The sequence below is a fragment of the Asterias rubens genome, chromosome 14, assembly GCF_902459465.1.
Source record: "Asterias rubens chromosome 14, eAstRub1.3, whole genome shotgun sequence".
Taxonomy (NCBI): domain Eukaryota; kingdom Metazoa; phylum Echinodermata; class Asteroidea; order Forcipulatida; family Asteriidae; genus Asterias; species Asterias rubens.
The window spans coordinates 10,280,552-10,352,640 of NC_047075.1; the positions used below are offsets into that span (position 1 = coordinate 10,280,552).

Consider the following 72,089-nt stretch of genomic DNA (forward strand, 5'->3'; position numbering starts at 1 on the left):
ATTATATATGGGACACTGAGCAGACTATATTCATATGGTCAACAATTATTCCTTAAAGACCCTGGACACTGTTGGTAATTGTCGAAGAAAAGTTGAGCTCAATTGGTCGTCGAAGTTGCGAGATATTATTGAAAGGAAAAAGCACCCTTGTCATAAGAAGTTGTGTGCTTTCAGATGCTTGATTTCGAGACCTCAAATTTTAAATTTGAGGTCTCGAAATCAAATTCGTGGAAAATTACTTCTTTCTCGAAAATCACGTCACTTCAAAGGGAGCCGTTACTCCAATGTTTTATACTATCAACCTCTCCCCATTACTCGTTACCAAATAATATTTTAAGTGTGAACGCGGCACAAAAATGCTTGATCCTCCTTGGATCCATATAGGAGGAGGATCAAGTGTAAACGCGGTGCTAGGCTCGGTTTTCAGCCAAAGTTGAATGTTTCGATGAACCGTTTGTTTTCACCCTGGCAGGTTTGTACCATCAAAATGTGAAACAAGATTGTTGTCATAACTTCCATGATGAATGTTGGTGAAATGTTGTTATCAAAATTATGACAAAGTCAAAAATATTTTGTTTGCGTTTCTCCCTTAACTGTCGGTTAAACATGTCCTGACAAAAAGCGGTTCACATGAGCCAAGTATTTGGTTGCAACCAATTTTAACGCAGTAACCTCCACCCATTGACGTCACCGTTTTGACAATAATGAGGAAAGGGTGGGGAAAACACAAACCGAAAACTTTGTGACGAACGACAGTATCATCTGTGGCGGGTTTTGATTGGCTGTACCGATCTCGGTCAAGATTATTCAGTTGCGAACGCAATAACTTAAAATCTAGACTAATAATGCTGTTCCCTCTCTTAAATTGGCAATAACGGTTATAACAGTTTGAATGTTTATGTTGATCGCACAATCAATAGGTAAATTATACAATATAATACTACCACAGTTGAGCGCTGCGCGCGTATTTTTTTTTCCTAGGACGAACGTTGGCAATTTACATAAATGGGCGTAGTTCACTATACATTTTCCATGCACATGCGTACTTCGATGTAATAATAGTTGTGGAAATACACTCACGCATAACATGTACATACACGCATACACGTACACATGTTACATGTACAATGTACATGTATATTTAGTACCATATACCATGTAAAACTGCGTATTTGTTAGTACAACTTGTACTCTACCTTTTGTCTATAAAATGCGTCGCACTTGCTGCCATTGCCAAGTCTTGATTGCCCGACAAAATATGTTTGGATAGGGTTGGGAGGGGGAGGGAGGGCAATTAAAGGAACGCGTTGCCTTGGATCGGTCGAGTTGGTCTTTAAAAAGCGTGTGTAACCGTTTGTTATAAAATGCACATGGTTAAAAAGATGTTGTACAAGTAGAATACAATGATCCACACAAACATGCCTCGAAATTGCACGGTTTTCCTTTTACCTCGTCGACTACGGTCGGCCATTTATGGGAGTCAAAATTTTGACTCCATAAAATGGCCGACCGTGTTGGTTCGCACAGTAAAAGGCAAACCTCGCAATTTCGAGGCAAACTTGTGTGGATCATTGTATTCTACTTTTAAAACATCTTTCTAACCATATGCATTTTGTAAAAAATGGTTACAAACGCTTTTTATAGACCAACTCGTCCGATCCAAGGCAACGTGTTCCTTTAAGAAAATAGACTGACGGTCATAATGAACGGTTGTGGTCCTAAGTGTATTTTGATGAAATTAGTACACTGCATTACAAACAGCACTTATACATCTGGAAGCACACACAATTATGCAACAAAAATAATGTTTTTTTTTTTTTTCACAGGTTTGATATTTTATGCATGTTGGGATTAATACTGATCTTCGACAATACTTACCAAATGTGTCCAGTTTAAATTTTTTTTTTTTTTTTTTGTAGAACATGGATGATATATCTCCATGGTTAGACCATGGAGGAAGAAATATGAGGTAGATTGGTTCATCACAACCTGTACACCATTGTGTGAAGCGATACTAGAAGAAAAGCAGGTTGTGTGGTCCCCATTTATTTCTCCTCCACGCCACAACTATTTTCAATCAACATACCACCAGTGGCCCAAGGTCCCTTGCGGTCATCACTAAAGTTCGTGCATGCGCAACATTTTATGTTAATTGCCCACGTTCGTCCTAGGAAAAAAAAATACGCGCGCTGCGCAACTGACAGACGCAAGTATCGTATGTTGCGGGTTTTGATAGGCTCTCCTTTTCTTGGTCAAGATCATTCAGCTGCGAATGCAATAACTTCGAATCTAGGCTAATAACGCTGTTCTCTCTTGGCAGTAACGATTCTACAATTATTGTTGTAATCATTTTGTTTTCTCCATCTCCATGCCTAGGCAGAGTATTCACCAACATAATTGCCAGACCTTCAAGTTGGGATTGCTGTGTGGATCGCACAATCAACACTTAAATTATACAATGTATTTCTACCACAATTGAGCGCTGCCCAACCGACAATCGCAAGAATCGTATGTTGGGGGTTTTGATTTGCTCAGCTGTTCTGGGTCAAGATAATTCAGTTGCGAATGCAACAACTTCGAATCTAGACTAATAACGCAATCTCCATGCCTCGGCAGAGAATTCGCTAACATAATTGCCAGACTTTCAAGATGGGGTTGTTGTTTGGATCGCACAATCAATACTTACATTACACAGTATAAACCAACCACAGTTGAGCGCTGCGCAAGTTCAGTGTACATGTGTCAAAGCAACATTAAGGGACTCCCACAATTATGCAATAGACCTAAAATTTACTGGCAGAGCAGATCGAGAAGAAAAAATACCAGCTAAGGCATTTTATTCGCAATTTCTTTGGCCATACTTTCATGTTGAGATTAGGTATTTTTATAGAACACGTTTGCCCACTCCTTACATAAAATAAGCAACGGGAGTATCAACCTGGCCGAAACGTTGCGGGTAGCAGGCCGTCCCCTACGCCGCTTGGTTGCGGTTGTATGAGATCGATAGGGTCCATAAAACAAACAAAAAAACAATTTAAACGACCCTAAAACTTCAGCAGAAAACTAAAACAACAAGTTTGAGAATTAATGTATGACCGAACATTACAAGTGTTTTAAATGCAAAATAGCGAGAAAAAAAGTTCGACAAATTGATGACTGGTAAAATGCCTACTGTACTCAAAGGCTGCTCAGACAAAATTGATCGACCCAACAAAGAATGCGAAGCACCGTCCAATGGGTCATTTGGACGTAACGGCGCACCGTTTCGAGGCAATAAAACAAGTGCGACAAGCCGGCCTGACTGTCTAGTGGCAATTTGTATTTGAAGCACAATTTTGTTTTACCTCAAACTGATCCCCTCAAATAAATGTGTTGTTACATCGACATGTTGTGTGTTTCCTCGACCTTGTTTTCCATACATTGACACATAATTCCCGGTGTTGAAACCATTTGTTTCTCAAATTCCTTAAGTTTCCCTTGCATTACTTTTTCGTTTCATTGGGATGAAGTTTTGTTCCTTTATACGGTTATTTTGAGGAATGAAATACTTGTTTGGGATGTTAAAGCCATACCTTTGGGATATCGATTTCCGATTTGGTTTTAGAGCTACACCAGATTGCATTTTAACGACAATTCTAGTTGAGAGAAGCACATAATACAGATCCCACCAGAAGTATCGACATTCATTTTGTTACCCACAATGCATCTTTAGTTTTATTCAAGTGAAAATGGTATACAGTTACCAACGCGAACCTTTTCCAGCTTAATTTACCAAAGGGTCCAATTCTTGGACCTGGCCCCGAAAATTAGCCTCTAGAAATCGACCTTAATCGTAGCACAGACCCCTTTCTATCAATTCATGAAAACAACTAGTGTCCTGGAACGTTATTATTGTGATTCCCCTAATTCCAGTCACGATAAAATCAGATTCGTTATAACAATATACTAAGTGTCCTCTTTTAAATGATTTGTCCATCAAACAAGTTACAACATTAGCTAACTATATTATTTTGTTTTGCTAAAAACTTCGACAGAACAACACCTTTACCAAGTTCCAAATTAATCAAATCAAACACATTTGTTAATTTTTATCGATTTATTGGTTTATTGTCTCACAACAGCTGCAAATATCTATTACAATATGCTCAAGTAGATAAACAAAAAACGTGAAAGTTTAGCGCACATTAAAACATTTTGAAACTGTTTGTTGTCAGATATGATATGACAGTGTAGTAATAATGTTGAAAACATAACGCAATAAATTGTGTCGAACAATCGTTAGCAGCGACATATGCACGGTCAATTACAGTTTAAGTTCATCTGCAATCAAATGGTGTTATTGTTTTCAAACAATGGAACAGAATATTTGTTGTTGGTCTACGCTTCACTTGTTTTCTAATTGCAAATCCGTTCTTCTGAATAGACGTGTTCGAGGAACTAGACATTCATTTTAGCCATAATTTAGTTTTGACGATCAAAGTAAGATGTATTTGTAAGCGTCTTTATGATTATATAACATCGCCTTCACCCTTCTCCACAATTTAGCGCAATATTTGCTAACCATCCGCAACAACAACAAACATACTCTCATATTCATCATTTTATTAATTGATAGAGAGTAACAAGTTTTCTTTAAGAGTCGCTAAAACACATAGTTCAACTCAGGTTCGAAGTGGTAAACCGCTTTGGGGCGACGTTTTGTTGTGTCTGAATTTCAATCTTTTTGAAAAAGACCATGGATGAGTAAACGTTTGTAGTCGTTCAAAAAGTGTTTTTTTTTTGTTTCGTTTAATCTAAGGCTAACACATAATTAAGAGTAACACGTTTAAACTAAAATAACAACCAAAGGAGAAACCTTCGTCACAATGGCCATTCTTAAACACTCCGACAAAAAAAAAAAGCGTACGAAGCCTTTCAATAATTTTTTCTAATCCATATTTTTCATACTTAAATGAGTAAAACGCGAACAACTGTTTGAATTAGCATATCACAATGAATGTGATATCTGTTTCATCAGAATTTAACCACACATTAACAATTTCAAACAGGAATGTCACTGTTTTAGTATTCTGTTTTCTATCACATATTCGGATAACTGTGTGTATTATCTATGGTCCACACAGAAGACCTCAAGATTAAGACAGGTGTTCGCGCAAAAACAGTTCACACAAATTTGATATCCGGTTCATCAAATTCAAATCACACTTTCAGCACACGTCTTTCGTCAATCAAAAAGTTTGTTTGTGTAATATAGGCTAACACAAATACAACGAAGAGTTACATATTTAAGTAATTGAAGATAAACCTACGTTATAATGTCATACCTTAAACATTCCAACAACAGCGAATGTAAGTAGGATTTGAAACTTTGCATGGTGGAAGTAAGATATAAAAAAGTTTGCGGTAACACCATGTAATAACAATCTCTAAATGAGTTGGGGTGGTCCAGCATACTCCAGAAGACGATCAGAGCATACTGATCGAAACGTCGAGTTAATCCAACGGTTCTTTTCAGAACCACCCCAACTCATTTAGAGATTGTTATAACATGGTGTTACCGCAAACTTTTCTATAACAGCGAATGTGTTAAGTAGCAGTACGCAAATGTGGTATCATGCTGTTGTACTAATTTCGCAATCATTCCGTCTGATCCATTTTTTTTTGTCTTTCTCAGTTTGTTAAACTAAAATTGACACACAAAATATTAGATTAAAATAATTAGGCATATCAAACAAAGAACTACCTTTTTCAAATTATACTTTCTTGAACACTCTGACAACAAATACTGTTTGAATCAGCGGTTGTGATATCCACTTAATATTCAAATTTAAACCGCACATCGCGTACTAGAATAAAGGAAAATTGCTAACGTGCTGGCTATCACTTCTTATGCTAAATCGTTCGTGCATTATTATTATTTATATACTTATTATTATTATTCTTAAGTGTTTTTCTTTCTAAGGCTTTCACAAATGAAATGAAAAGTTGGACAAATAAGTCAAGTGCAAGAGAAACCTTCGTCACCGCAGTCCGCAAATTTAGTATGATCTTGATAAATTTAAGCTACATTCGTATTAATCCTGAATAGGAAAGCTGCTGTTACACTGATAATTGTACTGTTTTTTATTTTTATTTTATTTATTTATGTATTTATTTTTTTAATTAAGGTTTACACAACAAGTATTCGACTTAGATATATGTAATCATATTAAAAGTGAACAACATTTTCAAAATGTAATTTCTTAATTACTCTGACAACAACAACTGTCACAGTGACTTAAACATTTCACAATTAATATCACATCCACTTCATTCAAATCACCTTAAATATTCCAACAAAGGGTAGGTTGCTGTTGTACTGATTTTTTTTTTTTTTTTTTTTTTTTTTTTTTTTTTTTTTTTTAACTTACACTCCGGGGTCAAAGTTTGAACTACTTAAATTTTTTTTTTTTCTACAATCTAAGGACCACACAAATTTACAAGCAATTAAAAAAGTCTCTTTTGTTAACATAATAATCGTTCTTAAAAATGTACCGTCTTCAACACTCTGACGACTACAAGTGTTAGCAGTTGATAATTTACAAGATAACCCCTTCATCGAATTTAATTCACACTTTCAGGAAACTTATTTAGTCAGTCGAACAGTGCTCTGATTTATTTATAAGGCTAACACAAATAAATTTAAGAGTTATATAACTAAGTAAAAAGCAAGAGAAACCTTCGTCACAATTTCCTTTCTTAAACATTCCTTCAACGACAATTTTTTTAAGTAGCAGTCCGCAAATTTAGTATCAACTTTACAAATTTGAACAACATACTCATTAGTCCTGAACAGGGAATTTGTACTGATCTTTTCAATCATTTCTTCTGATCCATTTTGTTCTTGATTAGTTTTATACATAAAGTTGTACACAACCAAGTATTTGATTTAGATAATAAGGCATAACGAAAGAGAACAACCTTCTTCCTAATGTATTTTCTAAAACACTCTAACAACAACAACTGTTTGGATAAGCAGTTGAATATGCTATGTCAGATTTTTGGCCCCAAACATTAAAAACAAATATATTTTTTGAGTGAATGGTATTTCAAAGAGTATCACCCGCTCAAACGAAAACAAGTTTAACTTCTATTTTTAATGGTCAGGAACCATGACAAACATTTAAAACGTTTCTTATAATTGGTCACGTGATATATTGTTGGGATCCCGACAAAAACTAATTTGGAGCACTTTATTTTACTGCTACTAATAATTGGCAGATATTATCTAGCAATGGCTCAAATGAAAGCTTGTAACTTTCTCAACCCCCATCAAAATACCTATTTAATTTTAAATCACAATTTTTGGGTAAAATCGGCAAAAAATCTGACATGGGATCTTTGAAAAAAAAGTGAAATCGGGCTTCATCAAAACAAGAAACACGTTGTTATTTTTATTTAATTTTGTATTGTTTGATTTTGTTCCACAACGAATGGCAAAGTTACAGTTTAGCAATTTCATATCACTTTTCCATTGATCTTTGCAATTATTTATTTCAAACCATTTAGTTTCAAAAAATTAAGTCGGCATTGTGTATCATCCTGTTTTCCAAAATGTTTGACCGAAAAACAAAAATTTCATAACTTCTGCCATAACTACTCGCGAGTCCTTGCAACAACAAATGCTTTGAGTCCGCAAATTAAGTATCATCTCAACAATTTTAAACTGCATACGTATTCTTCCTGGATAGGACATTGTTGTTGTACTTATCAATACTATCTGCTGGTCCTTTTTTCTTTGGATGGGTACATGTTTGTAGTCAAATGAGAAGTGTTTTAATACAATTAAGGTTAACACAAAAACAATTAAAGGCAGTGTACACTATTGGTAATTACTCAACATAGTTTTTGGCATTAAACCTTTCTCGGTGACGAGTAATGGGGAGAGGTTAATGGTAAAAAACATTGTGAGAAACGGCTCCCTCTGAAGTGCCATAGTTTTCGAGAAAGAAGTATTTTCCCACGATTTTGATTTCGAGACCTCAAGTTTAGAACTTGAGGTCTCAAAATCAACCATCTAAACGCACAGAACTTCGTGTGGCAAGGGTGTTTTTTCTTTCATTATTATCTCGCAAGTTCGATGACCGTTTGATTGATTGAACTGTGAAGGCTAGTCTTTGACAATTACCAATAGTGTCCACTGCCTTTAAGGCTTAGCTAATTAAGTCAATTTTAAATGAACAAACTTCTTCAATTAGGTTTCTCAAACACCCCGTCGACCAAAGACTGAAGTAAAGTTTAACCCTTATAATTTACAAATGTTTGTATTTACTGTTATTTTCCCATATCAACTGTATTTAACTTGAATTTGTTTAATGATGTGTGTTATCATTGTTGTTAGTGATTTTTTGTTTTTGAATCCGAAAAATAATAACCCGGTTCCCCGACCTTCATCAAACTAGGCAAGGTTAATACATGTAATCCATACTTGAAGGCAACTTGTTATGTGTGATACTTATCTTTATTACCATACCAAATTCTTAATTAAGTACGTGGAAAGTAAGTTTGACGTCTGAAACATTTAGGAGCAACTAAACGCGAACCATAAGTAAATGCTCTGTTAAGTTTGTCTGTATATGGGTCGCTTATTAATTGGTTCGGTGCCACTCTGTGAGCGTCTGTCTGAACCAGGTGCTAATTGTTTGTATAATGAGTTGATAGTTACACAACTTGCCGTATGTTCATGCTGCAACTCTTCAGGGAGTAGTAAAACCCTGTCCAATGGTGCCACTGAATACCTTGTCCATGCGACACAACTCCCCGATGGTAGTATCTGCCGTTCAGATGAGCCACAAAGCAAGCACCGTACCACCAAGCACCCTTAAACTGCATAGCACAGTTGTTAATTTTAATATCATTGTCCTGATCCTTCGTTGTGAATGACAAACCATTATGACCAGCCATTGAATCACCTGCTGTACTCTGAACATCATATGAACCAACATGGAGAGTGTACTTGTCACCTGTAACAGCAAACTCACCATATGAAGCCCATGATGTGTTGGACTGCCAATCTCCCATATCTACCCTGAGCTCCCATTGGCCTGACCCAGTAAGGTCACGCAGGATATCATTCCCTAACCAGAACTCATTACTTAGATCGCCAAACCCAGATTGGTATTCAGTCCAGTTGCGGTAAAAGTCAACAGAACCATCTTGTCTCCTCTGGAACACGATCCAGCCTCCACCATCAGTCTCCATATCACAGTAAACCCTTACCCCATCAGCCAGGCTTGTAGGGTAGATTGTGTATATGCCATTGCCACGGTAACCTGCTTGGTAGAAGTTCAGACAACTGCTGTTTATCTTCACATTCGGAATGGCGAATGAAGGAGTGTCCACTTGTTCATCAAAGTAGACATTGCCCCGAGATTCGATAAATTCATCAGGGCAGTTTGCTCTTGTGAAATTATTGAACTCACAAATACGGTTATTTATTTGGTAGTTGAAAGATGCACATTGTGGGTCCATAACGCAATCTCGCCCACAGATCACATGCGAAGATACAGTCTTTATGCGAAACACATGATTCTCCAAGACTCGGTTGGTAGCTTGATACATGGTTGAGATAAATCTCTGTGGATTCTCACTCTGACAATAAAGTACCATGAGTAACAGAGTCAAAGCTAAGACAATAGCTCCCATGATGAAGGTAGTAGTAGTAAAATGTTTCAGACGTATTCACCAAAATAGTGACGTTGCTGAAGGAGCTTGTTGTTTTTGTCCGTTAAAATTGTTGGTTTCAAATGTAAAATGTGAACACACATCATCAAATTCATGCAGTGTAAAACGTTTGGAAAGCCAGACGTTATTAAAAAAGGAGCTCAGTTTGCGTTGAACCACCCCTTGTTTCTCGAAAACAGACTGTTTTTGTTATTGTCTCCACTCAGTCAAGTGGCGCTCAAGCTGACAACACAACGGCTACCATAGAAACTTGGATTGATTTTTAAATCCTTGCTAGTTGATAACTAAATCATCAAAAAGGAAGGCCATATTCGTGAAGGCTACTTAAATCGGTCAACAAAATTAAGGCCATTTTATATAATTATGTCCCTCCAACAAAATAAATGGTGCATGGACGCCATAGAGCACGTAGTAATCATTTGCTCACAAGTTTTATAATACTGCATTCGTTCAAGGCAATACTTAATTAAGTTTAGCCAGTTGGGCACTGTATCAATTATTCACGGAATACTGGGCAGACTATATTTATGGGGAAAATACAATTTGTTTAAAGTGTTTTCGAGCAGTTCCTTTGGGCGTAAACTTTAGTTGTCCCTGTTTTTGGGAGCAGGTTATTGTTGCAACTTATTTATTGATACAAGTATTTTACATCTTCTACTTTTATGGCAAGTAACGGCTTAAACATAAAGTTACAGCTAAATACTGTTGTCATTTTGAAGACAGCATTCGACTCCAAACCATAGTATACAAATGTTGACTGATTCGAGTGCTATGGTTAAAACTATGACTCCCGAGGTGATCCCCGGAGCGTTCTATTTTCCCGAGGCGAAGCAACGGGATCACCGAGGGAGTAATAGTTTTGACCATTGCACGAGTAAAAGCAGTCAATATTTGTTTTAAAACACCCCTAACATTTCTAAATACTGTACTATTATTATTAAGTTACAGACCTGAATGCTATAATCCACGGACGACGCGAATACAGATTGCAAGAACTTTTACTGCGCTGCATGTAGTGAGTGTCGTTCAACTTCTACTTTTAATGGTCAGGAACCATGACAAACATTTGACAAACAAAATGGTCACGTGATATATTGTCGGGATCCCGACAAAAACTAATTTGGAGCACTTTATTTCACTGCTACTAATAATTGGCAGACATTATCTAGCAATGGCTCAAATGAAAGCGTGTAACTTTCTCAACCCCCATCAAAATACCTATTTAATTTTAAATCAAAATTTTTGGGTAAAATCGGCAAAAAATCTGACATGGGATCTTTGAAAAAAAAGTGAAATCGGGCTTCATCAAAACAAGAAACACGTTGTTATTTTTATTTAATTTTGTATTGTTTGATTTTGTTCCACAACGAATGGCAAAGTTACAGTTTAGCAATTTCATATCACTTTTCCATTGATCTTTGCAATTATTTATTTCAAACCATTTAGTTTCAAAAAAATTAAGTCGGCATTGTGTATCATCCTGTTTTCCAAAATGTTTGACCGAAAAACAAAAATTTCATAACTTCTGCCATAACTACACGCGAGTCCTTGCAACTGGTTATGTCATTAACAGCCAGCAGTAACTGACCAAACACCACCACGATTTATATACAAAATAAAAACATAAAACATTCTGACAATAATTATCTGGTTTATATTTTGTTTCTAAATAAAGCGATATTTTTACAAATAAATACCCAGAATATTAGGTGTCCACATATTATTTGTATCCTTCAATGTTATGTTATGAATGGGGGAGGGCAGTATGCGAAATACTGTTGTGTGCTCAGTTTCAGTAAAACTGTTCAGTTAAGCCCGGCTCATACCGCATGCTAATGCGAATACGAAGCGAATTTGACGTGAATTTGACGTCACAACCCTCCTCTCGCAAGTGAGTTGAACACGGTTCAACTCAGTGCGAATTTCGTTGCGAATTTTGTAACGTCAACATTCGTATCGCATTCGCATTCGCAGGAAGTATGAACCGGGTTTTACACAACGACAATGTTTTCTTGTTATCTAATAGTTTACATAATTGTACTCACACGGTATACCGTCAAGCGATCAAACAGTATTGAAGTTGTCGAAATATTCATATAAAATAATTCCTCTCTTGAATTCAAGAGTTGTTAATGTCCATCGTCTGAACGAATTCGTCCACTTGAAGTGTTTGAACGAAAATGGTTTAAAATTCCAACCAGGCGACTGCTCTTAACACGCATGCATACTAAGTGTGTTTTAAACTCGACACTCAGAATCAATTGTTATTCATTGTGATCCTCTGTTTCTAATTTTTTTTTTAAGGGTATAAAAATACAATGCATATTTTTTAGCATTCAAACAATCTATTTGTCAATGTATTTTGTATACAGTTATAACATAGGGAAGTTATTGGAGGATGTAGTGTAAACGCGGTGTTAGTCAACTTGGAGCGGATTAGTAGGGATAACACTGACACCAGTTAATTATGTGTCTGTCTGGCAGGATAAATATGCTTGTTACTTTGTGTTCTCTGACCCGATGATAATAAGCTGCTTAATTTTGAAGAGAATAAACCTTAAGGACCCTATAATGCCATATGGGCCCCACCATAGGTTAGGATTCGAGCTCCTCCCTAACTGCTGATATTTTTTCTTTGGTGAGAATGGACCTCCATTAAACATGGAATCATTCGCTAACCCATTAGCAAAACAAGAACTTCCCAAAAAATGTTTCATCTTCAATTGCATAATAAAATAAATAAAAGTGTTCACATTTCAAAACAAAACTCCCTGTAAACAATTCATTTTTAGTCCCAACTGCATTTGTTTGACTTTCCCTGGTCAATGAGATGAAAGTTACAAAACTTGCCGTATTTTCATGTTGCATTTCTTCAGGGAGTTGTCAATTCCTGTGAACCGGAACCATTGTATTCCTTGACCAAGTGGCGCTTTTTGTGGTGGATAGTATTTACCGTTCAGGTGAGCTGAAGCGCAGTAATTAAACCACCAGGCACCTTCATGGTCCTCGGCACAATTATAGCCACTTATATCATTGTCCCGATCCTTCGTTGTAAATGAATAGCCACTGTGGGGTGTCATTGAATCACCTGCTGTACTCTGAGCATCATATGAACCAACGGCGAGAGTGTACTGTTCACCCGTAACAGCAAACTCACCATAAGAAGCCCAAGATGTGTTGGACTGCCAATCTTCCATATTTACTCTGAGCTCCCATTGTCCTGATCCAGTAAGGTCACGCAGGATGTTATTCCCCAACCAGAACTCATTCTGCAGATCACCAAACCCAGATTGGTATTCAGCCCAGGTACGGTAAAAGTCAACAGTTCCGTCTTGTCTTCTCTGGAACACGATCCAACCTCCTCCATCTGTCTCCATATCACAGTAGACGTTTAACCCATTAGTCAGACTCGTAGGGTAGATGATGTGTAGACCATTGCTGCGGTAACCAGCTTGATACAACTCTAGGCAACTGATATAGCGTGTAATGCTGGGTAGTGAACATGACAGAGTATCCACGTTGTCGTCATAGTAGGCACTTCCTTGAATCTCAAGAAAGTCATCTGGGCTGTGGGCTCTGCTTGCATTATTCAATATACAAATGTTGTTTGTCTGATAGTTGAATGATGCGCACTGTGGATCTTGAGAGCAGTCTCGCCCACAGATCACAACTGAAGATACCGTCTCCCACTGAAACATATGATTCAGTAAGGCTCGGTTTTCAGCCAAGTAGAATATTTCGATGAACCGTTGGTTTTCACCCTTGCAGGTTTTTTGTACCATCAAAATCAGAAACAAGATTGCGATCATAACTTCCATGATGAATGTTTGTGGAATATTGTGTTTCAATACGTCTTCACACTGACAGGTAGTCTTAGACACAGAGGCATCAAATGAACCAGGTGCTTTGTTGCAACAAATTTTAACACAGCAAGCTTTAACCATGTTGGGGGAAACAACACACACAAGCTTGGAGACAGACGCCAATATCATATGTGGCGGGTTTTGATTGGCTGTACTGTTCTCGGTCAAGATCATTCAGTTGCGAATGCAATAACTTCGAATCTAGAATAATAACGATGTTCTCTCTAATGGCAATAACGATTATACAATTAGGTTCATTGTTTGTACCCTATCTGTATGCCTAGGCAGACCTTCACGTTGAGAATGTTTTGTGGATCGTACAATCAAAACTTACATTGCACAATGTAAAACCACCACAGTTCAGTGCAATTTCAGTGTACATGTCTCAAAATAGGCAGAATACTCCGATTTACTGGCAGCGCACATGGATAAGAATAATACCGACTTTAATGCCTTGTATTTGGCAACACAATAGCCAGACTTTCATGTTGAGAGGGAATGTTTTTATAAAACACGTTTGTACATTATTGACATAAAGGTTTTCTGAAACTCTGTTACAGCTGTCGAAGATGTAAACAGTAAACATGAGATAAAACAAAATGCTAATAACTTGGCAAATTATAAGTAATGAGATATTTTCGTCCGTGGTCAAAAATGTCCCCTGGTATCCCAACTCGTGTATTAAAACCAGGTGAGCAACAGAGTGTACTGGGCCATATTCAAGCTGTTCCCTTTTGGGCCATTGTTGTCCAGTCCACAGCTGTTGTTCCCTTTCTGTTGTCCAACATTAGACACAACCTTAGCATGGATTAATCACTCGGATTCATTCATCCGTTTACAATGGTTCACTGTGAGTATGGTAAGGGATATGGCTCAGTGAGCTCTTAATATAAGAGTATGGTACCCTTGTTTTGGGCATTGGGTATTTCTTTATCCATTTAAACCCATTTTAAGTATGCAGCACCGTCATCCAAATGGGCGAACGTGTCGCTATTCATTCACAATATTATCAAAGGTCCCCACTTACAGGTTAAAAGTTCTTCAAAATGGTTTTGTTTTTCTCACTTCTTTCATGTTAATTTAGATTCGGATGAATTGACATTATTGGGTACAATCAAAAATTAATAATTTCAAAATGTCATTCGTTTAAACACTCATGCAGTTGTTTGATTTGTATGATCAGCAAACAATATTTTGAATGTCCACTCCACAAAATGACTTCCGCAAAATGTGTTTACACACATTTTCATAGTTTTAGTAAATTACTCTCCTATTCTACATCAACTTGTCTTTACAATACTTTATGTTGAAGGGCTTCTTATTAAACGCATATGTCGCTAAACGTTCAGAACAACATATATTGGCCACACTAACATGTACCAACTTACTCCTGAAGAGGAACAGTTATTGTTAAGTGTCTACATGTATAGCCAAACAGTCGTTTACAATATTATTATTATTTTTTTTTCGTATGTATACAATTCGAACCAACGACCTTGTCAAACTATCTGACTACGTACCGAGCTAGACGAGTTGTTACTCAGCAGTGTGGATCTTATAGTATAGATAACAGTGAGCATACCTTTATCCGGAAGTTGATTTTTTTCCTCGTGTGTTAAACTGTTAATTTCAAGTGGAGGGTCTTAATTGAACACAAAACAAGTTTCTGATTTGTAATTTCCCCGGTGGTTCATAAAGGATCAACACGTTCATTATTAATATTTTTTTTTATTCCTAACTCTTAACAGACTTTGAGTTTATACTACTTGCCGTACTTTCATGCTGCTTTTCATGAGGGAGTAACTTCGACCTTTCCATGCAATCCATTCTATTCCCTGTCCAAACGGTGCATCTGCCTGTTGGTAGTATGCACCATTTAGATTAGCACTATGGCATTTGTTGTACCACCATCCACCTAAATACTGATTAGCACAATGTCTATCAACCCATCCATCGTTGTCCTGGTCCTTGGTAGTGAATGAGCGCCCATTGTGCCACGCTATCAGTGAATCACCTGCTGTACTCTGAGCATCATATGAACCAACATGGAGAGTGTAGCCATTGATCCGAACCAGTAAGGTCACGCAGGAAATCATTCCCTAACCAGAACTCATTCTGCAGATCACCAAACCCAGATTGGTATTCCGTCCAGTTACGATAAAAGTCAACAGTTCCATCTTGTCGCCTCTGGAACACGATCCAGCCTCCTCCATCTGTCTCCATATCACAGTAAACATCTAACCCATCAATCAGACTATTGGGGAAGATGGTGCATATGCCGTTGGCACGGTAACCAGCTTGATACAACATCAGACAACTGCTGTTGCTTTTAATGATGGACTTTGAAAATGAAGTGTTGTTTACATTGTTACCATAGTACACACTTCCTTGCAGCTTAACAAAGTCATCTGGGCTGTGAGCTCTGCTGGCATTATTCAATACACAAACATGTTTTATGACGTGATAGTTGAATGAGCTACAAAGCGGATCTAAAGAGCAGTCACGCCCACAAGTTACAGGAGAGGATACAGTCTTCCAGTGAATTACATGATTCAGTAAGGCTCGGTTTTCAGCCGAGTAAAAAGTTGCAATGGACTGTTGTGGTTTTGCAATTTGGCAGGTTTGCACCATGGAAATCAGAAAAACGGCTGCCAAGATAACTTCCATAATGAACGCTCTCAAATCAACTTACTTACGTTGTAGCAGATAAACAAAACAAATCAGAACTGTCTTAACCTTATGTGGGTTATTTGTTTTACGCCAACAGTAAGTATCTGACGCTAATGAACTGATGTTTTGGTCGCTCTGATTTGTATGGCTGTTTGCTCCACCTTTTGGCGTTTCCTATTCCACGGCAATACGATATGGACGGACGGCAAACCATAACAGCTTAACGACAAACTACCAAATCATCAGTGAAGGATTTTGATTACCTGTTTCGTTCTTGGTAGACAAAAAAAAAACTTCTTCTTTTACATTACGACTGCAGTCAAATGAAGACACACATAAAGGTTTCCACTAGCACGGTCAAGGTCATTTAGTTTCGACTGCAATAAATTGAAGGCAACCGTTGCCTAGTTGAAACCGTTGTAGTCTCGTTTGTTTTTAATGCATGCTAGTGTGTATGTTCGTCCTTAGTATCCAGTCTAAGGCAGAGTGTACGCATCACAACCAGTCGTTCAAGTTCACATGGTTGTGTGGACCGCATATCCAATGCATACATGTTGAAATATAGCCTATTAATTGCAAATATCTTTGTCCACGTAGGCACCAGCAGTTATACAATGGATCATGCTCTGGTACTTATGAAACCAGCAAAGCCGAATCATAGGTGTATTTCGTCACTGTCTTTGTTACAGAGCAATCGAGGTGTTTCCCAGTCACGTCATTAAGTATCTTCTCAGTTAGCGCACTACAATCCATCTACCCAGGTTTTAATGATGATTTAATAACTGGCGGCGATGTACTAGTCACTCTCAATACAACAATCGCTCATAAAAGAAACGGATGTCCAAGTTGAGACATCAATAAACCATAGACCAGATTTTATCGTGTGTAAATTTTGTGCAGCAACGTGCATCAAATATGTAGACTAAAAGCATTTTGATGAATAGTTTAGTATCCTAATAAAAATTACGAAAGGCTACGCTGTATTAAATTATTGATAAAGTTCGACAACAGGATCCTAAATGTAGCCACTGTACATACCTTGTAATTTGTCATACGGGTAAGGCTGTAACTGTAACTGACATTTAGTTAAAGTCAACACCGAACGAAGATAACTTTGTTGCATCTGACAGGTTTGAGATTTACCTAATCATGGAAACATTAAAGGTTGTAGTCGTGATTAGTTTCGTGATGGAAAGTTGCACGAGTGCAAAAACGGTTCAGATTGTCAAAACTGTATCATATCTTCACGCTTTCACTTATTGGAACTGTTGTCTCTACTTAGTAAGCGGGTTCTGTTATTTGTTTAACCACGGCCAGATCGTGAGAGGACAATCTAATTTTCATATGTTCTTCTCAAAATTTCACAGTAGTTTACAATGCTTTTACATGTCAATATATACATTCAAAAGCCAACAATTTTTTTTTTCACATATTGACCAATCACAACGCAACGAAGGTCCGACAAATAAGGTCCGACATGCGTGCGCGAATGCTTGGCGCCCGCGGCAGAGTTGTACAGAAAGGCGATGGAGAGGCTCACGTGTTCTTGCTCACACGTGCGTCGTGGGCGGAGCCTAATGGATCGGTCTATTGGGCACCCATAAACTCGAATAAACAGTAAAATAAGTGGATATAATATCAATTCAAAACGTATTTTGTTAAACACTCTGTTGATTATTAATTTGTAAAAATTGTCTGGCTTTCTTTCATCCAGATGGAAACAACATTGTGTTTTGAAGTACCAGATCACATTTGTTTGTCTTTCGATTCAGAAAGTAAAAACACACCTTGATTATTTCAGGAAAAAAAAATGCTGATCCTTGCAATGGTTTTTCGTAGAGCAGTTTATTTGCCACAAAACTAAGCTGGTTATTAGTATCAATCGTGTGATTACAATTTCTTTACCACATAACTTAGCAGGTTATTTGTATCAAACATGTGATTAAGCACTGCTTGACAAAATCAGAATGTTGAAACCCAAAAACTGTACCATACATTCACGTCAGGTCTTCGTATTACTCGACTAAACTTTGTCTCTTATTAAAGGTTATTGAACCATGACATAATTCGACTAAGTGAATAAAAGGGTAGCGACAAGTTCTTAAACGGTAGGGTCGTTGCCGTGTGATACAGGCCCGAACCAAGCCGAGGGCATTTATCGCACGGCCACGATCCTGCAAGGTTTTAAACGGCAGTTTAAGAACGAGTCACTACTATTTTATTCCAATTCATAAATGCCTGTTTGGAAGGCGTAATAAAGTAAGAAACTCGATCAAACTTATCCGTTTTCCGACGTCCTTCATCTCTGTACGTTTTCGGATATGCATTCGAGGGAGTCTTCGGATTTGCATTCGTGCGCGTATAGTCTTGGTGCATTGCTGTATGGTGCAAATGAAGGTGACTTAACTCGTCTGCAAAGGCTACAAAATAGGGCTGTAAGACTAATCTATCTTGTTGCACAATTGTTACGTTGCCTTCATTGGCTACCAATTCGAGCCCGGATTAATTTCAAACTTCTCGTCATTGTTTTCAAATGTATCCACTCTATAGCACCTTCATATCTTCAAGAAACATCCGGGAAGCCAGTACATTGGAACGGTTCAAAAATATGCTCAAAACCCATTTATTTGTTTAATCTGGCCATTTTTGTTTGTGCTTGTACTGTTTGTTGTATCTTTGTCTTTGCATTGTTTGTTTCTTTGTAAATGTAAAGCGCTCCGTTCTGTGTGGGGCGCTATATAAATGCCTTTATTATTATTATTATTATTATTAATTTACGTTCTCCTTTCGCACACAGCACGGACAATTAACCAACAGCGCCCGCATCGCCCGTAACGAGAAACGTCGTGCATCATTACAATAGCGTCTAGCATCCGAAAATCACCGGTTATAAACAGCTCCAGCTGGTTATTATCAACCGTTTAAACACCCCACGTGACGCGCTCTCCACTAATAGGAATAGCGAAACAGTCTGGTGTTTTTATGAATTTGTTTTTAATATGAAGTTGAGTGAAAATGTTTTTCGCATTATCTTACCACCATTCCACATAAGCATAATATTTGAAACACCATTCTTAAGTTATTCGTCCAACAAAAACAATTTACTTTAAAGTATCACTGTTCACCTGACACGTTGTTCTACTACCATTATTACTATTGTGCACCTAAACAAGCGCATTATATGCACATAATAAACTCCTCAATAGCATTGAAAAAACTGCATTTTAGTCAAATAACGTTCTGCATCTCCAGTTTAAGTAATATGGCACTCGTGGAGCTACGTATTCAATAAGTCTCTATAACATACTGTTCGACTTTGCTGCTCAAACATTTGAGCTCAACATTTTAAACTTGAAGATTTTAGCTTTTAAGAAGTATTTTGTTTAACATTGCAATCATTTTTGACTGTGCCTTGTCAAAAGAGGAATCTGCAATAGAGAAATCTTCATTCCCAAATCAGGATTTTATTTACTCAAACTATATTTTTTTTCATTGTTAACTCCTTCCAATACAACTTTAGTGAAAACTTCAGCCCAGGTACGGTAAAAGTCAACAGAGCCATTATGTCTTCTCTGAAACACGATCCAGCCTCCACCATCTGTCTCCATATCACAGTAAACCCGTGTTACATCATTCAGACCTGTCACTATGGGGAAAATGATGTATATGTCATTGTCACGGTAACCAGCTTGATACATCTTAAGACAACTTTCGACACGTTCATTGTTGGATGCTGAAAACGAGGGACTGTTCACGTTGTCATCATAGTACACACTTCCTTGCAGCTCAACGAAGTCATCTGGGCTGAGTGCTCTGTTGGCATTATTCAACACACAAACACGTTTCTTGGTGTGATAGTTGAATGAGCCACATTGTTCGTACATAGAGCAGTCTCGCCCACACATCAAAGGAGGAGATACAGTCTTCCACTGAACCACATGGTTCAATAAGGCTCGGTTTTCAGCCAAGTAGAAAGCTTCGATGGACCGTTCCTGCTTTGCGCCCTGGCAGGTTTGTACCATCAGTTCCATGATGAACGTCCGTTGATAAACAATTCGGAAGTAGAAAATTTGACGCAACATTTAGAGAGTGAGACTTAGACGCAATTTACAGATCGAATGAGCTAAATCTTTGCTAGCAGGGACATTTAAGGCCGTTGGCTCCAACCATTGACGTAAACGTCTCCCAACGATAAACAAAGACAAACGACCTAATTATCTTTAGCAGGTTATGTTTTCTAAACTTTTCCCAGACATGATAATTAGGTCCGGGCTGCAATAACCCTTATGAGGACTGATGCATATAAACGTTTTTTTTTACCAGTAACGTTTCTGTTAATTGGGCTCTTTGTCTGTAATCCGTTACCATGATTGGGCAAAAAAATCGCCATCATAATGGTCAGACTTGTGTTGGAGATAATTGCTTGGACTTTACAATCAATACTTACATTGTAATACTTTACGGGTTAGCTTGCAATAGTTTAGTGTACGTTTTCTGGCAATCATTGGCTTTTCTACTAGAGCCACAGTTAAATCGAGCATAATGGAGACCATAACGGTAGAAATGTTTCAAAGCCTCGAGAGTGGTCGAACCAATACTTTTATAATAACTAAATCTTTGTCCACAAACAAATTTGATTGCAGTTAGCAAAACTCATTGACGTTGTCAATGTGGTTGGCCTATACAGAACATAGTGACAAACGAGAGTAATAAGTACATCGTTATAAACAGTTGTTTTGTGATGCTCTATATTCCCCAACCTGTGCCGCACCATTCTCGGGCCCATCATTTTCGGCGGCGAGCGCGCACTGCTATACGGTTTGTTTGCTAGTTGGCGCAACCAGCTTAGGGACCTCTTACACGAGAACGGGAGTTTCCCAGTGATTTTTGTCCAGATGTTTTAATCAAGCATGCAGGAGCATATCGTTCCTCGTTCCAGGGTGCCATTGAAGTTCGTCTTCTCATCGTGTCAACATCGCAACGTCGTTGTACTCTGCAAGGTCCTCAGTTTTGCATCCTTGCTCCAGTTGGGGCATGTCAGGAGATGCCCCTACTGGAGCTAGAATGCAAAAGACAAACGACACAATTATTCCTGGCGGAATCAATTTCTCGGCCACGATAATTTAGTGGGGACTGCAATAACCATTAGCAGGATACTGTTGCCTATACAAATATTGGCAGTAACGTTTCTGTTAATTGGGCTTTGTGTCTGTAATCCATTACCATGATTGGGCGAAGAAATCGCCATCATAATGGCCAGATCTGTGTTTGAGATAAATGCTTTGACTTTGTAATCAATACTTACATCGTAACACTTAACGGGGAAGCTATACGCGACTAATGGTACGTTTTATGGTTATCATGGGCTTTCCTCCTAGATCCATAATGGAAATCCAAGCGGTGGAAAATGTGTGTTTTTTACCGCTTCATTTCTATTATCAGTGTGGCGAGGCTCTTGGGATCTTGAACGATGATTCTTGATTTATTCTATTCAAAACGAATGTGTGTGCTCTTTTTAATGCTTTTCTCTAACACATTTTTTGCCTGTGTGTTTATACATTTGATAAATCATTCTTTGCTTGTAATATATTAATATCGTTAATGACTGTTTTTGTAAACTGTAAATTTTGGCTTTTAGCAGACAAGTTCATTGCAGTAAGCAACACTCATTGACGTTACCGTTTCCAGATCAAAGGGGTAGGTCATTACAAAACTTAGTGACAAACAATGGTAATAAGCTTGAAGAAAATCAATCAATCAATCCATCAAGACGAGTGCCATGTAGAAGATCGAGCCTGCCCAGTTATTGTTGTCCAGATGTTTCGATCCAGCATATAGGAGTAAAGTTCCTCAGTGCTTGCCAAGCCGTTTTTTCCGTGTCATGGTGTTTACGATGGAAATACATCTTTTCCATAACTGATAATTTATCCTTTGTGGGTTCGAATTTTAAAAGTTTTCTCGGCCAAGATATTTAGGTAGGGACTGCATTAACCATTACCAGGATACGAATGCCCAAAAAACCTTGACTTACTTAGACTGAGGGGCTCCTGCGTCGTCCGACGCATGAGGCAGTCAACGCTCTCCAGTCAGATCGGTCAGCAGTCAGTGACCTGACGTCGCTACAGCCTTTATTGACCAAGGTCCCGCTGGATGGTCTGGTGCCAGTTCATTTTAGGTCGGCCTCTCCTCATCCTTCCCGACGAGTTCCACCACAGGAATTGGTTGGCGAGTCTCGATGGGGGGGGGGGGGGGGGGGTGGGGGGAGTCGAAGGCATCAAGTTTCTACAATTGACTTGATTTTAAGTGCCAAAATTCGCAGCCATATAGAGTAAAGTACAAAGCGCGTTGGAATTGTAGAAGCGAAGCTTGGTTTGAAGAGAAAACTTCTTGCTTGTCCAGATCTTATTAAGCTGGTTGAAGGCTGCGGAGGCTTTACCTATTCTGCAGCTGATTTCATGATCCATTGATCCCTGGCTGTTGATGGAGCTTCCCAGGTAGGTAAAGTCATCCACTACATCAACTTTATCTTGCCCAAGAGAATGTCAGGTGTTGTCTGGTGATCACCTGATCTGAAAGCATGATTTTTTTTTTTTTTTTCTGCTGATCATGAGACCCATTTTAGCTGAGGCATCACTGATGGGGTCCATTTCAGTCTGGAGACCCTGGGTACTGTCGGACAATGCTGCGATATCATCAGCAAAAAACCTTGGTAGTAACGTTTCTAATAAATGGGCTCTTTGTTTGCAGTTCATTGCTATGGTTATGCAAGTAATTCGCCATCGAAGTGGCAATACCTTAAAGGTACCCGTTGCTTTGGATCGGTCATGTTGGTCTTTGGAAAATCGTTTTTGAAACCGTTTCGTATGCGATACATGAAAAGATAACTTAAAAGTTCAAAATGATCCACACATCCATGCATCGAACGGTTTCAAACGTTTCAAACGCTTTCGAAAAGACCAACTCGCACGACCTAAGGCAACGTGTCCCTTTAACGTGCCCCTCAGCAATCAATCCTTACATCGTTATACTTTACCGGTACGCTGAACACTACTTAAGTGTGCGTTTTTGGTAATGGTTTTTTATAATATATTTGTATCGAAATGGTAGCCATAATGCCAATGGATATACATTAGCCAAGGCTGTTATGGCCAACCAGCAGACAAAGCATTCTGTTGAAAATTGATGTATGCCCAAGACTCATCACACATGTACAATGCTTCCTACGGTTGCTCGCGTACAGGGAAATGATTGTTTGCGCACATGTTTTGTGAGTGAGATGGTTCAAGTTCATCACACTTGTAAATTGTGATTAACTTTATATTTCACAGGCATTTTTATTGTTACTGTTTTACATGTGTTCACATTGAAACACAAACAAAACAGTGATATAACCATGTTCATATTTTACAGGAATTACTAACTGTTACCAATTAATAAGACAGGTTGAACAATAAAATAACAAATGACAAGTATAAAACCGCAAATTATTTTAATACTGATTTTATAAAATTTCAGTAAATTTACTGACACAACTATTTGTAAAACAGCTAAAAATATGTTTATTTGTAGTCCGGTGTAAGTTTAAAGACACTGGGCACTATTGGTTAGTGTTAAAGACCAGTCTTCCCACTAGGTGTATCTGAACATATGCATAACATAACAAGCATGTGGAAATTTGACCTATATCGGTCGTCGAAGTTGCGAGATAATAATTAAAGAAAAAACACCTTTGTCACACGAAGTTTTGTGCTTTCAGATGCTTGATTTCGAGACCTCAAAATCTAATTCTGATGTCTCGAAATCAAATTCGTAGAAAATTACTTTTTTTTCTCGAAAACTACGTCACTTCAGAGGGAACCGTTTCTCACTATGTTTTAAACTATCAACCTCGCCCCATTACTCGCTAAATGTAACCAATTGTGTCCACTGCCTTTAAAACAAAAACAAGGTTTGTCTTTAGGAAATTGGGTCATAGCTTTATTTTGATGCAACTTAACCTTGGGATCAGGGAGAACATGTTAATTCATTGAAATTGTAGCTACAATACAAAACGCCGTTTGCTTGTCATACATGAGTAAGCTGTCTGTATAATAAATATAAATGTAAGCATAAATAATTTGCAACTTATGAATACAAAAAGTCATTGGAACGATGTTTTCGTAAGAACAATTTATTTCTTCGTAAATATAGTCTGCCAAGTGTTCCGTAAATAATTAGCGGATACCATTGTACAGTACGTCACGGCCAAACCTATTAAGATTTTGCTTTTTGAACGAGTGCAGTACTATAGAAGTCGCGCGGAAATTAATAACGTGGACACAATGGTGTGCATGCATCACTGAATCTATTGAAAAGACACACAGATATATTTGACCTAATAGTTTGACGGAAACAGGTAGCTGTATTTAAAAATACACCAGCAACGATCTAAAATTGAATTACATATTCAAGGGTAACAGTTGCGCTACCATGATAAGAAACACCACTGGACTTGTGTGGTTTAAGACGTTTATTAAGCACGCACTCTAAATTTGTCTCAGTGTCAAAGAATAGATCAAGGGTAAGGAGCTTCTTTTTGAAATGCATCTATCTGGCTCTGCGGACATTTTGCATTGCATTTGATAATTTTGTGTTGAGATCAGCAAGTCTGACTGACAATTTATTCGCATATTCAGCATAGTCTTCTGTTTATTTATCATATCACACAAGACTACTACATCCTTTAGCATGGGAGCTATTGTCTTAGCTTTGACTCTGTTGCTCATGGTACTTTATTGTCAGAGTGAAAATCCACAGAGATTTATCTCGACCATGTATCAAGCTACACATCGAGCCTTAGAGAATCATGTGTTTCAACGGAAGACTGTATCTTCTCCAGTGATTTGTGGGCGAGACTGCTCTATGGATCCACGATGTGTGTCGTTCAACTACCAAATAGATGACCATGTTTGCGAATTAAACAATAACACCAGTGCAAATAACCCTACAGACTTTACCGAATCGCAAGGAAGTGTCTACTTCGATGCAGAGTTGGACACGCCATTATTTGCCGTTCCAGATATGAAAATGTATAGCAGTTGTCTAAAGATACATCAAGCTGGTTATCGTGACAATGGCATATACACAATCTACCCAACAAGTCTACCTGATGGGGTAATGGTCTACTGTGATATGGAGACAGATGGAGGAGGCTGGATCGTGTTCCAGAGGAGACAAGACGGGATTGTTGACTTTTACTGTACCTGGGCTGAGTACCAATCTGGGTTTGGTGATCTACATAATGAGTTCTGGTTGGGGAATGATATCCTGCGTGACCTTACTGGATCGGGTCAATGGCAACTTAGAGTAGATATGGAAGATTGGCAGTCCAACAAGTTCTGGGCTTCTTATGGTGAGTTTGCTGTTACAGGTGACAAGTACACTCTCAATGTTGGTTCATATGACGCTCAAAGTACAGCCGGTGAACAGTTGATACATCATAATGGTCATCCATTCACCACGAAGGATCAGGACAATGATGCAAAGCCTGGTAAGAATTGTGCCGAGCTATTTGAAGGTGCCTGGTGGTTTAATGAATGCTTTTGGGTTCATCTGAATGGTAAATACTATCCACAGCAAGAGGTACCAGACCTACAGGGACTACAATGGGGTCGATCAGGAGGATATTATTACTCCCTGAAGAAATGCAGCATGAAAATACGGCAAGTTATGTAACTCTGACATCAGACCCTCATTGGGAAAAAACGAAACTAAAGACAATGCTCCTAGAGATGGGGAGAAACAAAAACTGAAACTAAAAACGTAGATTGTAAAGTCAATATTTGTTATATTATTTTGAATTTGAATTTGTAGATACTGCATATTATGGCCTTGATTGTATAGAGGAGGGACATATGTTTTATATCAGTTATCAGAGTAAATACATATTAAATGCTAACTTTATGACTAGAAATGTTTTGAAATGGTGCATTTATGCGCAACGATTGCACTCGCCTCTTCTCAGGAAGAGAGGAGGAGAAAAAAGCACAATTAATGTAATTGTTGGATCGATATTTAAATTTAAAGGGAAGGTACACGTTTGGTAGATACTCCAAACAAATATTAACTTAAAAACCTACTTGGTAACGAGCATTGGAGAGCTGTTGATAGTATAAAACATTGTGGGAAACGACTCCCTCTAAAGTAACGTAGTTTTTGAGAACGAGGTAATTTATCACTCAAATAATAAACTACTTCTAGGTAGAAGTCTTTTATTACTATCCGAGAGCACACAAATTCCTCCAACAAGGGTGGTTTTCTTTCATAATTTTCTCGCAACTTCGATGACCAATTGAGCCCAAATTTCCACAGGTTTGTTATTTTATGCTTATGATGGGCTACACCAAGTGAAAACACTGGTCTGTGACAATTACCAAACATGTATAGTGCATTTAAGGAGGAATTAGTTAATTTTCTTTGTGCAAAAAAGAAAATGCACTTAGAATAGATTACTTATAAATCTTACACACATTTGGCTGGTGTTTGATTGTCGTTAGACCGTGATTTAAACAGTCCCTCTGCTGGTAGAGCGTTTGTCAAGAGTTTCATGGGTATTGGTTTGAAGTTGGCTCTTATTCCATGTGGTTCTTTGAGAAAACCTGAAGAATGTCTGGTTTGTTGTCTCCTGACGATGACTAGAGCAAACTAGTCGAAACGTTGAGACCAATTCATAACTGACTCCGCGGCAGTACAGTTAATTACGATCCTATAAGCTAAAGTCTATTTTCTTTACCATCCGCCCTGGTAATAGTTAAAAGGCAGGACAGTTCTGTTCAGAAATGAGAAGTCTCCTGAACCTCCGATTATCTACTCCGCGGCAGTAGAATAAAGCAAGACAATTCTCTAAGAACAACTCTACCTGGCAAGTAGATACACACATGGTGTTACCGCAAACCAAACATACATTGATACCTCATCATGCAATGCCTCAAATCCTATAAACCTGAAGGAGTATACTATTATTTGCCCCTTATAAAATCGGCTGGTAGAGCATTTAACAATGGGGTCAGGGGTCGTGGGTTTGAATCCACAACTTCTCATCCCAGTGTTTCGATATTATTATTATTGTTATTAATTATTATTATTATTATTTTGTTTTGTATTTTTTTTAAGGGTTGGTGATTGTCAAGTTATATATTTCTTTCAAATTGTTATTCTTAAACAATAATACAAAAAATACATCATGATTTGAACAACAACAATTATCCACAAATGTTTTGTTTCTCATTGTAATTTACAGTGTTCGTATGCATTTCGCAAACGTATATTAAAGGGTCTGTGTACAGTTGGTTTGGTAATGTGTTGGTCAATAAATAAACAATACAAACTCACGTGGTAAGGAGTTAAGCACCTTCTGAAGAGTACAATGCTTGTTAAAAATATGTTCACTTCTAAGGAGTCAACTGCTGTTTACGAAAAGTATTATGTCAATTCGGTTTTTGAATGGTATGGATGTGTTTATCTTATTGTTTCATTAAAGTATGTAGATTTACATCAACAATGTTGGCATATAGTATTGTAATGTTATGTGCAGTGAGTGTTTATTAATACAAATAATTGTCTTTGATGAACGTAATAACAGTATTTATTTGGTTTGTCGTTTCCCTTTGTTGTGTTCAATAATTTTGGTTTCAAGGATTGAACTAAAATATGTTGAGATATTTATGGGTTTAATTAAGGGAATCAATGAGTGGTGAAGAGGTTTTCAACTAGTGGTTTAATCCCAACGAGGCCTGGTTCTTGATAATTTACCGAGACGAAGTCGAGATAAATTATCAAGTACCAGGCCTCGGCGGGTTTAAATTAGTAGTTGAAAACCGATTCAACACATTTTGATTCCCATTCATAAATAACCTTCCGGTCAAAAACATCATCACTTTTTGGTCAAAAAGTAAAATGAATGCAAACATTTTAATTATTAAATGATTTATTTCAACACAACACCCCTCCAGCTATGAAATGGTAGAGCCCTCCGCTGCCCTCGCGTAAACAACTCCTTATAATGGAATGATGTGGGCGTCGCGCGTATCGTGTGATGTGGCACAACTGTTTCAGCCGTTGCTCTCGACCATTAGGGATGAAGAAACTGTCTTATAATAACAGGTGCAAGGTCGCGTTTCACGCTCATGAATAACACATTAATTACCGGTCGTTAACAAAATGTTTATGCACACCCACGTGACGCGCTCTCCACCAATAGGAGTAGAGAAACTGTCTGGGGTATTTATGAATGATATTTTTATATGGAAAGAAGGTGTGTAATACTGTGTATTTGTTGTTATCTTATCTTTTTTCATACAGTATTACTTTGTATCGAAAACATCGTTACTTCACTGGGAACAACAAACAGTTTTCCAATCAAAAGCACCTATGGTACAATAGAAAAAGAAATATATATTTTATGGCCTGACGTTTAGACCAGAGCAGAGTCTCTCCAGGGCTAAAATGACAACTGACGTTTTGACACTGGTAGAGTCTTTCTCGAAGGCAAATTGACAGCATGCGTTGTAATTAATTAGCCTTTCAGAAATAATCTGCTATAAGGGTAGAAACGTCAGACCATTAACTATATTATTTGCAAGTAATTAACCTGTCACATGATCCTAGATAATTACCCCTTCGCACAGGCAATATTGGTTGACAATCACTACAGAGTTGCCGCTTGGACAAGCACACCAATGCGTGAGCTTCATCAAACACACAACAATGTCTCTCATTTTGCCAACAAACTGTGTTTTTACAATGTTTTACTAACCTAATTCATGCGCAAACTGTATAATGTAATCACACATAATATAAATATTTTTCACTGATACATAAAAGCCTGCATAGGCACCACAAGCAAAACAGTTTGATAACAAAATCAATATATTATTTGTCAAAAAATAGTTAATGGCCTGACGTTTCGACCCTAGCAGAGTCTTTCTCGAAGGCTAAATGACGACGAAACAAACATGAACAGGTAACTAAGCAAACATAAGCAGTGAAGTGGAAATACATGAATGGGGTTAGAAAGCATACATAAAAAAGCAGGGGGTATAAATGAATAGGGGGACAAAAGGGGGGGGGGGTGATGGGAAGGGACTGGCTTGACCACAAGCAAGAAGATGGAAACACAAAGGACAACATCAAGGGTGGTGAGGTTGGGTAAATAGTAATTTATTAGTGAATGAGGCTCAGGCTAAAAGGCTATGGGGAAAAAAAAGGAGACGGCAATATTATTTGTCATTAAAATTGAGTGTACCAAGTGTTCCGTTAATAATGAGCGTATTGACCCATTATTCGATACAGTGACTCGATGGCTTAAAAATAAGTATTACCTTATTAAACGAATACTGCAACAGAAAACTCGTGCAGGACACAACAACGTGCGTCACTTGGCGTGCACGCAACACTGAAACTTTTGACAAAATGTGTTATACTATCAACAACTCCATTATTCGTCACCAAGTAAGGTTTTTTGCTAATACATATTTCTAGAAATTACCAATAGTGTACAGCTCCTTTAAGTTTTCAATTTACATGAAACACAACGTGTTTAAGAACATAACATTCTGCTTCATGGCTTGAATCCGTCACTGATGGTAATGTTGGTAACATAAATGTAATTCGATAATGTTAACCGGAGTGGGCTGAGTTGACGTAAAACGTTTCTTAATTACATTGTCAAAAATAGTAAGTTTACTCTGAGCTGTCGCTTAGTCTTAGATTGTTCAACGGTGAAAGTACAATTGACCGGTTATATTGGTATGACACAAAACCACAGCAAGGACAATATTGTTCACGGAGCAAGCTTGTGTGAATGACTGCACTGAAGAAAACAACTTCCCGTTCCTCCGAAGATGAACGTAGCATGACTGTAACGTTTTAGGGAAGACCTCGAATTCTAACCCACGGCAGATGGTTTAGCATATGATGCCCCTAGGTACCGTTAAGGATCACTGGTCTCAATAGCTTATGAATGGGTGCAGCCAGAGTCATGACTAATCAATAGTCAAAAGGTAAACAAGGGGGGCCTAACTGCAGTTCAAAGAAAAGTGGTTTCATTAAGCAACACCAATCACAATTGCCAATGAGTGTCGGTTTAATTTCCATTGTTCCATAAGGTGGTCCTGTTTATTCACAAACCCCTACATTTCAAACAGCCTAACAACCTAGTTGTCAACTTAGATTTGATTATTAGGAATTGCAATAAAACAAATTGGTTCATTGTCTTACTGGCGGAATCTCAGCTCTAACTCTGTTCACGAATATGCCAGTGACACAGCCCCTCGGTGTTCACTGACCCGACTATAATGGGCCGCTTACTTCCCAACAATATAACCCATAAGGGCCCCATGATGCCAAACGGGATCAACCATGGGTTAGATTTTGAGCTCCTTTACCTGGAAGAAACTGTAGTTTAATATGTTGAAGGAATATTATTTAAAATAGAAATTACGTGTACGTCTTCCGTTCATATTTAGCGTATTGACCCATTATCCGATACAGTGACTCGATAGCTAGATGCAATTAAGGAGTTCATTATTAAACGAATTACAGTAACAAAGAACTCGCTCAGCACACAATAGCGTGCGTGCGTCATCGAAGCCCTTGAACGAAAATAATTAAATAAATAAAAAAATCCTCAAATGTGTTGACCACAACAGGTAGCTTTTAATTGGCTTCTCGAAAATTATTCAAGGGGAATCACCATTGTATTGCCATGAAAAACACTCCTGAGTGCACACTCTCTGAGAATATTAATAGCGTTAACGAATTATCAACGATCAAGCAACTACGAAAATTAATTACAATTTAATCGTTTCTATATTATAGGTAACCTTTGCTTTGCCAGCACGCAATTAGAGACAAATTATTACCTTGGACAGAATAAAACAAAATCAAAATTAATTTCGTTATCGAATTACCAACGAGCAACTAGGCACATTAATTACAATTTAATCGTTTCTATATATACAACGTTTTGTGTTGCCAGTACGCCATTACGACACAGGCAAACAGGCCCCGATAACGGGAACGATAAAAATGCACGCCCTCGATTGGTTGAATAAGCGTGGGCGTATTCTGCGTGGAGCAATTCAACCAATATAATGCGTTTTCGTTGCGTGCGTCGTGATCGTTTCCGTTATCTCTGCTGCAGTGTAACTTGCCTTTTAGGGACACAATCTGGTCTCGGACCAACTGCAAAAAAGCTATTACTCCCCACTTGCTCACGAAAAAGAGAGGATCGATCTGAAACAGAGCTGCTGCTCTGAGTTGATCTGCCTCTACTGACGTCTGAGCTGGAGTGACTGAATCTTGAGTTTCCTAAATTCTTGGATTTTTGACGAAAAGCATATGTGAGTTACAAGTAGTGCAGCTTCTCGGATAGAGTCATCAACTTTTTCAAGATATGGTGCTTTTTTTTAATGCTACCATAATCATGGGAGCTATTGGCTTAGCTTTGTTGCTGTTGCTCATGATACCCTGCTGCCAGAGTGAGAACCCTCGTGTATTTGATTCAACCGTGTATCAAGCTACAAACAGAGCCTTGCAGAGACATGTGTTTTACCGGAAGACTGTATCTTCGCATGTAATATGTGGGCGAGACTGCGCTATGGATCCACAGTGTGCATCATTCAACTACCAAATATTCAACAAAGTGTGTGAATTCAACAATATCACCCGATCAAACAGCCCTGAGGACTTTGTCGAATCGCAAGGAAGTGTCTACTACGACGAAAAGGTGAAAACATTGTCCTTTGTCGTTCCGAATATAAAGAAGTATAGCAGTTGTATGGAGTTCTATCAAGCTGGTTACCTCGATAATGGCATTTACACAATATACCCTTCAGCTCTGCATGATGGTTTAAAGGTTTACTGTGATATGGAGACAGATGGAGCAGGCTGGATCGTGGTCCAGAGGAGACTCGATGGTACTGTTGATTTTTACCGTAACTGGACTGAATATCAATCTGGGTTCGGTGATCTTCATAGTGAGTTCTGGTTGGGGAATGATATCATTCGTGACCTCACTGGATCGGGTAAATGGCAACTCAGAGTAAATATGGAAGATTGGCAGTTCAACACAGCTTGGTCTTCGTACGGTGAGTTTGCTGTTAAATATGACAACTATACTCTCCGTGTTGGTTCTTATGATGCTAAGAGTACAGCAGGTGATTCAATGTCATATCATAATGGTTACTCATTCACAACGAAGGATCAGGACAATGATTTATTTGGTGACAACTGTGCCGACAATTGGGAAGGAGCCTGGTGGTTTAAAAACTGCTTTCATGCTCATCTTAACGGTAAATACTATAAACAGGGAGGTGAGACAGTTTTGAACGGAATACAATGGTACAGATGGAAGGGACATTACTCCCTGAAGAAGTGCAGCATGGAAATACGGCAAGTTCTGTAAATATCAACTCATCAGACAAACACGCTTTACTTGATAAAGATAGTTTAGCAAGAAGAATAATGTCCTTCTGAACATTAAAAACGTATTTGTCAATTGGTTTGAAGGTATGTTTGCTTTCTGATCGGATAATTTATAAAAAAAAAAAAAAAAAGGGACAAAGAGCGCGTTCAACGAAGATGAGATGAAACAACATAAATAATCATAAATCAATAAATGAAACAATTGTTCGATGATAACAGTTTCTACAATTAATTTGTACGTGGGACTGCTCGTTTTAGGCGCGGTCCATTTAAGGCCGATTCGGCAACCACCACACGATTGCCACAAACTATTAATTTACAAATGGTCAACGGGACAGTTTCGGAAAAGAAAAAAAAATAATACGTGGTTAAGGATGATGTGGGAACTACCGATTCATTTAAGAAAGCACATTTTGAAGAAAGTTGATATATTTCACTTGTCCTTATCTTATTTTACGTTGCCCAGAACATATCAACAGCAACATTCCCTTTGTGGATATTTGAAGTGTGGTTTAAATTTGCGGAAGCCGACATCATACTTACTGTGAACTGCTGATTCCAAGAGTTGTTATTGTCGGAGCGTTTAAGAAAGTACATTTTGAAGAAGGCTGTTCTCCTTTAATATACTCCAATCTCTTCATCTAATTTTGGTTGTATGTGTAGACTTAAGAATATAAACAAAAATCAACACAAATTATTGCAAAGTTCAGTACAGCATAAAAAATGTTGTTTCAAGCAAAACAAAGTGTGGTTTCGGAAGATGTATCGTGAACAGCTATTTAAACATTATTTGTTGTTGTCAGAGCGTTTAAGAAAGTACATTTTGAATAGCGTTGTTCTTTTGTAATCTTATTTATATGTGTGTGTGAATATTGGATTAGAACAAATACATTCTTGAACATTTCAGAAATGGTAAATACATGATGGCGCTGTCCAATTCAGTGACATTTTGAGATTGTTGGCTTGATACCATAGATTTGTAAAGTATAATGTTTGCAAGGTGCATGGGTGGGGCCCATGTGCTCATCCAATGAAACAAAAAAGATGAATCCGAGGAAATGATTGCAGCATTAGTATGCCTACCACAGCAACACTCCTCTCTGGAATACTTAAAGTATGGTTTAATTTTAACGAAGCGGAAATATCATTAGAGGAACACGTTGCCTTGGATCGGACGAGTTGGTCTATAAAAAGCGTTTGTAACCGTTTTTTGAAATTAATGCTTATGGTTGGAAATATGTTTTAAAAGTATAATTTAATGATCCACAAACACTTGCCTAGAAATTGCAAAGTACTTTTCATTTTACTGTGCGAACTAACACGGTCGGCCATTTATGGGAGTCAACATGCTTCATCGAATCGCAAGGAAGTGTGTACTTTGATGGAAATGTGGAAACCAGTTTAATTACTGATCCCGAAACAAAGATATACGACAGTTGTGAGACATTGTATCAAGCTGGTTACCGGCAATTTAACAACTTGTCCCTACCCGTTTGTTTCCTTATTCAACGTTGACTCGTGGTCTGTCTCTGTCGGGTGCGCCAACGAGTCGACGGTGTATTTGTATTTACTGTTCATCGAGTGTATTTCTCGTTTTTAAATTGAGTTGTTTTTAAATAAAACACCCTGTTATATATGGCTACGTCCCATGAAGAAAACGTCCACATTGTATTTTATTGTTGAGTTTCGATCCCTTGGGCAGAATGCCTGAGAAGGCCAACCCGTCCATAACTGTTACAACCCTAAAAGTATAATTTTATATAATGCAGAGGGACCTCGCTCTTCTGCTGATGTCACTCGGCTATTGGTAGCCTGAACATCTGACGTAACACTTCGAGTCTCGTGATTAACGCCGGAGACTCGCCTCCAGCCGGCTTGTACATTCACCTTTGACCTACAGTAATTTCACATAGAGATACGCAGTAAATATTTCAATGGCGGACGTGATAGGAGAGTACTGTTTGGGCATCTACGGAAAGCTCACGTCGCTGCACGTTTATCTAATGATATCGTTGTATCCAATGGAATCACTAGATCTGAGTAGCAGGTACCTATATTTTTCTTTGCGGATACAGACAGGGACCCATCTACGGTCAGGACAGTTCGCTCTTGGTTGTTGTCCCTAAATTGTGGATTAAGCTACTGTGTACTATCAGTGAAGCGGCACCCACTGCCACTTTCAAGCGCCAACTCAAAACTCACTTTTTGCACGCCGGAATAAGGCATGTGATACATTTGCAGCCGTACACAGAGCTTTTGAAACTTTGACATTGAAACCAAAAACTCCCTCAGTCCTGGGCCCAATTTCATAGCGCTGCTTAGCGGCCAATTTGGGCTTATTGTGCAATTTCTATTTCATAGCGCTGCTAACCGTAAGCACACGAAAAGGCATGCTAACCTTCCGGTGCTTACCACACGAAAATAAATGACGTCACAATCCACGGTAAACACGCAATATGGCCGCCCAATTTTTTTCTGCTAATCTGTGAAATAGTTAGCACGCAAATTTGCTTACCGTTAAGCAGCGCTATGAAATTGGGCCCTGTTAATGATTCTATACGTGAAAGCAAAATTGTTCTAACAGGGCCGATTTGCATGGAAGAACCGCATTGTAGCCCACCTCTGTGAGAAAACAACAGTTTTATAGTAATTTGCAATTGAGCGGAAATCAGAATAGCATTGACTGCTTGTTCGAAATCACTATTCAAATTGAGAAAATATCTTGTTATGTTCATTAGAATGACTGTTAGTCTGCATTTTGCATTCATGCTGACTAAATAGATTGAGTATCATTTGAAAGAGGACAATTAGTTTTGGGATATCAATACAAGCTGACTATTAATAGTTTATAATATCTACTCAAGCTAACTGCTGGTGAAGGAATACATTTTCCGCGATTAACCGTAAGTACTAGAATTGACATAATCTGCATGGTTCGTGTTCTGTATCTGTATAGTTGATCCGGCAAAAGTATTTCTAAAGACACATCACACCAGCTTATGCGCATTGTGGATTGGATGGCTTAATTTTTGAAGTGCTTAGTGAGAGCGTCTTTGAAGATGTCTAATGAGTAGCTGGAAATCACACTACCGGTGAGGCGGTTTCATCTTTCCGCCGTGTTCCGTTTTCCGAATGACCAAATACGGTAACATTACGTCATGCGACGGCTGCGCACAGCAAGCGAAAGCAGTCCATTTTTAGTGCCGTACTGAGTCATCCGTGTTACTCTCCTGTAGCTGTCATGGCGGCGTCCACGAGTACAATGAGCGGCGAACGCGTGGATCGTACGAGAGAATTTGGTGTGTTTAGGAGTTGGTCATGGAAGAAAAATATGCCCCCATTTCAAGGGTAATATAGATGGTGCTTTACACGTTGAAATACAGAGAATGGTCCAGTGACTTTAGTCAAATTTTCTTGGGAAATTATTTAACTCAAAATGGAACTAAAAAGGAATAAAAGCAGTTTATAGCTGTGACAAAAAAGTCAATACTGTGTAATTACAGATATGTTATTAGTAGTGTATTTATAATCACCCGGAAAACTGAACACGCCGGAAAGCTAAAACCGTTCGATCAACGTGCTGAAGTGTCCGGCTACGTCACCCGGAAAACTTCACGGTGGAAGACTAAAACCGCAACACCGGGTAAGGCATTCCAGTCCTTGATGGTGGACGGAACAAAATGTTGATGGGTCTACGGAAGCTATATGTGAGGCGTGCGTGACTGAAAGACCTATAGTGGAAGTTTAGCTGCACGTTGAGCAAAAACGTGAACATGATCGTCAGAACATTGTGTCGTTTCTAGGTGTCGTTTCGTACGCTCCTACGTATCTGCGTGAAAAGTGGTGACTTCACGTATGCTTAAACGTGAGATTTGTACAACAAAATGTTTTGAAGTTCCCGTTCACGCTTTTGCTCGCGTTACGAGCAGCTAAACCACCCTAACGCCCTAAGTTGTGAAGGTTATACGGAGCTGTGTCGGCAATGGCAGTGTACACATTTCGACCGTTCTAAACAGCAAATGTGGCGGAAGAACGCCGTACTTAAAACGCTATTCAAACTTGTTGGTCTTTGTTTCTCCTTCGCTTTTGATAATAACAATTGGCCTGCTTTACTTCTCCTTTTGTAAATTTGCGGAAGGTTTATTTCTTCGCCCGTGTTTTATGTTTCTTTGTGTGTATTCCTGAAGTCGAATTATTGATACAATTAAAGTGAATGGTGGCTCTGGAGATTTGCAAAATTGAAATAAGTAACATTGAGAAATCATTGAAAAAGTCATTATCTCGCAACTTCGACGACCAATCGAGTTCAGATTTTCACAGGTTTGTTATTTTGTGCATATTATGTTGAGATACATCAAGTTAGAAGACTGGTCTATGACAATAGACCGATCCACTAAGCTCCGCCCCATTGCGTACTGACCAATTACAACGCAACGAAGGTCCGACAAATAAGGTCCGACATGCATGCGCGTATCTTGGCGCGCGCGGCAGAGTTGTGCAGAAAGGCATTGGAGAGCCCCACGTGTTCTTGCTCACACGTGCGTCGTGGGCGGAGCCCACTGGATGGGTCTATTACCGAAGGTGTCCAGTGTTTTTAAGAAGGAGTGAAATGTTTGGTTTACCCAAACCAAATAGTGTCATAAAAGAGTGTGTCCACCATGTCTCAAAAAGGCTTATGGTGCTGAATGGTACACTGAAATATTGGAAACAGCAATTTAAAATGTCATAGTTTAATATTGAGAACGAGTCTAGTTGGTATGACACATATAGTTATATATAAGAACTAGAGGGCGCACGAGTGATGCTTCGTGCCAAAGGCCACGGGACCGCAAGATGACAAGCGCGTCATTCTGCACGCGCGTTGAATATGAAATACACGTTTGAGTTTTTTTTTGTATTGAACGCTCACGCGATGCTGTTTGTTCAACTTACAAAATGGCCGCACAAACACACGCTGTGAGATGCCAGGGTTGTCAACTTAGAAAATGGCCGCATGGGCGCATGCCGGGGCGCGTATATAGGCAAGTGCGCTCTCTAGTTCTTATATATAACTTTATGGTATGGCACTGCTCTAGAATTGCAATGGTCATGGGTTCGAATCTCATCTGAGTAATATATGCCTGTGATTTTGTTCACAGAACTCGGGTAAGTACTGAGTATACATTGCTAACACACATCGGTGTATATGGGTAAAACCAAAATGAATATTCGTTACCCCGATGCAAATTTAACAATGAGAATGTTAACAACTATAAGTTAACTATCTTAGGCAGTTTCGCTATTCCTATTGGTGTAGAGGGCGTCACGTGGGGGTGTTTAAACTGTTGTTTTCGGATACGTTTTGATGCATACTAAATAATATGCGCACGAATGCATATCCGAAAACTGTCTCAATCATGAAAATGCAACACACATACAGAGCTCAATGAAGTCGAGTCGGAAAACGGATAAGTTTTACAGAGTTTCTTACTTTATTACGCCTTTTAAACAAAGAGGCATTTGTGAACAGGAATAAAAGAGAAGTGCAGGGACGTGGCCGTGCGATAAAGGCCACGACCTTGCCGGTTTTAAACGGCAGTTTAAGAACTCGTCGCTACCCTTTTATTGCCTTCATAAATTCTGCATACACAACTTTTTGTATTGTTAGGGTTGCCTAAACTTGTTGTTATTTTGTTTGTTTTGTTTGTGGGTTTTTTTCCCACCAGGATTGATTTATGACACAACTGGAGACTACGTCCCGACTTTCAGTCTAATGGCTGTTACACAAACACTGATTGTGACTGCTGTTCTATGGTTAAAATGGAGGCAGAAACGCAATCGCAGTTCATCTTAGACACCCCAGTATTTACATTTTGTGATGAGTTGCATTGACAATAATAACCTCCTTTTATACGGATTACCATAATCACAACTTCATAAACTCCAACGCGTTCAAAATTCAGCAGCCAGACTCATCACTAGAACCCGATCACTTGAACCACTCACTTCAATCATTCGCAATCTCCACTGGCTACCTGTTTAATCAAGGATAGTTTTCAAAGTGGTAACACTCACCTACGATTGCAAAAACGGATCAGCACCAGACTGTCTCCAGGAATTAATTCAAGACTATCACATTCCTCGAAAACTTCGTTCTAGTTCGAAAGGTCTTCTAATTTATAGTATTCCATTATGTTAAGTATGGTTGGTGCTGCATGGTAACTACTGTATTTATTATTTTTTATTTATTTTTTTATTTATTGCTTTTGTATGTTTGATTCCGGGTGTGGTTGGCTTGAGTACCATTCACGTGATATATGCATGTACTTAGCATAAAGTGCTTACACACATTGGCAACAGGGTGAAAACAATGAATATAATTAATCTCGATGCAAATTAACATCGATTAATGGCATACAAATAATAATAATAATGGCTTCTTATGTAGCGCTCAGGTCCGTCACGCAGTGACGCTCATTGCGCTTCAACATTATTACCCCTGGTCACTGGGCCTTAAATCATTTCTTAAACCATCTCAGCTCCCTGGGGAGTATACAGCCTGTGCCGCCAATTATGTAGCGCAATCAAGGCTAATCAATCACAAAACCAACTCTACCCTCACAGGTAATTTAACCTTAGGTGGAGAGAAGCAATTAAAGTGAAGTGTCTTGCTCAAGGACACAAGTGTCACGACCGGGATTCGAAGCCAAACTTCGCTAAACAGAGCTTGAATTCGGTGCTCTTATCCGCTCAGCACGACACCCCACAACAGCTTTAGAAGTAATTGAATCTGGGAAAACTGTCAGTGACGCTTTTTACATTCTTCATTTACGGTTGTTTTACCTGATGTGTGAAAATACTCGCTCCCAATTTTCGGCGAAACATTAAAAACACGACCGAATGTTCAAACGTTCGTTTTATTTGATACGTGTACATTTGTATTGGATTAACTAGGAAATAGAACAGTTCCAGAAATTCAAGGTGTACCTTGCTTTTAAAGGAACACGTTGCCTTCAAACCTGCAGCTGAACTTCATAACATGTACGTATTCATTGACTATCATTTTCTGAGACATTACGAAACATGTAAAGACCATTATTAAAACTGTCAAAACTACATGTATGTATTAACTAACCCCCATTGTAATGTTACTATTAATAATGTACATTGATTGCTGAGTTTGTTCTTAGAGTCGATATAATAAGACATAATAACGTGTCGTCCAGTTTGTTCCCTGGGGAGGGAATGGTCAAGGTGTGTAATAACCAACCTTAGGTTATAGAGATTGGTATAGATAGTTCGTTACGTGTAGGACCATACAAAATAAATGTGATTTATCAATTTATATGTTTCAACAAATATTTGTTTTCCCCTCATATTTAAACAATATTAAACTACGCTTGCTAAACATTAATGAGTTTTATTATAATTGGTCTTGATCCATACATCGATGTGTGTCAGCACTAATTTAACAAACATTATACCGTTGCGTTACCAACTGACCCCCAAAATAGGATTCGGACTGCTTCCAGCTACCGGGAAATATCGGTAGATCTGCACGGGTCGTGGGTTCGAATCCCACCCGAGTAATGAGCCTGTGGGTTGTTGTTTTCTTCGCTGGACTCGGGAAAGTACTCGGTGTCATGGGTAAAAACAAACATTCATATTCTTTATTCCCGATGCAAAATTAAATTTAACATCTATTATATTATTAATTTTTGGTTTTTACCCATATACACCGATGTGTGTAGCACTGTATACTCAGTACTTTCCCCGAGTCCTGTGAAAAAAAATCACAGGTATTTTACTCGTGTGGGATTCGAACCCACGACCCTTGCAATTCTAGGTCGTGGGTTCGAATCCCACCCGAGTAAAATGCCTGTGATTTTTGTCACAGGACTCGGGGAAAGTACTGGGTATACAGTGCTACACACATCGGGGTATATGGGTAAAAACCAAAAGTTAATATTGTTTATCCCGATGCAAATTTAATATCTATCTATTATATTATTGATTTTCTTGACAAAATAGTAAGTAATTATAGTAATTAACAAAGTAGCCTATTGGGTTCTACATAGACCTGTATAATTTGGTATGTTATTGTAATATGTAAAACATTGTCTTTCTTTTCCCGGTGTATGGAAAAGATGGTTCATCCCTTCAGGGCATCAACATGACAATGATGGCTAAGAATGAACAATCATAGTGTCTTAAAGGATACCCTTTATCGAAAATTAAAATTCAGAGACTTATTGAAATTAGTGTAGTATTATTTTTGTAACACCTTCATTTAAAAAGTTGATCTTTTATTTGACTTTATATCATCTACTTACAAATACTTAAAGACACTGGACACCTTTGGTTGTCGTGAGGTCTCGAAATCAAGCATCTGAAAGCACACAACTTCGTGTGACAAGGGTGTTTATTTTTCCATTTTTATCTCACAACATCGAGGACCATTTGAGTTCAAATTTTCACAGGTTTGTTATTTTGAGGTCATGTTGAGATACACCAAATGAGAAGACTGGTCTTTGACAACTACGAATAGTGTCTAGTGTCTTTAAAGGTACATTACAGAATTGGTTTTTGCCAACAAAACAGCTGCTGGCAGTGTAAGCCCTTTATGTAATCCACCATATCCATAAACTGACAAACCTGTAGAAGTTTGAGACCGATCGGCCATCTGGGTCACGAGAGAATAGTGAACAACCGATTACAAATTTTGCATTGCATCGACGCCAAAATAAAAATGAATAAAACGCTCACTGAGCGATAAACTCCAAACGCAAAGTTAGATTATTTATTTCTCATCAAATATGACATTTCAGTCAGAAATATTTCAAGGGATGTTTTCAACTATCATCATCATTAGACCGTGTAAGTTGTATGTACATCTGTGATCTTCACGATTTTTGTTTCTTACCAATTCTGTAACGTTCCTTTAGCCCAGTTTCAGACATTATTACAATTATAAAAATTCCTTTGTTTTTTATCTACCTATGTGATATGTATATGCAGTTTTTAGTTGTCTTCATTTTAAATCTCATGTATGTTTCTTATGGAACTAAAAGAAACACAATTGCATCCGACACTCCAGTATATCAAAGTGAGTTTCAAATTATATCTATGGTAAAAAGAATATCGGTACAATCGTCCTTCGTGTTGTTTGCCACTTAAAGGGGAAGTTACACGTTTGGTAGTTACTCAAAATAAATATTAACTGAAAAACTTACTTGGTAACAGCATTGGAGAGCTGTTTATAGTATACAACATTGTGGGAAACGGCTCTCTCTGAAGTAACGTAGTATTTGAGAAAGAGGTAATTTCTCAATAAAATATAAAAACAACTTCTAGCTAGAAGTTTTATATTCTGAAAACACACAAATTCGTCCAAAAGGGGTGTTTTTGTCTTTCATCATTTTCTCGCAACTTCGATGATTAATTGAGCCCAAATTTCCACAGGTTTGTTATTTTAAATATATATATATATATATATATTTGTTTTTTTATTTACAGACATCCTATCACCTCAAAGCGCATACAGCATAGGTAGTCATACGGTACCCACGAAACCGGGTAGATGCGCAGATACTGTGCGTCCAACACTGACGAGAACCGGCTGGTGACGTGAGTGTCTTTATCAGAATTACCGGAGAACTGTAAACAAAACAATACCAAACCAAAAATTAGTATGATGGTTGTCCACATCAGAGTTGTGTGTTGAGAGAATTGTGACAACTCGCCAATGGAAGCCAAATAGAGACGTTTGCATAGGTATTCTCAGTCGAATTCAACAAATAAGCAGCCAGTTTCATTTGCATGCGTTCGAATTAAACCTGTTTTGCCTTTTCAGTTGTTACTGCGTTTCAAATTCAGAATTCGGCCATTCAATTTCGTTTTGAGTCAAGTCAAAATCATATAGCACTATGTTCAATTTAGCGTATCGTAATTCTTTTTTGTGACAAACACGCCCCAAGAAGCGTCTGCGAATTTGAATGCTGTTTTGATGAATTGTTAAATAGAATGATTATTTTGTCAAATCGAATGACGCAACATTACATTTGACTAATCATAACACGAAATCGAATGACCCTTATCAGTAGCACTCGATTTCGCGCGAAATAGAATAGCTTGTTGGTTAAATTGGCTGCTCATTGGCCGAAATTGACCGAGAAAACCTATATTAGGATACCAGCAATCCTACGAACATGACCATTTTAAAAAGGCACCTTTGGAAATTGTCAAAGACCAGTCTTCTCAATTTGGTGTATCTCAAACATTTGCACAAAATAACAAACCTGTGAAAGTTTGGACTAGCGTGGTCGTTGAAGTTGTAAGATAATAATGGAGGAGCAATTATCCTTGTGACACGAAGTTGCGTGCTTTCAGATGCCTCATTTCGAGACCTCACGCATGAGATCTCGAAACTAATTCAAATATTGTACTGATAAATTACTTCTTTCTCAAAAACTACGTTAGTTCAGAGGGAGCCGTTCTCACAATGTTTTAAACTATCGACAGCTCTCCATTGTTCGTTACCAAGTAAGTTTGTATGCTAACAATTGTTTTGAGTAATTACCAACAATGTACCTCGTACCTTTAAGGAACTTTGAATTATGACATTATCTGCCCCCAAAAAATATTCACTTCTTGACTACCTTGCACATTGATATTGGATAGATAACATCTTCACTGATACAGTAATAAGGCACTATACCAAATCACATGCTGTGTTTGTTTCTTTGCCCAGTTGCGCATCCGTGCAGCACCGATATAACAGTGTGGTTGTTTGGTTCTTAGGGAAAACCTGAGGGAGTTTACCGCTGTGCCTCGAAGCTCGATTTGTAGAGCATCTGCATGGAGTGTCAGGGGTCTTGGGTTCAAATCCCAACGAGGATTTGCTTCCTCTCGCATCCCTTGTTTGGCTTATTTAGCTTTTGTTAGCACCTTTTTTGCAACCTTTGCATATTGTGTGGTTATACTTTATAAGTAGTGCCTATACACTGTAAAAACAGTGTCTATAGAGATTTAAAGGAACATTACAGAATTGGTTTTTGCTAACAAAACCTTTGCTGGCCGAGTAAGCACTTTATGTAATCAACCATATATTGACAAACCTGTAGAAGTTTGAGATCGATCGGCCATCTGGGTCACGAGACAATAGTGAACAAAAACCGATTACAAGTTTTGCGTTGCATCGATGCCAAAATAAAAATGAATAAAACGCTCACTGAGCGATGAACTCCAAACGCGAAGTTAGATTATTTATTTCTCATCAAAAATGACACTATTGATAATTGGCACTATTGGTAATTGTCAAATACCAGTCTTCTCACTTGGTGTATCTCAACATATGCATAAAACAACAAGCCTGTGAACATTTGAGCTCAATTGGTCTTCGAAGTTTCGAGATAATAATGAACGAAAAAAACACCCTTGTCACACGAAGTTGTGTACTTTCAGATGCTTGATTTCGAGACCTCAAAATCTAATTATGAGGTCTCGAAATCAAACTCGTGGACAAATTCCTTCTTTCTCGAAAACTACGTTACTTCAGAGGGAGCCGTTTCTCACAATGTTGTATAATATCAACTTCTCCCCATTACTCGTTACCAAGTACGGTTTTATGCTAATAATAATGTTGAGTAATTATCTTTTGTGTACACTGCCTTTAAAAAGTTGGTATAACATTTGTGTTTCAACTCTAAGCAGAGTTCTTACAGAGTACGGTACTCACCAGTTGGACACTTCCACTAAATGTTCTCACGTACATCAATGACTTTGTGTCGTCACCGTACTTAAGGTTGTAGGTCTCCACATAGTATTCATAGTTGTGTCCCTGCGTGATGAGAGCAGTAATATACACTCTAGCGTTGAAGTTGACTTGTATCCATGGAGTCATATCTTGAGACCGTGAGCACCACCCAGAGGGTTCATCTTAAATAAAGAGGTGAACATTATACAATTGTGACGGGGTCCATGGCGTTTTGTACACCCGATGGGGGAAATGTTAATAATTATATTTACATTTATTTCATTTCATTTCTCGGGAATAAAAAGTAAAATAATGCACATTACTTAGGTTAAAAACGTTGAAAAATACAGCAGAGAGCAATTTAAAGACAGTAAAGAAAAAGAAACAGCTGGAGCCCGAAGGATTGCCTAAAAGAAACACAGTTCCTGTCGAGAGGCTCTCCTCTCCAGCTGATCCTAAAAAGAACAACAATAAAGTATATTTAAAAAGTAGAAATGGCACCCGAGGCGTAGCCGAGGGTTGTACAAAACCCATGGACCCCAAATCACAGCGTGCAATAATTGTTTTGTTATACCTTGGTAACATAGTTATTACTCTTCTTAAAGTATCCTTTAGTAGTCATCTTCAAACGTTAATTACGACGAGTATGCATAGTTTAATAAGCAGACGAACAGTTGTCCAAATAAGAAACAATTATTATTAACTGTTCCATCGAACCCGCGCCCGTTTGGTACCAAGTACTAGAAATCGACCAACGGCGGGAACGATCAAGGTGATCTACACCGGTTAACATCACTTTTCATGTTTACTGGCCGCGCTGTGCATTAAGCGTAGCGCATTCTTAGCCAAGGCACGTGCGTTTTTGTTGCACGTCACGTGATTGGTTCTCGAGCAATCAAACTTCACATTGTTACCGATGTATAAACAACACATTATGAAAAAAAAAATACCGTGGTTTGTCTTTCGTCCCTGCATTGAACTAAAGGAACGCTAATTTTAGCTAATATTAAATTAATGCTAACAATAATGCTGACAAGTCCATTATTTAATTGTTATTGTTGTCTCTTACCAGTTATTTTATAAAGTGTGCATTATTTTTATTTTTCTCATTACACGGATTCGTGTTTTTAGCAACATAAACGCGAAAGGGGATCTTTAACTTGTATTGGAATAGTAAAATGAGGAACTGCAACACAAGGTTGAAAGTGTCGTGGCTCTGGGAGCGGTTAGGAGCACTGAATTCAATTTCTGGTGTCTCTGATCAGCAGAGTGTGGGTTCGAATCCCCAGCCTTGACAATTGTGTACTAAAGCAAGACACGCAACCATTGCTGATGGGACGTAAAATCGTTGGTCCCGTGTGGTGTTTAACTCAGGTAAAATAACACGCTTATCGAAAAGAGGGGAGGTTTGCCCCGTTGTTCCTGGCTGGATTCGCAGCATATTGCGCAATAAAGTGAGTTGCACAATTTTGATTGACCAGATTTCGGACGTCAATTTTTGGTGGTTATTTCGCTGAAACCATGCCTTATAATGGCAAACCGCGTTGGGGCTAATTGTGGATGTCTCTTGCTCTCATTATATATGTATTCATGTCGCTTACCAACAGTTTCCTTTCACTTCTTACTTTAAGTTTGTTATTTAAAGGCTGGACACCTTTGGAATTTGTCAAGGACCAGTCATAGTCTCACTAGTGTCCATGGGTTTTGGAGGTACGTCGGCCGGTCGACCACGCCAGAGCCAATGAACAGCTCTCCCTGGGTAGCTCCACCCACAATTTACATACACGACGGACGTTGCACAAGGTTCCTTTATTGTAAGTTATTAACATCAGGGTGAATATTCCACGGCCTCTGCGATGGCGAAACCCCTGGTAAGCTTACCGTGCTATTCAAAGGCGAATGAATAGACTGTGTGCTTGTAACATACCGAGTGAAAAAGAGTTCAGAAACAGCCAACACGAGTTGAGACAGTACTGCACTGTTTTTAACCGAATGGACTATTTACTTGGTATGTCACGAGCACACAGTCTATTCACTCGCCTTTGAATGGCGCGGGTAAGCTTACCAGGTGTTTCGTCACCGCAGAGGCCGATGCATTCACCCTGCTGTAATGAATCAAAATAAAGGAACCTTGTGCGACGTTCGTCGTGTATGTAAATTGAGGGTGTAGCTGCCAAGGGTGAGCTGTTCATTGGCTCTGACGCGTTCGACCGGCCGACGTACCACCAAAACCTATGAACACTACTTGGTGTATCCAGACCGTATTCAAACAAATCCGAGGAAATGTTGACCCAATTAGTCATCAAAGTTGCAAATAATTGTTGTGCTTTCGGATGCCTGAAAATGCTTCAGACCTGCAGTTTTGTTTTCTTATTTGAGTGAGAAATAATAACCTCTATCTCAAAACCTCGTAACATTACTACAGAGGGAGCTGTTTCTCACAATGTTTTATATTATCAACATCTCCATTGCATCTCAATTGCTCGTTACCAAGTAAGTTGTTAGGGTTACAATTCTTTTAAAGGAACATTACAGAATTGGTTTTTGCTAACAAAACAGTTGCTGGCAGTGTAATCACTTTATGTAATCCACCATATACATAAACTGACAAACCTGTAGAAGTTTGAGATCGATCGGCCATCTGGGTCACGAGAGAATAGTAAAAAAAAAAAAAGATTACACATTTTGCATTGCATCGATGCCAACATCAATATGAATAAAACGCTCACCGGGCGACAAACTCCAAACGCGAAGTTAGATTATTTATTTCTCATCAAATATGACATTTCAGACAGAAATATTTCAAAGATGTGTTCAACTATCATCATCATTAGACCGTGTAAGTTTGATGTAAATATGTGATATTCACGATTTTTATTTCTTACCAATTCTGTAATGTTCCTTTAAGTAATAATCAATATTGTCTAGTGCCTTTAAATCAATTCGAAACTGTACCGTTATAGTTAAGCCTTGCTTTTCCAGGTTGATAGTACGAGAAGACCGTTGATGCACTCAGATCAGTATCGAGAATGTCCCCATTCTCCATACCGAGCGTCCTCTCGCGGTCGATGGTACACACTGCATGGTAACGAAAAGATAAATAGTCAGAACACTGTAAAGCTACAAATAAACAATCACAGAGCTTTTTCATTCCAGCTTCACTCTTTTTTTAATCTGTTGTCCTCGTGCGTTTTCTGTCATTGTTATCCATGTCTGAGTGTATGTTATTATTGTCTATGTCTAAGTTGCCGTCATTTTTGCCCATGTTTATGTTGCTGTCATGGGTGCGGTCGATAAGATTCCCCGGGTCGACCCCGGTGTGTTGCGTTTTTTTTTTTTTTTTTTTCCCAGGACGAACGTGTGCAGGTAATTACCCACGTGCGTCCTGGAAGAAAAACAAACGCCACACACCGGGGTCGACCCAGGGAATCTAAACGAACGCACCCTATTGTTGTTTATGTATGAGTAGCCTGAACATATGACGTCACACTTCGAGGCTCGTGAGTAACGCCAGACACCGGCATCAAAATCTGGCGTGTGTTTTAACCTTTGACCTCATCAATTTCACAAAGGGTGCGTTCGATTAACTTCCCTGGGTCGACCCCGATGTGCTCATGCAAGTGGCGTATTATTTTTTTTTCCAGGACGAACGTGGGCAGATAATTACCCCACGTTCGTCCTGGAAAAAATCGCCTATTTTGTTTTCCAGTACGAACGTGTGCATGAAGATGTTAATAAATAATCTGCACACGTTCGTACTGGAAAACCAAATAGTTTATCCAATATCATTATATCCAATGGAATCACTGTATCTAGCGGCAGGGACCTGTCTTTATGGGCCCAGTATAATGTATGAATTGCTGTCATTGCTGTCCACGTCACTGTCATCGATGTTGTCCGTGTCTGAGTTGTTGTCACTGTTACCGATGTCTAAGTTGCTGTAATTGTTGTCCAGGTCTGAGTTGTTGTCATTGTTTTCCTTTTTAAGTTGATGTCATTGTTGTCCCCGTCTGGGTTGCTATCATTTTTGTTCAAATGTTGTCATATTAATGTATTTTGGTTTTAAAAACATTTAAACTTTTGTTGTACATTTTAATAATTATTAGCATAACATAAAACATTTTTCATTTTTTCATGATTTTGATGTTAAGTTCAAATTGTATACAAGTTATGTTCCTTCAGGGGTTTTATAAAAGGTAACCAATTATTACAGCGTAAACAAAATAAGAAATTTACAGGAAAGCTATGGTTTATAATGGTATAGATGTTTACCGTCAATTTCTTTTGTGCAGTTGAGCCATGTTTGAATCTCCTCTTGGTCATTACTATGGATGAATGTATCCATGTATGTAACCACGAAGGGTCTGTAAGGTGTACGGGTATTCAGACCACCAACACGTATCGTAGTGCACTGGCATGGATCAGGTTCAGGAATTACCCAACGGTAACGAAAACCAGACTCTGGATCCCGTTCTTGTCCAATGGTGCAGATAAGTGCTTCATGAAAAAAAGAATAATATACAAAACAATCAGTTATTGTTTTGACTGCCTGGATGGCACATACATCAGGTGTGGATTTCACATAGAGTTAAAAGCAGTGGACACTATTGGTTTCTCAAAATAATTATTTGCATACAACCTTAACTGGTAACAAGTAATGGGGAGCTGTTTATGGTATAAAACATTGTGAGAAACGGCTCCCTCTGAAGTATCGTAGTCTTCGAGAAAGAAGTAATTGTCCTCAAATTTGATTTCGAGACCTCAGATTTAGAATTTGAGGTCTCAAAATCAAGCATCTAAAGTACTTAACTTTGTGTGACAATTTTTTTTTTTTTTTTTTTTTTTTTTTTTCTCGCAACTTCGACGACCCATTGAGTTCAAATTTTAATTAGCACTTTTGATAGTTGAATGTTTATCCGGGTGTTTAATTGAGTAAATATTTGTTGAACTTGGCCGAGTAAACCTTTAGTATAAAAGCAGAAACTAAAAGAGAAAAACCTTAACAAAAACTCCCAAATTACACATTAAACATGAAGTTTGTCAGTTCAGCGAATAAGTTAATCGGAGCATGGTTTGAAAACCATTCCAACCACCCTTGTTTTCTAAATATTGTGACGAAGTACATCAAAAGCTTATTTTATCGTCACCTAGGAATTTTTTAAAATATAATGAATTAATAGCACCAAAGCACATTAGAATTAGTAAAAAAATATTCATTTTGGTCATGGGTTCGAATCCCACCCGAGTTTTATGCATGTGATTGTTTTCACAGGACTCGGGAAAGTACTGAGTATACAGTGCTAACACACATCGATGTAAATGGGTAAAAACCAAAATGAATACTCTTTATTCCGAATGTAAATTTAAATCTAGTAAAGTATACCTTCCGAATACCAGATGACTTCAACCACGAGCCAGATCCTCACCACTGCCCAAACCATCATCTTTGATGTCGTGTCTAAGTTTGTCTGTCGCATCAACTTTAATAAGACTGTGGTTTATAGTCAATCTGATGCTTACTTATCATATGGCTTGTTATTTCATAGGCGGTGCACGCATTATCAACAAGCGTACACTAATCAGTACCACGCGGAAGGAAGATGAATTGCGTCAAAGTAAGATTCAAAGCTTCAAACCCACGCAAACCCCTGGCATATATTCGAGGATGAATTAATTTCGAAACCTTATTATTCTTGAAGCGTTGTTTTTTTTATGCCGGTATAGAAAAACAACTGGACAGTTTCCATACGATGATTTTGTTTGAAGCTAATTATTGAGTCAAACTTACAAATATTCAAGTAACAAATTTTCGTGCATTTTCCCAAGTTCTGCTTTTTTTCACTTATTTTTTTTTATAGGCGATATTGAAATCACACTGTTCATATTGGTAGTTCAAATCAAACATTTAACGGTTTCATTAAACAGATTGCTTTCATGTTTTTAAGCTTTAATTGAACTTGATAAGTTGTAATTGTTTACACTAATTTGTGGGTGAATTACCGTCTTTCTATCGAGTGTTTTTGTCAGATGTTAGATTCAAATAAATAATAAACAAATCACTCTATCGCATTTAATGACGATTGTTGTCAACTTCAATTGCCAAAAGGAATATTTTTTTTATATAATATTGTTGCTTACTTTTACCTGACTTTACTTCCCCGAAATGCAGCTTTAAGTTTTGTAATAAATGGCTCCGTTTTGATGGCGAGGTACTGGGAGCGATCTGGAAGGACGGGGCGAACTGCTTCTTCGTTATTCCAATTAGGGATTTCCTGATCGTTCGCGGCTTAAACTGGTACAAGGCTACCTTGGGTAGGTTGGCTTTACCATACGAAATGGGAAGATCAAACCCAAAGCATGTGTTTCATAATAGCATTACTACCAGTGCATCCCAAGTGGGGGCGGGGCGTAGCTTTCCTTCCTCCTAAAAATCCTCACCTACTCCAAAAATGTGATCTTTAAATCGCAAAAAAAGGGTTTCACAAAGGTGAAACAATAAGCGATTTATTTATAGCCATGTGATAATTACGTGATAACAAAAAAGATTATAGTGTTTTTTTCCCATACAGCGATGTGTGTAAGCACTGTTTAGGGGCCTACTTTCCCGAGTACTGTGAAAACAAAAATCACAGGCATTTTACTCGGGTGTGATTCGAACACACGACACTTGCAATTCTAGAGCAGTGTCTTACCAACTAGACGAACAGGGTGCCTGGTAGCTAGAGTCAGTTCGAATCCTATGTTTTGGCAGCGGGTACCGCAACGATATAACAAATGTTAAGTTTGCATCGGGGATAGAGAATAACAATTTTGGTTTTTGTATGGGTGAAATCGAAATTAATATTCTTTATCCCCGATCAAATTAAAAAATTTCAAAAAAGAAAAAAAAAAAAATATTTATACTGCGCCAATTCCAGGCAAAGCTGTTCAAATGCGCATTAAAATGAACAATACAAATATTAAACCATACGAAAAACAATTAAAAAAACAAGACACCTTATGACACACCCGAGAAAGGATACAATCTAGGGTAAACAATGCAAAAAAAAAAAAAAAAAAAAAAATTGTTTAAGATGCATAGAACCCAAAAAGTTAAAATTTTTAATAAACTTGACATTATCCTGTGCGATAATAATTTTGTTTGTATGGTAAATTTACCTTCAGTGCAGAACGCCAGGAGTCCGATCAACAGTAAACTCTTCATATTAAGTCCTATTGGTAACACTACTTCGATTACCACCAGACTGTCTTGAAACAATGTAAAACAAAAATGGAGCTGCAAACGGCATGTTTGCTGCAGTGTTGAATTCATCACTTAACACGTCAGATTATTCATGAGATTAAAGACCCTGGACACTATTGATAATTACTCAAAATATTTTTTTTAGGAAAACAACATACTTGGTAACTAAAGAGCAATAAAGAGTTGTTGGTAGTCAGAACATTGTGAGAAACGGCTACCTCTGAAGCAAGGTGTTTTTTGAAAAAAAAGGTAATTTTCCACTCAAACAATAACATATTTGAAGTCTGATGAGTTATCCATGTTATCTTGAAAGACAGGACAGTGGAACGTACAATTCTTACAAATATCAGTGTGTCGTATTCGACATTGAACTGTGTTGGCATGAGCATGTAGATTCCATTGTGAAAACAATTAATTATCGTATGTTTTGTTTTAGGAAATTAAATTCGTTTCATGTCAATCGTAAAATGTTATCTACAAGTCGCGGCCGCTTGTTGACACAGCATGTGGGGATCTGCTTGCTGGCAAGCTAAATATGCTACTGAATGCTAACCATCCGCTCCATGATGAGGTCTGGTCGTATGCGAGTGCCATATTGTGCGACAAACCGCTACCCATCCTCCTTTATCCATCGTGCAATAATAACACACAACAATCTCAATTTTGTGGAAAATCATTATATTGGATTTAGTTCAAGAGCGTAATCAATACCGACCATAATTAAGGCACCCGTTTTTCTACAGCGTATACTATGCAAATGTCAATAAACCAAGGCGAGTTTTAATATTCGTTTTAAATTTTACCTTAGAGAAAAATCCATCAATGAAATGATCGCTCACCCAACCGAGTTTTAAAAAGATATATGCCACCATGCAATATCATGTAGTAGAGGCATTGATACAATTTACCCTCCTATTGTTTGACGATTTTACTCTATCAGTTTTGGTTTTAGTGTTATGGGGATCGGGCTTTCTTCTATTTATGCTCTAACTCTTTTGACTCAATTACCCATTCATTTGAGGGCTATCGTCAACTTTGGTATTGTTACAAACTGAGAACATTTCTTTTTAAAAAACATTTTCTTTGAATCTTTGTATTTTTTGTATTGCCTTTTCTGGTGGTGTGATATTGTGGATTGTCTCGTATTGGTATATCGCATTGTTTGTATTTTTGTCGTTCTTATTTTACAATGTAATCTTGCTGCATTTTGCTTATCCCTCTTTAGCATAATGTTTAAAATTATGAAAAATTACTGTACAGCGTTTTGGGATTTGTTTTATGTAGGACGCTATATCAAAAATACATTATGATTATTAATATTATTATTATTATTTAATTATTATTAAAGACAATGGACACTATTAGGATTAATTGAAACAATGTTTAGCCTGAAAACGAGCAATGGAGAGCTGTTAGTAGTAAAACTATTGTGGGTAACGGCTGCCTCTTAAGTAACGTAGTTTGAAAAAAAAGGTAATTTCTCACTCAAAATAATAAAAGACTTCAGCTGAAGCTGAAGCCTTTTATTAGGCATCTGAAAGAACACCAAGTAAAGCAACAAACAATTTGAGCACAAATTTTCACAGGGTTTCTGTGCTATGTTTACATATAATATTGTGTTACACCAAATGAGTGTACTGGTCTATGACAATACTGAATGTTTGCAGTGCTTTAAACACACTTGACACTATTGGTATTTGTCAAAAACCAGTATTCTCACTTGGTGTGTCTCAACATGTGCATACAATAACAAACCTGTGATAAATTTAGCTCGATTGGTCGTCGGATATGCGAGATAACTATGAAAGAAAAAAAAAAACACCCTTGTCACACGAAGCTGTATGCTTTCGAATGATTGACTTCGAGACCTCAAATTCTAAATCTGAGGTCTCGAAATCAAAATCGCGGCAATTTACTTCTTTCTCGAAAACTACGTCACTTCAGAGGGAACCGTTTCTCACAATGTTTTATACTATCAACCTCTCCCCATTACTCGTTACCAAGTGAAGTTTTATGCTGATAATTGTTTTGAGTAATAACAAATAGTGTCCACTGCCTTTAAAAAAAAAGAAAAAATGCAAACCATAAAACATTCAAAAACCATTCTACGGTTTACAATCAACACTCCTTCAGAGGGTGCCGCTTCTCTCAATGTTTTATAGGTCACTATCGACAGCTTTGACTACAAACTCACGGACGGCAGGGACTTTAGACTGACCACATGTCGTTATCATTACGGATGAACACGGGCACTGCAGTCCCAATGATATGAGTTCATGAACTTTAAATGACGTAAGGGGCCATTCATAATAGTCAATGTTAATGCTTCACAATATACTCTATGCACTAAAGAACAAAGTAATGCCTCAACTGATGCAGATTTATCAGGTCAAATGACTCCAACATCAGTAGTTTATAATAGCTGTTCATTGCTTAAACAACTTTGTAGTTATAACTAGAAATGAAATTTGCAAGCACATACAACATTATTCAACAGTTTTTAGTTTGAAAACAATTGTTCAGTGACGGCGAAGAAACCTGCTAGATGCGTCAGACGACGATCTGGTAATTATTCAAAATAATTATTAGCATAAAGCCTTACTTGGTAACGAGTAATAGAGAGCTGTTGGTATAAAACATTGTGAGAAACGGCTCCCTCTGCTAGTTCTTGAGAAATAAGTAATTTTCCACGCATTTGATTTCAAGACCTCAAATTTAGAATTTCAGGTCTTGAAATCAAGCATCTGAAAGCAACCAATTTCGTGTGACAAGGGTTTTCTTTTTTCTTTCATTATTATCTTGCAACTTCGACGACCAATTGAGCCCAAATGTTCACAGGTTTGGCATGTGTTGAGATACACCAAGTGAAAAGACTGGTCTTTGACAATTACTAACAGTGTCCAGTGTCTTCCCAGCTAACACACGACCTTACTGCAACGTTGCCTGCAGGTTGCGGTTTCGTCATGTTACCTAGTAACGTTCACACAATGTTGCAACAACGTTAAATGGTGACGTTGTATCGCAACATTGCTAGAAAGTTCTGCCGCAATGTTACTGGAAGGTTGCGCTTTCGTCATGTTACATGCTGACGTATATACAACGTTGCAACAACGTTTTAGTTGTACATTGCTTTGGAACATTGCTTCCACGTTTTGTCGCAACGTTGCATGAAGGTTGCAGTTTCGTCATGTTACATTAAAACTTATACCAAACGTTGCAACAACGTTACAATTGTCTGTTCCCTAAACATCTCCCGCACGTTTCTTAGAAACGTTGCCTGAAGGTTGTGGTTTCATCATGTTACTAGAAACGTTCATACATTGTTGTGACAACGTTATTTGGTGACGTTGTGTCAAAACATTGCCAGAAGGTTTGGCCGCAATGTTGCTAGAAGGTTGCGCTTTTGTCATGTTACATGCTGACGTATATACAATGTTGCAACAGCGTTTTATTCGGACATTGCTTGGAACGTTGCTTCCATGTTTAACGTTGCATGAAGGTTGCAGTTTCGTCATGTTACATTCTCACTTATACCAAACGTTGCAGCAATGTCACAATTGTCTGTTCCCTAAACATCGCCTGGACGTTTCTTAGAAACGCTGCCTGAAGGTTGTGGTTTCGTCATGTTACTAGAAACGTTCATACAATGTTGTGACAACGTTAAATGGTGACGTTGTGTCGAAACATTGCCAGAAGGTTTGGCCGCAATGTTGCTAGAAGGTTGCGCTTTCGTCATGTTACATGCTGACGTATATACAACGTTGCAACATCGTTTTATTCGGACATTGCTTTGGAACGTTGCTTCCACGTTTTGTCGCGTTTTGTCTGTTCCCTAAACATCGCCGCACGTTTCTCATAGAAACATTGCCTGAAGGTTGCGCTTACGTAAATACAACATTGCAACAATGTATCAATATTGGACATTGTTTACGAACGTTGCTTCCACGATTTGTCGCAACATTGCAACGTTGCAACAATGCTACAATTTTCTGTTCCAATAACATCACCCAGACGTTGTTTTAGAAACGTTGCGTGAAGGTTGCATTGTCGTCACGTTACTGAGTAACCTATATAAAATGTTGCAACAACGTTTAATGGTGACGTTGTATCGCAACATTGCGAGAAGGTTTTGCCTCAAGGTTGCCTAAAGGTTGCACTTTCATCATGTTACATACTGACGTATATACAACGTTGCAACAACGTATCAGTTGGACGTTGTTTTGGAACGTTGCTGTCACGGTTTTGTCGCAACATTGCCTGAAGTTGCAGTTTCAATTTCATGTTAGATTGTAACTTATACACGTTGCAACAATGATACAATATTTTGTTCCCTGTTTATAACATCGTCCAGACGTTTTTCTAATAGAAACGTTGCCTGAGGTTGTGGTTTCGTCAAGCCAAAAGTTATACATACTTACTGAGTTTTGAGAGCACAGTGACAAGATGCTAAAATTCAACATTTTGGCGGGTAATTTTGTTCTTCTTTTTTGGATTAAAAAATGCTTTTAACCCTAAGTTAAGGTAGCTGATGGGACATCTCAAACTAAATTTTGTGCAAATCCCATGTTGCATTAACATTTTACAAGCAAAAAGCTATACATACTCACTGGGTTTTGAGAGCACAGTGACAAGATGCTAAAATTCAACAAATTTACTGCAGTAAAAACTGCATTCAAACCCAAGTCAAACTATAGCGAATCTGCAGTATTTAAGAAGTAATACTGTATTATTTCTACTCTTAGTTTACTGTAAATTCACTTTAATTTTACTGCAATAAAAACTACAGTAATACTGCAGTATCCTTGTAGTAAAACAATGGTAATTTTTTTGATAATACTACAAATTTACTGCAGTAAAAACTGCATCCAAACCCAAGTCAAACTATAGTGAATCTGCAGTATTTTAGAAGTAATACTATAGTGTCTCTACTCTTAGTTTACTTTAGATTCACTTTAACTTTACTGCAATAAAAACTGCAGTAATACTGCAGTATCCTTGTAGTAAAACAATGGTAGTTTGTTTGATAATACTTTAAATTTACTGCAGTAAAAACTGCATCAAACCCCAAGTCAAACTATAGTGAATCTGCAGTGTTTTAGAAGTAATACTAAAGCATTTCTACTCTTATTTTACAGTAGATTCACTTTAACTTTACTGCAATAGAAATTGCAGTAATACCGCAGTATCCTTGTAGTAAAACAATGGTAGTTTGTTTGATAATACTTTAAATTTACTGCAGTAAAAACTGCATCAAACCCCAAGTCAAACTATAGTGAATCTGCAGTATTTTAGAAGTAATACTATAGTGTCTCTACTCTTAGTTTACTTTAGATTCACTTTAACTTTACTGCAATAAAAACTGCAGTAATACTGCAGTATCCTTGTAGTAAAACAATGGTAGTTTGTTTGATAATACTTTAAATTTACTGCAGTAAAAACTGCATCAAACCCCAAGTCAAACTATAGTGAATCTGCAGTGTTTTAGAAGTAATACTAAAGCATTTCTACTCTTATTTTACAGTAGATTCACTTTAACTTTACTGCAATAGAAATTGCAGTAATACCGCAGTATCCTTGTAGTAAACAATAGTAGTTTGTTTGATAATACTTTAAATTTACTGCAGTAAAAACTGCATCAAAACCCTAGTCAAACTATAGTGAATCTGCAGTATTATAGAAGTAATACTGTAGTATTTCTAACCATGGTTTACTGTAGATTCACTTTAACTTTACTGCAATGATAACAGCAGCAATTCTGCAGTATCCTTGTAGTAAAACAATTGTTTTTTGTGCATGAAACTATAAGCTATGGTAATACGAAAGTATCATTGTCGCACTTAGAATGTTTTCAGAAGATGGATGCTGTCAGTACATATTATAGTCATGTAGAAAAGTTTATTTAAAAATTGGCGTCCCCACTTTTCTATAGAATTTTTAAGGTTATTGTCTATAGAAATCAGTTTCCTTCGCCGCCTGTAGAATTCTAGTTTTCTATGGATCTAAATTCTAGTATAAAAACTTTTATTTTCAAAAGAGTCCCATTTCAGGTTGTCTAATATTCTATAGAACTTAGACTTAGTTTCTTTTATAAATATATCCATAAACAAACAACAAAACTGTTCAAAAGTAGAATCCCAACTTCTCCATTTTATAGAATTCTAAAAAAATAATAAGCTTTCTATTATGGGTCTGTTTCAGGTTGTCTATATTCTATGGAACTGAGTTTCTATTGTGAACATTTAAAAAAATTAAAACTTTTCAAAAGTAGAATCCCACATTTAATACTTCCCATCCACAACCCCTCCCCCGCCCCCCCCCCTGAGCTCGTTCCCAATTCTTTGGTTGCTTCGAAAAATAATGACTGGACATTTTTCCATCAATAGAGGGCGCTATATGATAGTTGTGTGTAAAACGGTCGGCACCCAGACTTCGCGCATGTAAACTGAACAGCTATGTTATGCACAACATGTGGAGCTCCGTCTATCTATCACTCAGAGCCAGTTTCAAACCGTTTCTAACGGCCGGCGGACCAACGGATTCTAATTTCTGTGATGATGATGTTCATTGTTGTATGTTTTGGCGTATGATTATTGTACATTTTGGAGGTATTTCCAGTGAATAAAGGCTGACCGTGTGGGGCTGATTAGATGTGAATTTTACAGTGAAAATTAAGAGCAAGAGAGAGTCGACGTCCGTCAGGTACCGTCGCCGTGATGATGTGGGTGATCATTTTTGTTTGGTAAGTAACGTACGTACGTGTTTGAAACTTAAAGATTTTCTTTTAGATTGTTCTTCTTCAATCCACTTCCTTGTAAATTGTAAATAAATAGCTTATTTTTTACTGAAACTTCCGCTGGGGAACTTGGCAAGGAAGTCAGGAGAACTGTTGGAACTGTTTTTTTCTAGCCTAATGGTTGTATTATAGATATAATTTTTTTGTAAATAGTCTACTTTACTTGCTTTGGTTTGGTTGGACTTGGAATGGAAATCTATGATGAGGGAAAGGTTAACCTCCATGGTTAAAGATTCATACATACTTGATACTCTGTCTGGGTCTACCCGGTACATTATAATTCAGAAAGCACTGCAGTGAGGTTAACTAACTTTTATTTAATTTTGTTTAAAAAAAAACTCTATGGTATGTTTCAATTTTGTTTGTGTTTATAAATTTTATCCTTAGTTATTTTTGTTGGCCCTGCTTTACTTGTTTTCTTGGGTAGAAAAAGAAAACGACAATGGGTTTGACTTGCCTTGGGTCCGACATTTAAACCCAAATTATATATAACAAAAAATTCAACATTAATTGTCATGTTCATATTAATCATGACAGTATGAAGTACTTAGAGTAGAGGAGAGTAATAATGGGTATTCAAAACCTTTTTGCCTCATCTTGACTTTACGGACTGGAGAGCTGTGCAAACTTAAACCATTGAAATTTTTTACAAATGTTTCATATTTCTGACACATATTTTCCAATTTTTTTCTTTTACAGATTTTGTGCTTCTCTGATAAAGACAACTCAATCAACATCACCATCAACAGAAGGCTGGCAATGAAGCATGGCGCGGTGTTAGGGCTACGTCTTGCTCAAGATAATTATTTCAAAAAGAGATTAATCCTGTCCTGTGGTATTGCAAAAAAAGGTGCTGCATGTATTTATTTACACTGCTTTCTCTCTCATTATATTTTGTACTAATTATAATCGTACAACCGTCAACTGCACAAATTTGTAAAGACTGCATTGAAACTGCAATAAAACTATAGTAATTATGTGGTAGCAACGGGTTATTTTGAGGTAAAATAATGCTGAAACTACAGTAACAGTGTAGTTTTACTGCAGTAAAGACTGCATTGAACATTTCGAACATTTTGGGAGGTTGCAGGAACGTTAATTTTGCACATATTGGGACGATACTGGAACGTTTGTTTATAACATTGAGACGTTGTAGCAACGTAAGTTAACAACATAATTGGGAGGTTGTCAGAAGGTTAATTTTGGATGTGGTATGGACGTTGGCTTACAACGTTAGAGACAACGTTGTCACAACATCAAGAAGAGTCCACACAAATTCGTTACCACAACGTTACACATCAACGTTGGAACAACAGAAAATGTACAGATGCAACAACGTTCTCGCAACGTTTTTTTAAGACGTTGCTGGAACGTTAACTTACAACATTGAGACGTTGTAGGAACGTTAGTTAACAGCATATTGTGACGTTGTCAGAAAGTTAATTTTGGATGTGGTATGGACGTTGGCTCACAACGTTAGAGACAACGTTGTCACAACATCAAGGAGAGTCCACACAAATTCGTTGCCACAACATTACACATCAACGTTGCCACAACAAAAAAGTAACGTTGTAACAACGTTCTCGCAACGTTTTTTGGTTAGCTGGGTTAAAGCCATTGTACCCTTTCGGTAAACAGTATTGTCCAAGGCCCACACTTCGTGTATCACAACTTCTATATAAAATAACAAACCTGTGAAAATTTAGGCTCAATCGGACGTCGGAGTCGGGAGAAAATATGGGGAAAACCCACCCTTGTATCCGCACGTTTCGCCATGTCATGACACGTGTGTAAGATATGTGTTGAGTTCCGAAGCGGCTGCTAAATACTGGTTATGAAGTTTTACGACACACAGGTTCTGTTTTCTCTCCGCCAATGTAGTTGACCCTTTATTGAATTGTTGAGTGACCTAACCTGCACAATTGATATCTGATGAAGATTGTGCAGGCGGTGATAAAATACACAAAGATACATTAATTAAACTCCTGCTTTAGTACGACAATACTTAGGACCTCTCAATATCAATTCATCTCTTAAAATCTCAATAGACACTAGACTCAGTTAACTGGGATATATTAATGGCACAGCAGTACTGGGCAATGGGGATATGAGACACAAACATACATCGTTGAGCGCCCAACTTCACTTACACCATTTTCACACAGAAATAAACACACATTCCCCCAATGTCCAACAGAGCCATTGCCATACATACATCCGTCCATACATAGCAACGTTAACATTAACTTCTACATGTACTTGACTGCGCGTGTATGTACCGCAACACAGCATAGCTTATAACGCTAACCAACGCACATGTATCTATCCTAAAACGTCACCTCCAAATCTGTGACCCACACAAGTCTTCTAACTGTAAAATTACTCTTTTTAGTCAATGAAATTCCCAAAATCTACAACAGAATATGAATCTATGGATATTTGCGGATATAATGAAAATAAGCATGAGTCAATAACATTGCATTATAATGATTAAATAAAAGGTTTAAAACTACGGATAAAGTTTGGCATCCTCACCTGATGAAGATTGTGCAGGCGGTGAGGAGCGTGGGGGGGGTCTCTAAACTTCAAAGGGCGCCACCCCGCATCCTCAGCGGAGAGAGAATAACTTTATACTATAACAATTAAACAATTGCTCCAATAATAAAGGAACAACTCCTCACATGTGTTTAACATAAATCCGTGATTCTCAATATCTCGAAAAGTAAAGCATTATATGAAATAATATTTCAAGAGAAGTCTTTCACCACTACCTGCTGTAAACCATGTAAGTTATTTGTAAATATGTTCACTTTCATTTTGTTTTCTGTACCGAAAGGGTCCAATGGCTTTTAAGTATTATTATTATTATTATTATTATTATTATTATTATTATTATTATTATTATTATTATTATTATTATTATTATTATTATTATTATTATTATTATTATTATTATTATTATTATTATATTATTATTATTATTATTATTATTATTATTATTATTATTATTATTATTATTATTATTATTATTATTATTATTATTATTATTATTATTATTATTATTATTATTATTATTATTATTATTATTATTATTATTATTATTATTATTATTATTATTATTATTATAGTATTATTATTATTATTATTATTATTATTATTATTATTATTATTATTATTATTATTATTATTATTATTATTATTATTATTATTATTATTATTATTATTATTATTATTATTATTATTATTATTATTATTATCATCATTATTATTATTATTAATATTATTATTATTATTATTATTATTATTATTATTATTATTATTATTATTATTATTATTATTATTATTATTATTAATTATTATTATTATTATTATTGCTACTGCTACTGCTACTGCTACTGCTACTGCTACTGCTACTGCTACTGTTATTATTATGTTTTTAATATTGCTTAAATTTCTGCACAGCTGCCGTTATTTAAATTAACCTCGAATCATACATTGAAAATCTCTGCGGACACAGGTGACGAATTGCCAGCTTTTTAAACACTAAGTATTATCCCTTTATCCCTTAATAATGTGTCACAATACAATAAAAAAGTGACCTCTATAAAGCGCTTAAGTTCGTCAGGCATGGCGCTCATGGCGCTGTATACAATTGACGTATATTGACTAACACAGTTTAACAGGTTCAACAGAGGAGAAATGCATGACATATACAACTGAGTAAACTTGAAACCCATTAATTGAAAAGTCACTGTCTTGGTCTCATTTGTATTAGCAATGTATTGGTGTAAATCTTAAAATTTCTTCCAGATACTTCGAGGGCAATCATTTTACAAGTATAGAGAGCTACACACTTGGAGGCTTTTGGGATACTGTGTGAGTGGTTTAGTACAATGTTAAAGTTAAGAGAGTAAACGAATGGTTAGGTAGTCCCAAGTTTTACTGTTGATTTTTGTTTAATGGGTGGTTGTTTATGACATATCCAAAATGGGACAAGAGTTTCAACCCAGAATGGACCTAATTTGCATATTTAAATTAGGTGGTAATTATCAAACTTTAAGGTAAATTATCTCTAAAACTATTCATTATCAGGACAAACATTGTGTTAGAGGTGAATATAAACCTGACCTCGGGAATCTAAAAAACATATTTGTCTACTCGAATGACTCTTTCCGAACAACTAGGTCAAAGGTCAAGGGTAAAACATACGTTAAATTGGTTTTCTCCACTTAAATGCATCATTACATGGCATACTATTACAGAGGAATTAATAATGAATTAATTCTTTGTCCCAATTGACCTCTATTGATGAAATTCAATAAAATCAAATAAATTAATAATCAAATTCATCCGATGGAATCTTGGTGCCAATGCCTTCTAGTCATTTTCCAAGCGAGTAGGTGCAAATTTTAACTAACAAAAATTGTTATTGCACAAACACCATGCTATCATTATGCCTAGTTTTCATTAGTCCTCTGGTGCGGGATTGATGTGCATTTTCTGCAAATATACCCTGTATGAGTGATACGTTGAACCATCAGACGTTTGACACACTATGTTGCCTCCCCAGTTGTTGCCTCCCCAGTTGTTGCCTCCCCTGTTTCTGCCCCCTCAGTTGTTGCCTCCCCTGTTGGTGCCACATTCCTGCCTCTAATCAGCATTGTTAATTACCTGTTGGTATACCTCATGTATGGACCGCCATTGTCTTACACTGAGAGAAAATGAGAAAGAAATATTCCAAAGGAGATCAAGAGAAACTATCGCTCCAAGGAGCTACCAGCGAACCCATTGCTCCCAGCAGAAGCTACGAGAGAAGGTATCGCTCTCAGAAGCTACCAGGGAAGCTATCGACCACAAAAGCTACCAGAGAAACCATCGCTCCCAGATAAGCTATAGCTCGAACAAGCTACCAGAGACGCTATCGCTCCCAGAAGCTACCAGAGAAGCTATCACTCCCAGTAGCTACCAGATAAGCTATCGCTTCCAGAAGCTACCAGAGAACCTCTCGCTCCCAGAAGCTAACAGAGAAGTTATCACCCCAGAAGCTACCAGAGAAGCTCTCGCTCCCAGAAGCTACCAGAGAAGCTCTTGCTCCCAGAAGCTACAAGAAAAGCTCTCGCTCCCAGAAGCTACCGGAGAAGCTCTCGCTCCCAGAAGCTACCAGAGAAGCTTTCGCCCCCAGAAGCTACCAGAGAAGCTCTCGCTCCCAGAAGCTACCAGAGAAGCTCTCGCTCCCAGAAGCTACAAGAGAAGCTCTCGCTCCCAGAAGCTACCAGACAAGCTGTCGCTCCCAGAAGCTACCAGAGAAGCTATCGCTCTCAGAAGATGCCAGAGAAGTTATCACTCCCAGAAAGCTACCAGAGAAGCGATCACTCCCAGAAACTACCAGAGAAGCTATCACTACAAGAAGCTACCAGATAAGCTATCACTCCCAGAAGCTACCAGAGAAGCTACCGCTCCCAGAAGCTGCCAAAGAAGCTATCGTTCACAGAAGCTACCAAAACAGCTATCGCTCCCAGAAGCTACCAGAGAAGCTATCGCTCACAGAAGCTACCAAAACAGCTATCGCTCCCAGAGGCTACCAGCGAAGCTCTCGCCCCCAGATGCTACCACAGAAAACCAATTTAACGTATGTTTGACCCCTTGACATTTGACCTAGTTTTTTGGAAAGGGTCATTCGAGTATACAAATACGTTTTTTAGATTATCGGGGTCAGGTTTCTGTTCACCTCTAACACAATGTTTGTCCTAAAAATGAATAGTTTTAGAGATAATTGACCATAAAGTTTGATAATTACCACCTAATTTTAATATGCAAATTAGGTCACTTCCGGGTTGAAACTCTTGTCCCATTTTGGATATATGTCATCAATAACCACCCAATAAACAAGACTCAACAATAAAACAAGCGTTTGCAATTTGTTTGACACAGCATGAACACAATTCTCAATCTAGTCCTCTATAGTGTGCTTTAATTTTAAGCCACAAAAAGGCCTTGTATTAGCACTTCCTACATTTTTTTTTTAAGTTAGTAGTTTCATTGTAACTAACAATGCAACGAAACAAACATTAAGTTATCCTAAGGACAGACTGAAACTCTATGACATTAACTGTCGAGAACTGAAATCAAACAATGTTCGGAATAACTGATTTTCGGTTAACTGTACATCATCATAATAAGCAGCCACGCTGACCTTTTTAAAACTGCCCTGTAATTTGGGGCGGTTTAGGTAATCACCTATCGCCGTAAGACTCATTTTTCGCAGTGCGATTGCTAGTTTACAGGGAGACTCTTCAGAACAGTACATACGCTCTGTTTTGGCTATAGACGATGTGACCTCTGACGTCACTCGACAAACATAACATGATTCACTCGCATACCGCCGGGCAAAACCTTTGTGTTTTGGCAGCCAGCTAGAAAGTGTATGCAATGTTACCGTGACCACGCGTCTTTTTGCATGGCGAAAAGTGACGTATACAGTATTTTGTCAACACAGGGCGGTTGAATGTAAACACAGGTCACATCGTTTATACTTACCTTAAAATTTTGCGCTGACGATCACCATTTCCGTTTTACTGTGCAAGCGCTGGTTTTCTTCGCTAAATGTGAAAGGCGTGATATATTATATTCCACGGTAAAACAAAACTCCCCTGGTGTCTTACAACGAGGGCCCAATTTCATAAAGCTGCTTAACGGTAAGCAGATTCGTTTGCTTAACATAGCGAAACAAATTCCTAAAGCGTCAACCTGTTTCACGAGCGGTTGCTAGCTTATGCACGTAAGCAAACTGCGCGCGCAACACTTAAGATCGTTTGCTTAAGCAAAAAAAGGTGCTGACATAATGGCGTTCGAAATAAATGCAGTGGCGATAACAAAATCATCACATTCTCTGTGTGATATGTATTGTTTATAATGGTTAAAAGTGCCCCTTGAAAGGTTTACACACTAACTTGAGAGTAAACAAGGAGATACAAAAAACATTTTAGACACTCGTTTACTTCGATTCACCTACCGCACACACACACGCAAAATACACACAGCTGCGCCGCCACACTAACAACGTATTGAAATGATGTTGCACAATGCGCTGTGCATAAATAGGGTGTTCAGCTAAAAAAACAAAAACAAAAAAAAAAAACAAAAAAAAACAAAAAAAATAAGGAGGGGGGCTTTAATGACCCTTTTTGCTTGCTTACCGCTTTAATTGTTTTAAGTGCTTACCGCTTTACCGTGTGTGCGAGTGTGAGTGCAGCACTGTTTTTGAGTAGCTCCTACACTGGGCAACAGAATTCACGTATTTTTTTAACTTATTTCGTGAGTTTAGTCTTTTGATACTTTTTAATAGTTGTTAATAGTTTCCAGCTGCTTGTGGATGCTACCGAAAGATAAGTTATCTGCTGTTTTCTGCCTACATTTGACTGTTTTTTAACATTGCCCTTGGGTTGCCTATGCACTCTCTGTGTCTTCACCAATGCAACGAGGTTCATTCAACCGTGTAGCGTGTGCCACACCATCGTCGCTTCCACTGAGCCTCCAGTGTGGCTGTCGGCGTGAACATGCCTAGTGTACTGTACTCAGCGGGGCAACTTCGTCGTTTGCAAAACTCAACCATTGCAACGATGAAACTCCCTTCGGCAGTTTTTACAATCCTACGTGAGTTAAACCTATGCCGCAGACCACCGACACGTCGACTTTACTGTGGAGGCTACACTACACGATCATGTACTTTCCACCGCAAAAGCATCCATGATTTGGGACATGTCGGAACAATTCCTGTAGTTGTTGGGCGGCGGCGGCGGCCATCTTTAAATGGCATGTCGACGAGAACTAACTCTACCTCACCAATTCTGTCACGCAATAATGCTAACCTGGTCGTGATAAAACAGGATAAAATGGAAACACCCAGAGTCTGTCAACTTCTCAACGTGAGTACACTAAATGCGAGGTCAATATGTAATAAATCAGCTGACATTTTGGAAGTCTTTAATGAAAGAAATGTTGATGTCATGGCTATCACGGAAACCTGGCTCAAAAGTAAGGACACCGTTACTCCATCCAATCTTACATCTCAGGGACACAAGTTTGTTCATAACTGTAGAATTAATAAATCTGGTGGAGGTGTTGGACTGCTGTACAAGCCTGATGTTAATCTACGCATCCCCTCCATTAGATTTGCCACTACATCATTCGAATACATGGAATGTGAGATTCTCTGCTCGAGGAAAACAGTTCGTTTGTTTGTGCTTTATCGACCACCTGCCTCCAGCATACCCCTGTTTTTGACTGAGTTTAGCACTCTGATTGAGAGTATGCTTTCATCACCTACTGAATTTGTTGTTATGGGCGATTTCAATACATTGTGATCGTGTTGATGCTAGAGACACAACATCATTGATGAATCTCCTCGACTCGTGTAATCTGAAGCAACATGTCCATCAAAAAACACACAACCGAGGACACACGCTAGACCTGGTTATTACTCGCTCAACCCTACCAATCATCAGAAACATTGATGTGTTTGATTACACTTTATCTGATCACTCATTGGTAACTGGCTCTCTTGATGTCGACAGACCTGCACCACAGAGGAAACCTGCAACTTTTCGCAAGATAAGAGACATTGACACTGCTAAGTTTGCTGATGATGTATCTACATCCACACTTGCACATATGGCAAGAGCTGACACAGATCCAGCTGATCTGGTCAGGGCATCCAACACAGTCATGGGAGAAATTCTTGATCGTCATGCTCCCTTGAAGACTAAAACCTTTACTCTCCGCCCCAATACTCCCTGGTTTTCGGACGAAATTCAACGAGAACAAGCTAGACGCAAGAAACTTTAAAATAAATGGCGTTCTACGAGCTTAACTGTTGACCGAGACGTATATAAATACCAGCGCAACAAGGTCAGTGAACTCATCCAAAAGTCAAAATGTACCTACTACCAAAACCTCATTGTTGACTGTCGAGGTGATGGGAACCGTATTTTCAGATTTCTTGACGGTCTGCTCGGTCGTAAGAAGGTCGCACAATTGCCATCTGGTGGATCTGCAAGTGATGTTGCCAGCCACTTCAGTCAGTTTTTCCAGAACAAGATCTTCAACATGCGAATGAACTGCGAGGAGGTCGTTAATAGTGAAGCTACATCGGATCTTGATGATCTCAGACAGCATCCACGTAGTGCTCCCGATGATAATCTTGCACTCAAGACGGTCTCCTATCTCCACATCGAAAAACTAATACGCCAATCACCACCCAAGTCCAGCATCATTGATCCCATCCCAACCAAACTTCTCAAATCATGTTTATCTGCAGCTGCTCCAGTAATTGCATCAATAGTTAATTCATCAATTACTCACAGTGTGGTACCTGAAATACTCAAATCTGCATCTGTTACTCCAATCTTCAAAATAGGAACAACGATCCCGAGAGTCTCGCAAGTTATAGACCTATCAACAATTTGCCATTTCTCGCAAAAATCCTCGAGAAAGTTGTGGCACATCAACCCTCACACCACATGTCACAAAACCATCTGGATGAACCTTATCAGTCTGCTTATCGCAAATTTCACGGGACCGAAACTGCTCTTACACGCATACAGAACGACATCCTACTCAGCATGGACCAAGGGAAAGTTGCTATACTCGTTTTGTTGGATCTCAGTGCAGCTTTTGACGCTCTCGACCATCAAATCTTGCTGGAGAGACTACAGTCGCACGTCGGTGTGTCGTCGGATACGGCTTGTTGGTTCAAATCGTATCTCGCTGGCCGAACTCAAACTGTGAACATTAAAACCGACTCGGAAACAGGTTCATCATCTTACCCTTTAAGGTACGGAGTCACACAGGGGTCGGTATTGGGGCCCCTCATGTTTAACATTTACATGCTACCCATTGGTGAAGTCATTCGCAATCATGGTTTGACCTGTCACTTCTACGCATATGATACTGTCCTGTACGTATCAGCTTCACCAACTTCAGATGGTGTAACAATGTGCACTTCACTTATTGAGAGATGTTGCACTGACATCAAACGTTGGATGAACTCAAACTACATGAAACTCAACACTAACAAGACCGAGCTGCTTGTTATAGGTACACCTGTACATTTAAATAAAGTTCCTGCCTTCAACGTAAACATTGGAGATGACTGTGAAGTAGCTCGTAATGCCATGTACCATCTACATAACATCAGTAAAATTAAACAATATCTGACTTACTCGGTTACTGAACAGGTCATTACATCTCTAGTTATGTCCAGGGTTGATTATTGTAATGCTCTGCTTGCAGGTCTTCCTCAATCTACGATTGCACCTCTACAACGTGTCCAAAATTGTGCAGCTAGAATTCTTACAGGTACTACAAAATTTGATCATATTACCCCTGTTCTCATGAAATTGCACTGGCTTCCGGTAAAGTATCGTATTATTTATAAAATTTGTCTGCTAGTTTTTAAATGTATAAACAGTCTAGCTCCAGGCTATCTTTGTGAACTATTGCTTACGGTTAACTCAACTTCACGTAGGACCACACGTTCATCCTCAGATAAAACTAGATTGCAACCTGTGAACACTAGATTATGTACTTACGGTGACAGAGCTTTCTCTGCAATAGCACCTCGTCTGTGGAACCAGCTAAATGTTTGTCTCAGGGAGGAAAACTCCCTCTGTAGCTTTAAATCTGGGCTTAAAGTATCTTTCTATGTTCTTACTGCCCTGCTGCTTCATATTATTGTTGCGTTTTTTTTTTTTTATTGTTATTATCTTAATTATTGTTTGTGTTTTTTACTGGATCAAACAATTTCGGTGGCTTTTACTCAATGTGTTTGATTGATTATATTCATCTTTTTACTTGTACATGTATCTTTATTGTTTTATGATCATACTTTATGGATTTTATTTTTGGATCTTTTAATTATTTAGTTTTTGTGGTTAAAATGTTTTGTTGTTGTAAAGCGACTGGGAGCATTTTTAATGGATTTGGCGCTATATAAATGTTTATTATTATTAAATGTTTATTATTATTAAGCAAACAACATTGCTTAATATAATAGATTTTAAATTTGCATCTGGGATAAAGAATATTAATGTTGGTTTTTACCCATACACCGATGTGTGTTAGCACTGTATACTCAGTACTTTCCCGAGTCCTGTGAAAAAAAATATATCACAGGCATGTTACTCGGGTGGGATTCGAACCCACGACCCTTGCAATTCTAGAGCAGTGTATTACCAACTAGACTACCGAGGTTGCCCGGCAGCTAGAGGCAGTTCGAATCCTATTTTTCACCAGGAAGTATGGCCAGGGAGATGGCTCATGCCATTTCGCTTTCATAACTTTATACCAGCAGCTCGAGACTGGACAGGAAACGGGTCTGGAAGAAACTGCCAGGTGGAATAGACATTACGAGCTTATCAATTTGTGCGTGTGCATAGGCTGTAATTTCCCGTTAACCCGCGACGTACGTTAGATGTTAGCGAGGAAACCATAACAATGAAATATGGCAATAATCTAATTTATTTTGTACGTATTTATCGATCAATTGTAGAAACCTCCGCAACAACAATTTACAGGAACTTCCAGACGGATTGTTTTCAGATCAGACAGACTCAGAACGAATTGTACTAAGTATGTGAGTATTGTATTTTGCTCCTCCGAAAGTAGTTTAAAAAAGGTGTTATGTTGTTGTTAAAACCGTATTTTGTTTTATTTTATTTGTTTTGCTTTGTCTACTGATAGTTCTTCTAATTATAGTTACTAAAACTTTGTATACGTTTCGTTCTTTCTTTTTCAAAAAGGTATGTTTTCGATGAACCTAAAATGGAACATGCTTTTAGAATAAGTACTAAAAGGGTACATCGAAAAGCCACATTAAAATTTATTAACCATTCTTACAAGCAAGTTCTGTCTTAACTGATCTTATGACGACACCTCTACGATAGTTTAAACTAATCAGTCTTCGAAATCGTACTATTCCGTTTGGAGTTTATCTTAACATCTTTATCAAGGCTAAGGTTGATTCCCTAAAAAGTGACTTGCTATGTTGCCCATTCGTATGTTCTTTGATTGGTTGTTGCTGAATAACCATGACTTAAGTAATGACTGATCATAACGCAAGAGCCCTATACTGAGGGAAAAAAAGTGTAGCGACGAGTTCTTAAACGGCCGTTTAAAACCGGCAGGGTCGTTGCTGTGTGATAAAGGCCCGAGCCGAAGGCGAGGACCTTTATCGCACGGCAACTGCAATATTTTAAACGGACGTTTAAGAACGAGTCACTACACTTTTATTCCCATTCATAAATGCCCTTTAGTTAAAAAACGTTAAACAAATACAATTATAAACACTTTGACAATTGAAAATTCGAAGTTTGAAATATTGTTTTTCAAAAACTTTGTGAATAATCTGTTTGATGCGCGTGGGTTGTGTGTATAAAACGCGCGTTTAAAACATCCCCACGTGACGCGCTCTCCACCAATAGGAGTAGAGAAGCTGTCTTGGGTATTTATGAATACAGTTTAAATAAAAGTGACTGATGATTTCCAAGAAGTTTACAAGATTACTGAACTTGTTTATTTTGGGCTTTGTAACTAAACAAAACAATAGCAATAAACTGGAAGGTATAACGTTTTTACTTGTTGCGTATACAACGAAAAACAAATACAACAGACCGTGGCTTGTTTATTATGCGGAAATCGATACTTTGTTACATTGGTTTTCATGTTGCTTGTGTGCGGCGTGATTTAAACACAATTTTACAATTTCAGTAACAGTTTTAACTGCGTCGTAAAGTTTTACTGTGAGGTTATGGGCTTTATCACAAGTGGATACAACTGAGTTCTAATCAAACACATAATTAGTAGAGTAAGTTCTTAAAATAAATTATATACTTTTTACATTTTATAGCTTCGATTATGTTCTTTAACCTTCTGTTTCCCCTTTTTGCCATTTTGTTCTACCAATACAAATCATAACAAGTTGCCATGTTATTATGTGTTTACAGTGATCTTGCTAACAATCAAATTCGAAAGGTGTCTCCATCAACTTTCAAAGGTTTAAAAGAATGCTATAGTTTGTAAGTAAACAAGTAATATGTTTTGTTCTTGTACACATGAATCTATCTGTGGGGGCATGGTTTGCTTGTGCGTAAAGCGCTCGCTTCTCACCAAGGTGACCCCGGTTCGATACTCGGCCAGTGCCATTATATTAGTTGAGTTTTGCGTTGGTTCTCTGCTGTGCCAGGATGGTTTTCCAGACCATTTGGTGACAATTCGGCAGTTAATTCATTTCCCTAATGTTAACTTTTAACATAAATGTTGGGGAGCAGTATTGAAAATTGGTAAAAGTTCAGAGTGGCATGGTGGGTGCAAACTTGTGTTTGAGGTCCTATTTCCTGAACGAGCCGTCTGATAATCTAGCATGATGAGTGTAACAACAAACACATCGTCTGCATAAAATGACAATTCTAGTACAGCAAAACGTAATTTCACAATTTTGACTAATGCGTCTAATTCTCATAATAACAAAAACTCGAACTTCTCTAGGGTCTTTCATCACAGCACACCACTCTGATAGACCGATACTAGGCTGTGATAAATAAC

At 38.0% G+C, this 72,089-nt stretch overlaps 6 protein-coding genes across 6 annotated transcripts in view; 3 read left to right on the forward strand and 3 right to left on the reverse strand.

Annotated features, from left to right (window-relative positions):
- Nucleotides 1–8,700: 8,700 nt before the first annotated feature.
- On the reverse strand, nucleotides 8,701–9,755 carry LOC117299667 (microfibril-associated glycoprotein 4-like). Its single transcript, XM_033783216.1, has one exon. It carries the CDS (start codon nucleotides 9,682–9,684, stop codon nucleotides 8,701–8,703), a length of 984 nt encoding a protein of 327 aa, XP_033639107.1. The 5' UTR covers nucleotides 9,685–9,755.
- Nucleotides 9,756–12,560: 2,805 nt separating this feature from the next.
- Nucleotides 12,561–13,667, reverse strand: LOC117299668 (ficolin-3-like). The gene has a single exon (XM_033783217.1). The coding sequence runs from the start codon at nucleotides 13,665–13,667 to the stop codon at nucleotides 12,561–12,563; it is 1,107 nt and encodes a 368-aa protein (XP_033639108.1).
- Nucleotides 13,668–15,343: 1,676 nt separating this feature from the next.
- LOC117299670 (techylectin-5B-like) lies at nucleotides 15,344–20,287 on the reverse strand. Its single transcript, XM_033783218.1, has 3 exons — nucleotides 19,769–20,287; nucleotides 15,632–15,926; nucleotides 15,344–15,585 (listed from the first exon to the last, which is right to left on the reverse strand). Exons 1-3 carry the CDS (start codon nucleotides 20,285–20,287, stop codon nucleotides 15,344–15,346), a joined length of 1,056 nt encoding a protein of 351 aa, XP_033639109.1.
- Nucleotides 20,288–25,067: 4,780 nt separating this feature from the next.
- Nucleotides 25,068–25,970, forward strand: LOC117299671 (ryncolin-1-like). Its single transcript, XM_033783219.1, has one exon. It carries the CDS (start codon nucleotides 25,068–25,070, stop codon nucleotides 25,968–25,970), a length of 903 nt encoding a protein of 300 aa, XP_033639110.1.
- A 5,749-nt stretch (nucleotides 25,971–31,719) lies between these two features.
- On the forward strand, nucleotides 31,720–32,700 carry LOC117299117 (microfibril-associated glycoprotein 4-like). The gene has a single exon (XM_033782578.1). It carries the CDS (start codon nucleotides 31,720–31,722, stop codon nucleotides 32,698–32,700), a length of 981 nt encoding a protein of 326 aa, XP_033638469.1.
- A 36,870-nt stretch (nucleotides 32,701–69,570) lies between these two features.
- LOC117299119 overlaps nucleotides 69,571–72,089 on the forward strand; it is a 22,189-nt gene continuing 19,670 nt past the window's right edge. Inside the window, exons 1-3 of the mRNA XM_033782579.1 lie at nucleotides 69,571–69,606; nucleotides 69,739–70,122; nucleotides 71,492–71,563. The gene's annotated coding sequence lies outside the window, so the exon portion shown is untranslated. The remainder of the gene's footprint in view (nucleotides 69,607–69,738; nucleotides 70,123–71,491; nucleotides 71,564–72,089) is intronic.

Excerpts from the sequence above, each read along its gene's own strand:
- LOC117299667 (XM_033783216.1), bottom strand. The coding sequence starts at position 9,684 with ATGGGAGCTATTGTCTTAGCTTTGACTCTGTTACTCATGGTACTTTAT.
- LOC117299668 (XM_033783217.1), bottom strand. The coding sequence starts at position 13,667 with ATGGTTAAAGCTTGCTGTGTTAAAATTTGTTGCAACAAAGCACCTGGT.
- LOC117299670 (XM_033783218.1), bottom strand. The coding sequence starts at position 20,287 with ATGGAACTGATGGTACAAACCTGCCAGGGCGCAAAGCAGGAACGGTCC. Across the intron at positions 15,927-19,768 it reads CTGAAGTTTTCACTAAAGTT|TCCATCATTAAAAGCAACAG; the intron begins GTATTGGAAGGA and ends TCATTTTCAAAG. Across the intron at positions 15,586-15,631 it reads TCAATGGCTACACTCTCCAT|CGTGGCACAATGGGCGCTCA; the intron begins GTTGGTTCATAT and ends ATTCACTGATAG.
- LOC117299671 (XM_033783219.1), top strand. The coding sequence starts at position 25,068 with ATGTATCAAGCTACACATCGAGCCTTAGAGAATCATGTGTTTCAACGG.
- LOC117299117 (XM_033782578.1), top strand. The coding sequence starts at position 31,720 with ATGGGAGCTATTGGCTTAGCTTTGTTGCTGTTGCTCATGATACCCTGC.